This window comes from Vanessa tameamea, chromosome Z (assembly GCF_037043105.1).
Source record: "Vanessa tameamea isolate UH-Manoa-2023 chromosome Z, ilVanTame1 primary haplotype, whole genome shotgun sequence".
Taxonomy (NCBI): Eukaryota; Metazoa; Arthropoda; class Insecta; order Lepidoptera; family Nymphalidae; genus Vanessa; species Vanessa tameamea.
In genome coordinates this window covers 7871920-7944008 of record NC_087341.1, presented here as the reverse complement: position 1 = coordinate 7944008, position 72089 = coordinate 7871920, and the positions used below count along the sequence as shown (strand labels likewise).

General features: G+C 31.1%; 1 protein-coding gene across 1 annotated transcript; it reads right to left on the bottom strand.

The window, feature by feature from the left end:
* Window positions 1–14005: 14005 nt before the first annotated feature.
* Window positions 14006–64755, bottom strand: LOC113401130 (inhibitory POU protein). The gene is made up of 5 exons (XM_064220479.1): window positions 64499–64755; window positions 31134–31190; window positions 21465–21647; window positions 21214–21216; window positions 14006–15839 (listed from the first exon to the last, which is right to left on the bottom strand). The coding sequence occupies exons 1-5, from the start codon at window positions 64619–64621 to the stop codon at window positions 15117–15119; spliced, it is 1089 nt and encodes a 362-aa protein (XP_064076549.1). The 5' UTR covers window positions 64622–64755; the 3' UTR covers window positions 14006–15116.
* Window positions 64756–72089: the final 7334 nt, after the last annotated feature.

Sequence of the window (72089 nt, the reverse complement as noted above, 5' to 3'; positions counted from 1 at the left end):
TTTCTCACTGTCTGGGGGTTCAGTGTTTCCGAAATACGGCGATAAACTAAAACTAAATAAGTGGCCGAAAAATGGGATAAAACGACCAATATACTATGACCTACAATTTAGTGGTGATTGCTTTCCTTGCGTCCCTGTTCATTAATACAAAAAAGGGGAAGCCGGTTCATACTACACTGGTTGCGCCTAGTGGAAAAACTGGGTAATCCGAAAAGTTTTCTTAATTACATACGTAGGAACTAACTCCCTAAACGAATTAGGTGCGAGGTAAACCAAATCTGAGCGCTTTTGGTGTAGAGAAATATGTACGTTTATAAAAACCTTCATTGATTAACTAATATAATTGAATCACTAAAACCTAACATAGTAATAATAAAAATCAAATTGTCTAAGAGTAAGTAATTGTATATTAAAGAAATAAATTACATTTAAACAGCGTATACGTTTATAGTAAGTAGAACATGAGGTATGTAATTGGCTCGTAATCGATATTGTTTGACATCAACATAGACAAGACGAAAGAACTCTACAGGAACGTACTTCATAGGTACAATATATCCTTTTTAAAACACACATTGTTTAAAAGGACATGTATGCTCCGATGTTCTATACGTGTGCTAAGCGTAAAGTCACGCACCGATTTTAAAGCTTACGATAGATATATTCTGATTCAATTCCGATCCAAATTTCAACCGAATCGTAACTGGAGTTATGTTAGTAGAATCAGAAAACTGCTAAACGTCAACTATCACGTTAAATGTCCCGAGTTTGAATCGTGAGTCAATAGATTTAAAAGAACAAGGGATATAGCACCGCAGATCTCATAGTTTCCGGTGCATTGACGTTGTAAGGAATGCTCATTACATATGGCATATTAACCCTGCTATAATAAATAAATATGAGCAGAGCATTCAGTCGATGTTTAGTGTCAACACGGGAATTTTAACCAAACGTTGCAGGTTGAAATCCAGTCGTATATTGTAAATCCTAAAAAGTATGCGAATAATGTTATAATTAAAAGACTGTTTGCTTGACAAATTTAAAAAGAACAAGTTTATCAAGTATTGTAAGAGGTAAATATACATAATTAATTTATACGATAATATAATGTGCAACGTTAAGTTAGCAGATTATCGATAGTTTCAATAAATACCATGTACACCATCAATGATAATATTGTATTACAAAATGAATGGTTGAATCAATTTAAACTTTATTTCGAATTAACATAAAATGTCTTTCTTGTTAGGTTAGTTTAGTTATTTACTCTTATACAATAGTAAACACAGAAATGTTTAAAAAAAAAGTAATTGAAATAAACAATATATTTTGTTCACTAGTAAAAACTATTTAGTTGATTGTTTATATTTTTCATACATATGCACATTGAACAAGGTATACCCTATTCTGTTAGTTAGCGTTAGTTTTGACTATTATCGAATTTTTTTGTTATCCGATAAAATCTTATACACAGGCCATTCAAAATTTCATTACAAACTATTTTTTTCATGATAGAAGAGCAGGAAAACAGCCAGTGATTTCATTTTTAAATTTTAAATTTTCATTATTTTATAGTTCTTACGATTCCACACCAGTTGTCACAAGCGATTGTTTTTTGTAAACGTTTCATACACCGATACCGTCACTATATTATGTACATATATATTTTCTCATATGGTGTCATTTATGTAAAGGGTACGAATGTACAAATGCCGATCCAACACTACACAAGCGCTAAAAGTTGCCTCTATTATAATTTATATAACATTCACCACACGCCTTTGTCTAAATCCACTTATAGTGTTTTGAAACGTGTTATACATAGAGATTACTAATTATATGAATAATTATTTAATTAATTTTACGAACTTCAGCCGTCTCTATTCTTAACTTCCCAAATAATAAAATGATACTCGCACTAAACTGAGTAGTGTCTTAAGACAGATTCCTTGGTTGGAGATCTCCTCATACTAGCGCAGTAAAAAAAAAAACATAATGAATAATATATCTAAGCACAAGTCCAAGTTTAAAATCAAGTTTAAAATTTTTCATTCGTAATAAAATAGCGTATAAATTTCCAAATTTTCGCACGAATGAACATCGTTCGCTGCCAGTTTAATTTGGACTGAAAAAAAATTAATTAGTCAGTTACGCCCTAATGAAATCTCGAAAGGTAGGGAAAATTCGGCACCAAGTTATTTTTAAGTGTCGTAAAAAGATGGTAATTTTTTTTATTTCTAACGCCCCCATGTGGAATTTTTTTTACTTCTTAATTAAAGTTTTTAGGTTAGGAAACAGTAGGGGAGATTTTATTTTCAATTAGTTTTCATTCTAAATTTCTCACTTAATATATAAACGACATTTAATGTAGAACTAAAGCTACAAAACGAAATGTGATAGGTATATAATAAATTCAAATATAACAACATCTAGTAGGTAGGTTATATTTTCATGAATAAGTTACGCTAAAAAACTTGCAACAAATAAGTTTTATTCCTAAAATTTTTACATTCTTCTATTGTAATATTTTAGACTTTCATAAAAAAATTCTGACGACACAGTTTGAATAGAAAATTTTACGCTGCGAAACGTTCATCCGCCGAGATCTGGAAATCACTAGGAAAACTGCTGCAATATTCACACGAGAAAAAAAACCGGTAATGAGGGTCGCTTATCAAAGTTTTACAGTTTTAGTGATGTACTCAATGAAAAATATTATTTGAAAAAGTATTAAAATATTTGGAGGAGCAATTTGACATTATGACTATTTCTTCAAATCAAAAAAACCTAACCTAATGGATTAAATCATGTTATTTGACATACTAATTATATTAGCTTTTAAATATGATTAAAATATTTATAACATATAAATTAGATCGCTAATAATACAATTATCAATCGTATAACCTATTCAAACATGAATATTTTATTTATAATCGTTAGTATTTTTATTGTTGTGAAGATTGTAGTGTTAAAACTCCTTAAAAATCATAAAGAAGAATTGATTATCGATAGTTTCACATCACTATCTATAGTCTCGCTTCAATAGGAAGATGTCAGAAGTATTATAAATCAATTTGAAATCCACACGTCCCGACTTCTGACCAAAACGTCCTGACGAAAGCTTATCCACTCAAAATATCATCGTATTTGTAAATTAACCGTTAATAATATTATAAATTACATTTACAATAGCATTTTTAATATGGCAAGTTAAAAACGGTCGTGCGACAGGGCGAACGCGTGTGTGTGTTAATGTACACTTTTTTTTTTCATTAATTACGTAAAAAAAATGGTTAATAAATATATTTCAGATATAAGTCGATTGTTTTCTTTGGTTTGTAGTATTACTATCAATTCGGATGTCTATAAGCAAATCTTGTCATATGTAGCTTAAGAGCAAAAAGCAAATAATTGCGTAAACAGAAATAAACTTATTTATTTCTACTTGCTAATAATTGTTTTAAACATTTTGTGAATGAAATGAAATGCTATTATATTATATTGTCAATTAAAATAATTATATTTCCGCGAAAAAGGTTTTATGTGATGTGTATATCCATGCCGAAATAGGTAATCTCTTTCTGTCATCACTGATATCATATTCGAAAGAAGAAGACACAGCATTTGCTAATCACCTATCTAATCTGTATATATATGTAAAGCCTTCAATATATTTAGACTGAATTCAAACATGTTATAAAAGATGTCACCCGCGGCTTCGCTTGCATTTTAGGGGTTGGTCGTCCGGTAGTAGGCAAATAAAAGTAGCCTTATACCAAACTTCATCAAATTCGGTTCAGTGTTTTGGCCGTGAAAAGCAACAGACATGCAGACAGACATATTGATATACTTTGCCATTTATAATATTTGTATATTTAAATAAAAATTGTAAAAATTCAGACGAAACCTTTTACTCAGTAAACGACTATTGTACGTCTTAGCTCAGTCCGTCTCGCTATTGTGTCCGCGTTAGCTTTGTCTTTGTATCTTACGACGTTGTTCTTCCATCCGCTAACGATATTAACCTGGTTTCCTTATTAAAGTATTATTGTTAATTAGTTGCTAATTCAGAAAATAAAATCGACTAATCGGTCTGAAGAATTAGTGAGTACTAATTAAAGGCACAATGGATACATCATAGCTCCAATGGTTAACATTTTTTATAGCGCTTATGTTTAATGGTAGTGAGGACCACTTACCACCAGGTGACCATCACTTATCTATATCATAAAAAAAAGACTTAATTCTTATTTATATATTATCATATATGTATTTTATTACGGGCTGTCTAGCGATTTAGAAGCTTCTGTTTCGTAGCTGATCCTTTTAGTTGTTTTTGTCAGGACTCCTAGTATAAACTTTGAAATTGCTGGAACGATAAATAGAAATATGAGCGATAAAAGATTTCTATTATCATTAATTATAGTAGGTAAAGCGGTAGCCAAAGCCCGATAGATTTGACTGAGAAACATCAAGTAAAAATATACGTATATCAAATATAAGTCGACGAAATAAAGATATTTAATCAGTCAAGTATTTTCTTTTGTATACTGTCTTACATACATTATTCATATTCATAATATTGTTATTTTTACATGCAATTTATTGATCTATTGAAAAGTAAAAACATATTTATGCTCCTTGAGGATTTCGTTTATCATACAGGGTTATTGGTAATTCGACGTATTCCCGTTAGGAGGTGATAGGGGTGATTATTTGCGATAATTTTAAGCTCCATATGCATCATGCAAAAGTGAACCATTTTTGAGTTATAACGTGTTTTAGATTTATTGAAATTAAGCCAAAAATGCAACATTAAATTTTTTTAAAAAAAAAAGTATAAATTAAAATTCCTTTTTTTCTTCTGATTTATAAAAACGAATAAACACTGGTTATTTGTCAATATTAAAACAATAATTATCGGTCCAAATTTAAAAAATGCGAGACGGAAAAAGGTATTATTTCAATTTTCTTTTTCCACAAAAATGCCTTAAAAACTAAAAAAAATCGTTATGAAACTCGTCCTGCAGATTATTTTAAAAACATAACCGTTTTATCAGCTCTCCAAAAATGTATAACAACTAAGCACTTATTTCAAAACAACTGAAATAAAATGACCACAAAAGACGTTGGCAGAAATTTGTTGAACATGAACGAATTCGGACTAAAGTTGGCTATTTAAAATTCACACAAAATTAATTAAAAACAAAACAATGTAAATAAAGCTAAAATACAAAGTTAAAATAAAATTTAGAACTCAACTACCGAATTAGTCAAATTATTCCTCATCATATTTGATACACTTTTTTATTCTTATTTTGGGGTCTTCCGCGGATGATACAGGCGAGACGGAGTAAACTAGGGATTTCAAGTGACCCCAGACAAAGAACTCAACCGGCGTTTAGTCCGAACTCCTACCAGGCCACGGAATGGGTCCTACGCTACTTCAATTAGGAAAAGGTGCAGTACATCTGTCTTGCTGGTACATGATATTTTCTCTGGTAGCTTTCTTGGTAATGTTCTTCTTTCTGAAAATAAATCTTCGAGAAGGATATATGTTAAAATTATCGCAAATAATCACCCCTATTACCTCCTAACGGGAATACGTCGAATTACCAATAACCCTGTATGTTCATTATTAATATTAACATAATCAATTACAGTAATATAGAATGATTAAATTGAGTTAAATCATAATATTTAAACATTTTTTTATTTACATGATAGACATATAATACAACAGAATGCTATTATATATATATATAGTATTAAATACATATGTTGACTCAACATTACGAAGAAAAATCTTTCCATTTTAAGCTTAACGCTGCCGCTGCACAAGTCGAGCGGTCAAGTAATATGGACCAAATAATATTATCAAGAGTGTAAAAGTATATATATTACAGCCATACCTTAACGGGCATTACATTTAACAATAACTGTGATTTAGTGACACCCTAGCTAAATTTAGGGTTCCCCAGGCTATATGGACACCCCACGCGGCCGTGAATTGATTTATTTATAGCTCACAGTGAGTTTTCTGGTTCCGTGTCAGGTAAGCCACTTAGTAGGTTAAAAGATTTGATTTCGCTCTTTCAGTGAACATATTAGATCCACATTAGAGACCTTCGTATTTTAATATTTTATTTATTTTTATTATATTAAAGTTTTCGATACACATCCAAACTAATACCTAATATAAATATCGAATATTGGTTTCGTCTAACTCGACCGATAATAAAAAAAAAATCATACGTTTCATTAAAAATAATACTCAAAAAAGTTATATTCTGAAATTCAATCTAACAAAAATAATCATAATATAATTCTAAATCTTATATAACGTTACAGATATATTCAAGTCTTGAAACATACTAGATAAAGACAATTAAGAATCAAGTTGTTTTGTATTTAAATACATTATTATTTAACAAACCGTTAATTAAATATATTCATCAAATAATTTAGTGGATACAAGGCATATAATTCAAATTTTGCTATCCTCTGTCGGCCCCTTTTAATATTCATAGTACTATAACATTGTTGTTACAGACATAACAGGAACGGCTTCGCTTATTGCTTTCATAGTAATTGTTATTATTTAGTGTTATATACGAAAATACGTTTCAAGTATTAATAAGCGAGATATTAAATAAATGGTTATTGTGTTTTCTGTAAAATAGTCGTATTTGTTTTAATAATATACAGTATTTATTATTAATATTGAAAAATTATAGTTTGTTGTATTCAGTTTTGAATTAAAGTTCAATTTTTTTACACATAATTATAATAAATTGAAGGATTATAAAAATAGGCACACGTATTTAATAATTTAAACATTATATAAGATTTATTTCTTACGATAATTTTCGCTTATACAAGTTCGTAAAGTTAAGTAGTAGTATATTTATGTACAAATTTTGGGCTTTAGTCTTATTCATATAAAATACGTTACTAAATTTCATTAATAGTAAAAAGCTTTGAGATTTAGTAAACAAAACATTTTCTATTAACATTGGAGTCAAATGGAATTAACGATTGACAAACGGCTTACCAATGGCGACATTATCCGATCACAATCAGACATCGGAGAGAACATCTCAATTCCTCTCGGTAAGCATACCGAATCGTTCCAAACATTGGCAAACATTCATCCAATTAGACCGTTAAACCAAACAGCTAGATTAGCCAAATATTGTTTGTGTTACACAATACAAGACCAATCTCCATACATCCAATATTAGGGAGTAACAATCATCGAACTGAGGGGTGAGTGCGCCTCGGGCAGCGGCTTGATCAAACAAACCTCCAAAGCCCGACCTACGTCTGTATCTAGAGAAGCTAAATTATAATGAGCCACAATACAGATCCAATAATCTGAAGTTTACATTTATAATATATATATATATAAGGTCTGACATAATTACTTACAGGTAGATGCTGTTACATATCTCATTAACACATATGCGTAATGTGTATTAGACTAGACTAGAAAGTCACTTTTAATTTTGTATTATAATAGGTCAATGAACCTTTTTCATATTAAAAGTCATTCTTGAAATATAACCATATCAAATAGACAATTTATTAATATACAATACTAATATAACTGCCTGTAGACTATAGACTTTATTTGGTGGTAGGGCTGCAAACCCGTCTGGGTAGGTAGCACACACTCATCAGATATATACTAAGAACTGCCAAACAGCAGTTCTTAGTATTACTGTCGTCCGGTTTGAAGGGTGACTGAGCCAGTGTAACTACGGGCATAAGGGAAATAACATCTTAGTTCTCAAGGTTGGTCGCCCATCGGTGATGTAAGTAGTGGTTAATATTTGTTACAGCGCCAGTGTCTATAGGCGGGGGTGACCACTTACCATCAGGTGGCCCATTTGGTAATCCACCTACCAATATCACAAAAAAATAATAATAAATAGTGTTAGTAGCTTATTAGTTATATCGATAAGCATTGTAAAATATTATATTAAATTAGCTAGAAGTACATTAGAACTATATACTAAACTCGTATATTTATTTAGTTTGAATTGTGGCTTTGATTTTCTATGTAACGGTCTCCTACTTAAACATGTTAAGAGAATTAAGAGAGGGTAAACACCGAAACACGGTAACGCCCGAGGCGACGCCCGAGATCATGAATTTTAGTTTAAACAAAGTAATTGATTAGTTTTTTACACGAGCCACATGCTGCAAGTCAATTTGTACAGGGTCTTGGAAAATGTTCATTTGTAAATGTAAACATTAACACAGGTCATAACTATTTTTTAAAGCTTTTATTTTACATTCGTTAGTCAAGTATGAGCCTTTTAAAGTCTCCTAGGCACAAGGCTAGGCTCCTAGTTTATCACATTTTGAAGAGTCGGTTTGTCGCTTTTTCCACCGCGCAGCTCCTTTTCCAATTGGAGCACGAGGTAGTTTTCATCCGACGATGTGTTTCATTCAAAGCTGAACACGATATTAATTATAATAAACAAAAATTAAACTCATGAAAATTTTGTGGTGCTTGGTTGAACATGAACTCGTAGTTCTTTTAAGATTAACTTGTAAGTATTTAGTCAGATCTTGCAATGGTTTTTTTAACAGTTCCAACCAATTTAACTAAAATTTGGAATATATGGTACTTCGTTGAAAATGGATCTATGGTACCATAGAGGTGGTTTTAGGAAGGAGTCGTGAGTACCTTATCTAAAGAATAAAATTTCGTTGTGTTTGAGTCATTTTACTCATAAATATTAAGTTTATGGCTTAAATAAGATCTTGTCTTTTAAAAGGCTTTTTTTATCATTTATTGAAACAAACACCAAAGCTATGTCATGTGATACGTCATTAGAGACATTTTAAAGATGACATACTCTTATTACACAGATTTTTAATGTTTTATTAATATAATATAATTCTGTTTGACTGTTCGTTTCTTTTTAATTATTGTGTGTTTGTTCATTGATAGCGATGATGTATTCACCGATTCGGAACCGATTTTGACATTTAAAAAAAACGGTCCCGTTAAGCTTTAGGCTCCTAGTGAATTTGTGTTTTGTTCTGATTTTGTTTTGAGCCGAGACGGCCCAGTGGTTAGAACGCGTGCATCTTAACCAATGATTTCGAGTTCAAACCCAGGCAAGCACCACTGAATTTTCATGTGCTTAATTTGTGTTTATAATTCATCTCTCACTCGGTGGTGAAGGAAAACATCGTGAGGAAACCTGCATGTGTCTAATATCAATGAAATTCTGCCACATGTGTATTCCACCAACCCGCATTGGAGCAGCGTGGTGGAATATGCTCCAAAACTTTCTCCTTAAAGGGAGAGGGGGGCCAGCAATGGGAAATTTACAGGCTGCTAATGTAATGTTCTGATATTTTCCCCAAACTTTGTCTATTTGGAAAGGCATGACAGATGTTTAGCCTAAAAACCGATTACGATTACTGATTAGATAATAGATACTGTAAGAATTTAAGTATTATTAAGATTTTACCTTAAATATCATTAAGGTTACAGTGTCAGTGTACATACAGGAAAATATTCACTCTATATGACTACCTTTTTTTGAACTAATAATAATGTTTTTTTTTGTTAACAATGAAAAGACAATATTTCCCCATTTTGCATTATAAGATCTTCAAAATCTAATTTGAAGTAAAGATGGTAACTATACTGCAACGAGGTGTATAAAGGTAGGCGCACACTGCCGTGTGTGAGTTAGTGCCGCCCGGCGCCATACGTCATGCATCTCTGGGGATAGCTGACCTCGACAAAGGCTTTACTATGTTTTACTATATCGAATTAATTATTTTTAATATAACATTTACAAAGTAAGTGTCCTAACATTATAATTATGTACGAAGTCAGACCGTGTTAACAATTATCGCTACAATTGCTAAATGAAAAAGATTTCTCAAAATATTACACATTTGAAATTGCCATGAAAGTGCCAGATAATTCGTGAATAATCTGAACGTAAGAACGTATTCTACATGAAAATACATTAATAATATGTTCTACGGGTATGATAATAAAAATATTAAATAACTTACTACACAAAATCATTTAATTGCATAAGTTTATTTTTTTACTTTTATTACAGAATTTCGATGTTCTTGTACGATTATATTATGTAGATCTCGAAAGTATGTCACACGTCACACATGTAGTAGGGGCCGCCCGTCGGGGCGACCGACGTCGACGATACATTTTATTGTCGGACAGAAGCGAATTAAATTATACAACCATCTTTCTAGTTATAGCCCTTACAGATAAATATAAGTTCATTACCTCATAGAGTTCGGACTCGGGATACAATTCAACAGTTGTATCTGTATATGACAAAATTCGTTGAGATACCAATAAATAAAGTATATTTTTATATTAATAAAAAAATACATTGTTGTAAGAAAAAGTGAATATTTTTAAACATTTAATTTATTTAACATAGAGCGTGGGGAACTATTCACCGTTATTCTTAAATGTAATATTCTAAAATATATAAGGTAAAAGGACCACCTCACACTTTGAATTTATATCAGTAAGGTATATTTTTTGTTTGAATATAAATAAATAAATATATGTATTTTTTTTTATATTAAGTTTTCTAAGCACACCAAATGATCCTCACGTAAAGCGGTGACTAGTAATCATTAAAGAGTTCTAAACTATCCACTTCACAACTCCATTGGATCAGATCGATACCAAATTACTTTATTATAGTCTGAATTGTATGTAGGTATGTCTCACACTTTCAAATCAGTACGACAGTAATTAGAAATCGATTTCCTTTATGTAATATAACGAGTAGTTACATGACTAAACAAGTGAATATGTTTGAATACGAAATCTGTAAAAAAAACGTAAATATTTTTTAGTTTTAAATGAGAATTGTTTCAGAAGAAAATCTTATATTGATAATTTATATTTCTATATATACTTACTAAAAGATGTTTAATAACTTTTATGGAGTTTGAAATAAGTAACAGTTAATGAAACCTTTTTAATAACAAACTTCTTAGTTGGCGGCCATTTTGAGCAAATAACAATAGGTATTATATTCGTTCGGTTGATAATGTCACATGGAACAAAGATATGACCACATACTCGTACTTAGCTCAATCGTTTAAGCGGAACCGGTATAAAAGCGTCATAAGATTTGACACAAACATAATTAAAAGTGCTAAATAAAAGCTGATGATTAATTAATTATATTTAAAAAAGTGATCTTTATTTAAAGATATATTTTGAAAACGTACTGTGAATAGCGACCGAATTAAAAAAGGTATTTTTGAATAACTTATATTCTAGGGTTTTAGTATGTATATCGTTAATAGTATTGTAGAGCGACATATTGAGCCTAATTGATTATATTCTCATGACTTTGTTTAAATTATTCTTGTATTGTTATCACTAATTAGTTCTTAGTCTTGTAGATTACTATTTAAACTATATACTGATTATTACTACAGAGATAGACCCTACTCTAACGTAGATTTCTGGCGTACTTTCAAATATTATTTACTATTACTAATCAAAGACAATGAGATTTATAAAAAGACAATTGTACTACTTTTTACTAATTACTATACACCTAACAATATTGTTAAAGATTCATAAACAAAGAGCCATTATACCTTCTTCATATTTACGTCACAATTGCTCATTCGTCACAAGTGGTCATTTTTATCGTTGTTTGTACACGGATTTTAGAGACTGGCAACAGATATTTCTTTGTAGTGTATTAAAAAAAAGAACATTTAAAACTTTGAACTTAAAATTGTTAAAAATTTCAGCTGAAATTTCAGCTAAATATTTTTGTATTTAAATACAACAAAGTAATTTTCTCACGTACAAGTTATATAGCAGAGACGAAAATTTGCGTTGTTTTATGCACTCAGGTGTTTAGCAGAGGTCACGCTAATTAACGTTAAGCACAGGTGCCAGGCTTGACAAACGGCTATTTTTAATTGCTCCTGCATATTAAGAAATATATATTTTTAAATATCACTTATCTAATGATGGAATGTCAAAATACACATATAAATATACGATATTTACGTTAAGGTGACTTGTTTGACGTTGAAACAATTTAATTACCTTCGTGAAAAGGTGCTATTTTGACATTTGATATTATGTATAAACAAAGTATGGTATTTACGTGAAATCTAGTGAAAATGTTATCGAGTTTTTATTTTACTTGCGTGTTAAAATATTGGCCGCTATGTATAAATTGAATTATTTTATTAGGACTTTTAGATGTTACATTCATTGATAGGTCACAAATGAAATAAGATTAACAAAGCAATAGTATAATTTTTCTGACGGTTATTTTTTTAATCTGCATTATCACGATATATTTATGTGTTTTTTTGACGGTATGAAATGAACAATTCTCAGAACGAATGGGTTCTTTTTACGTCGTAAAGAAGTAGGGATTAATAAAACAACAAGATATTACTAATATTTCTATTTTTTAATTTATTGTTTATTCGTCTTCCAAGTAAGATTTTGTTCTTTTAATAATATTATTATTAATAATAATGTAATTAAGAATTAATAAATTGCAAGAGAATCCACTAATGACTACTTAAACTTAGCGCTGATTTAGTTGAAATCTAATAGTTTATTAGTTTCATTGGTCACAATTGTGTTATAATTCGATGTTCAGATTATCAGAAAGATTATTTTGTAACAAAACAAGATTAGTTACTCCTGATGCGACTGGCGAAATTTCTTGTCATATACCTATTTAGGATAACTTTTTGAATTTAGATATAACTATTGTATTGTTACGTATCTAGCCAATTTACCTTGAAACTGTCTGAAAGTGTATTTTATATATAATTTATTGGCCCCCATAATATCGATGTCGCCGCGAGTCTAACATGACTTTTATTATTGGTGTCTTACTTCTATAAAAAGACATGTTCTATTGCCACATTGATAAGATATCATTGCTTACACGTATTATACTATACATATGGGAGGCACCCAGAAATATTTAGCTCATTATTGTTATTATCAAAATAATCAAATTTCATATAGTAACTACAAACACGAAATATCTTAATGGTTATTTATTTAGTATTTTCTAAAGCTTGAAACCTGTGTACTTTTTAAAATGATGTCAATCTTGCATTTAAGACATGATCAAATGTGGTATCTAAATAAAGCATTGATGCTTAGAAATTATATAAATAGTAAAGTAAGTAATATTATAATTAATTATTTAAAAAGATAACTAAACTTTTCTGGGAACCTTATTAATTTAAATTCAAGGTATGTTTATTGCTTGATATGCATTATGTTAACGCTAATGTAGAAAAGAATATTTCACGGTCAGCCACGTCTTACATAAAAGATGTTTTATTCTTAAACTAACCACACTAAAGTCTAAAATCAATATCAGTTGGTCTAAAGAAAATTAGTCGCAGGTATTGAATAAGTCCAGTTCGGAACCTTAACGTTAACATGATGTACCATCGTTGTAACTGTTTTTTTTTATTCAAAATAATAATCATCGGGGTTCGTGTTCGTTGATGATAAATTCGAAAACATTAGAACTATTACTATAACGACTTACATTTTGTATAATAAAGACTGATTGTTAAATCTTTAAAAATAAATACAAAAACACTGTAAAAAAACTCATGACTAGATTCAGCCAGACTAAAGCTCTCAAAACCTACCGTAAGTTAAGTGTAAAACTAAATAAATTCCTATGAGCAAATTTAAGTTATAATCAATTAATTGTAATTACTAGATTGCACGTTCTTTTACCTTAATAATGTACTATATTTACAATTTTTTTTATTTAAAAATATTATTTATAATTCGCATTTTTTTCATTTTATCTTAAGCTTTGTGGTTGTATTTGCGTTACTACGATTACTAAGTATGTCGGTGCGGATTTAAATAATAGAGAAAATATACATGTGTTATTTGTAGAAAAAGTTTTGAGTAAAATAAGTCTTTGGTAACATTTTTTTCATAAATCAAAAGGGTTTTTAATTACTATTGATATTATTAATAGTCATTATTAAAATTAGAATTCATTAGCGTTGTACTAATTCCATTCAATTTAGTAACTATGGTTTACTAATGTCTAAATATAAATCGAAATGTGACTTATTTACAATGAAATTTAAATCTATTTTGGCTAAATGTCGCTAATAACCGCTTAATATAAGAATTGTGCCATGTTTGTGATAGTGATTGAAAAGTGAGAAATTATAACAAAAATATATGTATAACTAAAGTAAAGCAAACACTTTTCTCACATAATTCTTGAACAGAAATTGCTATCTACACTTCACTTGTAAAAAGAGCACTCTTAAAATTACTTTGTACAAATTTTAATAATACAGGAACAGAACAAGTTAAAATAATATATATTTTTTTTTAAATAGACTGTATTTAGATTAGGAGCAAGGAAATAATTTTATTTAAAATAATGAATAAATCATAAGTACATTACAAATCATTGTTTGTTTCGTACGCTCTTCACCTAATCTAGTAACAGTCTATTGTACAATTGTAAATTTTTTATCGTATGTTTTCGATGTATGGTACTTCGACAGGACATCTCATCCAATGTGTCCACTTCGAATCCGCAACACAGCGATGAAGTTACTAACATTAAACACAGAATATTGATTATTTTGCAAGGCACATTTTCTTAAAAATCCTGATTTTCATGTACAATTCGACGTTCAAAAACATCAAAACTCGGCGCGTTACAAATTAACAATGTATGAAAAAGCGACTTGTATTAATTTTAATGATATGTATATAATCAATTATATACCCTGTGTCTCGAAAAATATACACATGAAGGTAAATTCACACGGAAAGAAAATAAGATACGTTACACGATATCTACACTAGTAACTACGTTGCGTTCGATTTTGAAATAAAACTTAAATGCAAAAATGTAGATGCGTTTTAAATGAGATCTTATTATTGCTCACGAGAAAGTATTCTTGGCGGTGAAGCGCCGATGTCACTGATGTGGCCCTTTAGGCTAGGCCATGGCCATGTCCATGCGGCCGGCGACTCAGTACCCGTACCCAGTTCCTGGGTACAGTAGAGCCGCGCCGCCTCCCGCCGGTCAGTGTTGCGCCGCAAATTTCATACGCTTTTGTTTTTGCCTCTGATTACAAAACCAAACTCGAACGACATTCTTTTTTAAGTCTAATTTTTCCGCAATCGCTGCAATCTTTTCACCAGAGGGTCGTGGCTGAACTGCAAAGTAAGCTTCAAGGCTCCTCTTTTCTGGCGCGGCTATGGATGTTCTCTTTCGCTTCTTTTCGCCGGCTGGTAATACACTCGGTGCGTCTGGATCTCGTCTTTTATTCTTTGCCTGAGCTTCTGCTTCTTCCAACCAAGCTTGTAGTATAGGTTTTAAAGCAATCATATTATTATGACTTAGCGTCAAGCTCTCAAATCTGCAGATTGTACTTTGAGACAGAGCTCCAACTCCTGGTAGTTTCAAATTGGCTAGCGCCTTCCCGACATCCGCTTGAGTAACACCAAGTTTTATTCTTCGTTGCTTAAATCTCTCTGCAAAGGCTTCGAGTTCTCGAGGGTCTGTATCTGTATCAGGATGAAGAGCAGCAGAAGGATGACCAAGGTGAGCTGGTGGTGCATGAGATAAGCCTCCGGCGTGGTGGTGATGGTTCATAACGTGGTTCATAGCTCCATAGCCATGCAATTGGTGGTGAGGTGGCGCCGCTTCTCCCATCGGTGCCAGGGTGGTCATGGATGATGATGTGAGTGGGTCAAGCATATCCAAACCTTCCATGCCGTGATGGCCCATCTGCGGAAAAAACGGCTTTTGTAATTCGTTTTTATCATACTGTCAAATTTTCTCGTATTAAAAGGATTACTATAGATATGGGGTGGCGTGATCTTTATTGTCATTCGGCGAATTAACTTCTGTATTCATGTTAAATCATACGTTTTATTGTAAACAAAGAGGGGGGCGGCAACAATAGCCGCACTCGGGGACGATATGGAAACATAAACAATCATCTTTGTGCAGATTTGCACTCATTCTTTATGAGTGCAAACACTTGTTTTTTCATAGGAGGGTGAATCTGTTGTGACGTTGATTGGTTGCAAGTGTTTTACCAATATGCTTATGTCGTTGACCGGCTTTGTAGCGAAAATGAATGTTTGCAATGTTTAGAAGTCGAACGCGCATATGTGACTCTTTTATATTTCGACCTATTAACTAACATAAAGTTCTAAGTTTATCTCTCAGTGTTATGGAAAAATGTTATTATTAATATATTTACAAATAAAGAATAAAAATACATACGTAAGTTCGTTTGGTTTCCTAAAGAATATTTTTCAAACGAGTATCTACTATTATTTGAGATATATTTATTAGAAAAAACTAAAGTAAATTGCGACTTAAATCTTTATATAAAAACTGCAACAACTAGCAATCTTCATGAGGCAATTTATCTCAGTGTAAGAACAGGCCGTAAGTCTTTCGCTAGCAATGTTTCCATGGCGCTTCTAAGGGGTGGCGCAGTAGGTGCATTGGGTCTCGGCACGAGATCCCCGGGGACCGGTAGATCACAATTATCTTTTATAAGTACGCGTGTAGCACGTAATGTTACATGTTACAGGTCTTACAATATATTTTTTTAATTGTCATCTGTAGCTCTTTGTATATATAATGTATCTTTTTATATATGTGTAACGTACGTAACTACAAATTCAACCTAAAATAAACCTAATGAGTAGCTTGTGTATATAAAGCTTGTTATAAAATTTTGTTATAATACTAAACACATACATATTATCAGTTAATAGGCGTTTATCTAAATTATCTAGTATTCCGCAGTGTACTTTCTCCCTCCCTCCCTCTTTCAGTTTTTATTTAAGTTCTTGAGATTGAAATAACAATCAATATAATACAAAAGACATATGTGAAATTAAAATCAACTAATTGGTTCGCGAGACTAAACATAATAATCTATTCTTAGTCCGTATCCAGTGTTAAACGTTTAATATTTTAATTTCATAGATTATATAAAGATTGATTATAGAACTCAAATTTTGAAACAGAGATTTTATTTTAACGGGTAAAATAACAAAAAAACGATTTCCTTTCTTAATGCACCACGATATTGAGAAACGACGTTATTCTCAAATTTCAAGTCCATCTATTACAGTACAAGTTGTGCGTTAATAAAATCAATTCAGGGCAAGCCAGGGTATTGCGCTTAAAAAAGAAAAGAAAAATAAACTGTTATTAACTTCAGGCAATGCATCATAGGAAATCGATATCGATAAATGTCATCGTTAGATATTCAAATAAGGGGTATTACAAGATAGCTCCTACAATCAAAGCAATAGGAAAATGTCAATACGCGTTTAAGTTAATTTACATAATTCCCCGTGATGGCATTTAATGTGTTCTGCCTTTATTTAGTTTGCAAATTGTCATGCAAGTGGAGCAAAAAACTTCAACACATTTGTGACGTAGAATGTGAAATCGACTTTTTTAATAATTTATCAATAATTATTTGCTCGATCGTTTACGATTTATATAATGTTGTAGCGCTACGTCACTTAAAATGTTCACAATGCAGTTGCAAGTGGATATTAAATAAATTATACTCTGTTAATAGTGATTTCTATCGCACTGTTATTATTTGAACAAGTGGTCGAATATAAATGGGGATGCGATGGGGTGCGATGTGGGGACTATGAATACGGCAGACGTAATATTTTGTTCATTATTTGTGCGTATGAAGAAGTATTTATTTATCGTTTTTTGGAGCTCCATACATAATATGTTTTTTTTTAAATATATAGATTAAGTAAAATCAGAAACAAAATATATTTATTAGCAATTGATATGCTTAGTGGTCACTGCAACTAGCTTTAACATGAATGGAATTTTAATGAACAAACCTATTACAACAATTCATTTCATAAAGACGACTATCGAGATTTGTGTCGGTGTGTTAACTAGTAAACATTATTCATGTACCGTATAGATTAAATTAAATACAAGAGAAAAAAGATATTAAAGAAATAATAGAATGCTCTATTGTATAAGACTTTCAATCAAAGAGTTTCAACATTTGATTTGATAATAATCTATTATTCATCTTAAGAATCTTAAAACAATATGTGTATGTGTTAACAACTTAGGACACATAAAAATATCTAAAGTATGACACTTGGATTAATTAGTAAGATCATATTATAATACATTACAAATATGGTTTAAGATAGTATTTTAAAAGATTAATAGTTCTCTAGAAATAGTGGTACGATAGGAAAGCGCTGAATTGCCCAGCGCCAAATCTTCTAGTAGAAATATGAAATTTACCCAAAAATTGTCTATTTAAAACTGAATAAGAATATATATGCAAAGTTAATATTCAATTTACTTAATAGACAAATTTGTAATTGGTTAACGTTCTATAATATTTTATTGATACGATTAACAGAAAGTAAAAGAGCTTAAATATTTAAAGAAAATTTATTTTTATGGGCGTATTTGCGTTAATGAAATATTCTTCAGGTTGAGTTTGTTATTGCTTACAAATTACCAACGTACAGTTATTGATAGTACTAAAATATTATCAGATTACTTATAAAAATAAAGCGATAGAAACTCGAACGGTAATATTGTAATAAGACTAAAATAATGCTTAGTTGTTCTAGTGGTTAGCTTATAAAGTTGCGGATTTCGAGGCCTTAAAATCCAGGATCGGGCCGGTAACGTTTGATTTGTATTTTTTTTCGTCCAGAAATTCTCAGTAGCATACCGAGGTTTCGAAGAAGACTGTTAACAATCCCGTGCCTAGGGAAGCACGTAAAGCCATCGCCTGAATTCTCTCCTGCCGGGATGTATTCTCGTTCCATCAGAATGTAAGGGTGATGGAATAAAGATTAAGTTTGTTTGGGCATTAATTATAACTAACAACAATAATCTTCACTGCCTAGTTAACCACATTAACAGAAGTCGTTCACGAGGACATCAAATTGAATTTAATGCACCATTTTTGTTGTGAAAATACAAAGTCGAAGTTCTAACATAATAGCACAGCTGATCTTGGAACACGATCGTGAAATGTCAAAACGTAATATACGATATTGTCTATAATGATAATTATGACATTTAAATAAAACACACATAAAATATAAAGTAGAGTATCACTTTAAAGTGGTTCTTAACATTTAACTTCTGTCACTAGATATAACTTTAGCGTTGCTAGGCAAATAAACGTGTGTAAAAGATTACAAATTCAGTTTTAACGTGTTTACGGAACGTGTAAATGAAATTTTGAAAAATAAATCTATATCATTTTAATGTAATAAAGGATTTATTTTGATTACCACTATTGTGTTCAATTTTGCGATTCATTTATTCAACTTAAATATCTATAATCTTCTTTAAAAATTCTATTCTCAAATGATAATGTTATCGCTTTATTGCGAAGGAAACTCTGCTGAACATAAAAAAGCTAAAAGGATTATCTATATACGTTTTTCTTGTAACGAACTATGCAGTACTATATAGTTTTAATTTCGTACCTACGTATTTAAAAAAGTAATTTACGTTGAACTATACATACATTATCGTTATTTTTACTGTTGTCCATATATAACATAACATTTATACAAATCAAGTCAAGATCATTATGTTTAAGGCATTCACAATGCGTTATTAAATATTTGTCTGAAATCAAACTTCAGTGTAAACCTTACGCATATATAGAGTGGATTAGAGAACACTTTTAATTTTTTTGTTAATTCATTAACGCACCAATAAAACATAAAAATAGATAAATAAATATCTATTAATATCGTTAGTAGGGTACAATAAATTCAAATCAAATAATTAAATAATATTCAGTACCTAGTACATCCCTATCAGTGATAATGCTTATTATTTTTGTAATGTAATGTAATAAAGTTCTTATCTATTTTTATATATGACACGCGTAAGCTGCCGTGACGGATTTTGAGCGAGTTTTGAACATTAGTTTCAACTACGCGTGGCGTCCCCAGTGGCGACGGTGACAATTGCTAGTAACAGTGAAAACGTTCATATGTCCTGTATTCCCATGAGTAAACATGTTTTTTTTGTTTTCCCCTTCAAGTAGTTTACAGTTTGTGTTTAAGTTTAACCTACCGTTTGTTTGCTGGTAACAGTGGCTCGATAGAGCCGCTTCTATTTTATATAAATAATGTACGTAAGTAAATATTTAACACGGACTAACCTGTGTCCATTCTCTTGTTTGTTGGGTTTAAAATGGAAAATTGGTAACACTTTTTTACTTCTTTCGGTATATCGCAGTCATAAATAGCTGGTTACTTGAAAATAAATCACGCTGATTGGTTATGAAATACTCGTATGTATATATAGTATGATTTACAGCGAATGATTTTTTTTATTTGTATTGCTATTCGATTGTACAAAGTCAATTTAAAATAATTTAATCTTATAAAAAGATAATCTCGTATATAAAATAAAGATACATCAAAAATTAAAGACTGAATGGGAGACTGTTCTCTAAATCTAAATTGTTAATTTCTAAATTACAAACCTTAATTGATATCATTCAATACACGTACTAACAATAAAGGCACCATGTCTTTGCGTTTTAGTGAATCCCGTTCTATCAATTCGGTTACAATTAAACGACATAAAGAAAATAACAAAATTACAGTTTTGCACAAATATAACCAAACAAAAGTATTGTCATCTATGTGTAATCAAATAAATCATAAATTTCAGTTCAATATCGATGTCTTAAAAAAACATAATTATGTTCGATGGAACGCAAGTGTTTCTGGTAGCAATCTTCAGTAACAATTACTATCTCCCTAACATATGAGAAGATAAAAAATATAAGGGTACACAGTCGACAACACAACATCGAACAGTGCATAAAATTACCTCATTTTTATAGCGGAGCGGGTATATTTCTTACACATTACAGCCCGCTACCCCACGCCAATGTACTCCCAAAGGAGTTAACCCTCGCCCAGCTACTGACATATGAAGACTGAAAGATTTTCCAAGGTGTATGGGGCATACAGAAATGCATTTACTTTTATTATTATTATTTATGCCAAAAGAGGCGTGGAGTGTACCAATTTCGCAACAATTTTACGAGTGCGATTTAGTTTTATCGTCTAGGAATTCGATTCAAATGATTGGAATAGACCTTCTCCCCTCGTCAATATCGGTGTATGAATTTCAAATATATCATATTTAAAGAAGAAATAATATTTGATGTTGTATTTCACATTCATTTGCCAAACCCTACAATAAATGTATATAATTTGTATGACAGTTCTAAAATAATAGCAATAAATTGGAGTTTCATAAAAACTCTCATTGGCGGAACCTATTTGATAAATACATGTTAAAAATATTCTTTATGAATTAAGAAGGTGGCGAAGACAACGATTCTACCTGATGAGGCCTGGCGTTGTGCGGAGGAGGACCGCCAACACCGTGGTGGTAGACCATGTCGTGCTTGAGCTGCGGTAGTGGAGGCCCGGGCTGAGGTCCCGACTGATGTTTACCGATGTCCACGGCTGCCAAGGCCTCCGCTCTACTCAGCAGACCATCATTGAGGCCGCCGAATATGTCACCCTGATGATTAAATTACACATTAATAGATGTTTAATAATATAAAACAAAAACGTTATTTAAAATCGAATGTATCTTTAATTTGGTTTAAAAACATTACCTTCTGCAAGTAAGTTTTGTATTCGATAGATGAAACGAGTGTTTTGTGATCATAAAACTAACTAACTATATTTAAAATACATATTTGCTATCGTATTAAAATAACTAAGCATACATAATTATATCCAAACCATGCTAATTATAGTTAAAACGTTAGATTTACATAGGTAAATAAATTATTACAGGGATAAGAATCGAGATTAAGCAAAATTATTAAGCAACTCTAAAGTAGCTAGTTCAAAAGGGCAACACTAATTCGTGAGACGTAATACGTTGGCCACATCAAATAGTCATGGCGGCTCAACCGACGGCCCGCGGACAGGGGTTTTTCCCGGATTACTTTAAATTATTTATGAGTGACTCTGACCTCGTGTTCCTTGGTAACTTGTTACCCGGCTCCACGCCTTCTTCTCGGTTTCCAGACAGATGCCTCGTGCGCGAACCGACTTTTAAATAGGCAGTTTATAGAACCAGGGACTACTTTTAAAGTGATAGTTTCTCCTTTCGATTTACCGGTAGTACACACGTTTGCTGGTTTTATTTCTGCGTCCCCTTTTAAAGACCGAACTTGCAACTGAATTGTTGATTTCGATTGAGTTGTTTTTTGCAGACGAAATGAAATTCAAGTATAACACAGGTTGTCTAATACAAACGTGGTCAGAATATCGATTGTGATAATTTGCTTCGTTCTGTATTCGTCCTGTTTTATTATAATTTCAAATAATGAAATGTATATGAAACTTTTAGGAGGCTGTTCTGTACCTTTTCTTTGATTAGAATAAACGAATGGATTACTTATTAGACGGTTATATTTAATAAGGCTTTAATGATTATATATACTTAGAATATGTACAATGTTTTAGAAAGTGGAAATATATTTGTATTGAAAAAAATATTTTATTCATTTGAAAAACCCACTACAATGCGAGTTAAAATCTATCACTCGTCCTAATCCTATAACAAAAAACATGACAATCGACCGTGGGAACAAATTGTCGTCCCTACGCCCTCACGAATCATTAGCATCGAGTTACAGAAGTGATTCTACATTCAGCCCCCGTCTAATTGTAATTGCTAAACAAATTGACCCCGCTTCTATGTGAAATATGTAATAATTTGCTCTAAAGTGCCTTCGGAGTGAAGTCGGGACCGTCTGAACTTAGAATAGATGGCTTATGTATTTTAATTTAAAACAAAGGACTAAAGGTTTACTGAAATATTTGGATTGGAGGTTCTTATCAAAAATATATTTATATTATTATGTTAAAACGTTTGAAAATACTTTTTATCTTATACGAAGATAAAACAAAAAAAAAACGATGTGCAAATTTTTCTTGGCAAATTTTGCAATAAATACAAAAGAATATATATATATATAGATACAAAACTAATATCAAAATACACATAAAAAAAAATCCTTCAAAATATTGATATAGACGGCTACCTCAGTTCATAAATAATATAATAACAATAATATATACAATTGTGAGCAATCATTAAACGACCTCACATAACATAACAAAGTGACTGCGGAATGCTCCACTCAGGCTGTATAACGTACACATAAACTAGAAACAAAGGTATGCCCAATCCCTTAAGCACTGAAATAATCCATTACTATTATTACTCATCAACGTTCTCATTTTAGGGTTAACTGGCGACATCTTCTGATCCCCAGATACATCTGTGCCGCGTAATGGCAGTATCAAGTGTCATAGAGAACTAAAAGCGGGAGAGGGCGTTTGCTATTACTACGGGATGCACGTTTGCATATTCATATCGAGCGTACTTGTAATTGAATTAAAATATTTTATTATTAATGTGGTTATTCGACGTTAGAATATTTTTACTTCGACTGATACTATACAATTAAACTTTTTAATTAAATTAAATTAACTGATAATGGTACAAATTATTGTTGTATATTTCAATATAGTAATACGTTCAACGTCAAAAGTACTTGAATCGGTTTATTTTATTTCCATAATTATACAGCAGTCATCGATGTTATAAAACTCTATTAATGGTGCTAGCACGCCAGTACTAAGCGGCTTATGAAAAATTAATATGTAACCTTTAACACAGTAATGAAAATGGAAACGCCAGATAAAAAATGGATCAGACTCGGATATCAACTGGAAATGTATAAAGTAAAAACATTGAAAACAGAATACAGCTTTCAATTAAGAGCCAATTCTTTATTAATAATAATAAATACGATTATATTTTCATTGAGTCTGTAATCAGTTCCGAATACGTACTGACATATCACGATATTGGCAAGTTGGGTATTAATTAACTTTTTACGGCGATCACTTTTTACACGGGAAATGAAATGTCAAACCGGCATTGAAGTCTATAGACAGGTTTGAGAGATAATAAGCTGTGGTATTGTTTACTACACGTGCGCGATTTCTAAATGAGGTTTTATTGTACTAATATCGCTTAGTTTCACTAATATTTGTGTTGTCCTGCGTCGTTTCTTGTGTATTACTTGTAGTGAGGTAAGTGTTTCTTTAATAATTTAGTAGTTGGTGATGGAATCTGAAGAGCCCCCGGATGGGGGCGGAGGTGACTCCATAAGTCATGATTTTGTGATTTCTACTGATACTATAATTAGAGAAGACTCCAAAAAAGTCTTGAAGACTGCCAAACGCTCTCAAACCGCTGCAGAGAGTATTCTAAACAAACGGGATGCTTCCTCTCCTCCTAGCGCTTCAATTCAGCACACATTCACACTCCCCGAATTTAGTGGTACTTAATTGAAGTATAACGACACCGATCAAGGCCCTTTTATTGTCCACGACTCACGAGTGGAACCCGACCCATCAGCTGGTTATACAATTAGTTTGCTTAAATTTGCTCAAATTATTTACAGAAGCAAGGTCTATGGTGTTCTCAAGGGAGGAATTAAATCAGCAGGACGCAACCGTGTTGTTGTTGTATTTGAGAATGCTTCTTCTGCCAATAATTTCATTGACAGTCCATTGTTCCAGGAGCTTAATTATAAAATAATTATCCCAGCTTTTCACATTACCCGAATGGGTATTGTGAAGCAAATCCCCATCGACTGGTCTATGGAGGAGTTCCTTAGTAGTATCGTTTGCTACACCCCTGGTTGCCGGGCTATAAAAGCAAGAAGGCTGAACCGTAAATCTGTCACTGATGGTAAAACTGAGTGGTTACCTACTCAAACAGTTAAAGTGAGAGAATCTTTTGTTGCTACACTTCACTTCCAGTAACCCTTTACTCCCTTCCCACTATCCAATGCAATAATTGCTGTCGCTTTGGGCACACTTAAGATAAATGCAGGTCCAAACCAAGGTGCTTTATGTGTGCTCAACCTCATCATGGATGTTCCTGTCAAGTACCTCGTAGTGAGGCTACATGTCTGTCCTGCTCAGGTCCACATCTGGCTATTGACCCCAATTGCCCAGAACATATGAGACAGAAAGAAATAAAAATTGTGATGTCAGAGGAAAATATCCCATACTCTGAAGCCTCTCTCCGTTTTCGCCCTACCTGTCACTCTTTTGCTGATTCCCCACGCTCTTCTCCCAACTCTATGTCCATTTCCACTCGCCCTACGATGAGCCCTCTCACTCCAATTTACGAACTCTCCAGCCCTTTAATCCCTCCTGTTTCATCCCAACGGAAAACTGTACTTCTCAACCAACGACCTCGCCCTCCCCTTAGTAAGGGATTCGACAAAGAAGCTCACTCTGCCCTAGTTAGTTCTCCAAAATCTTCCCAGCCTAATGTCTGTGCTCTTATAACTTCAGATAATCATCCTAGACAAAATCCTGAATTATCCGATATCATCCAACTTTTGCTTTCTTTAATCGATATTATTATCAAGCATAATATCAGTTTACCGTACACTGTCACTGAAAAACTTAATCAGTTCACTCCTAATTCTTTTAATAAAAATGGCGACAATTCTCCAATGGAATTGCAAGGGCATAAAAAACATGAAATTATCTCTCTAATTATCTCCTACCATCCTCATATTTTGGCCATCTCGGAGACATGGTTAAAGCCGGGTTCACGTTTTCGGATTCCTGGATATTCATGTCTCCGCGATGATCATGTTAGTGGATGGGATGAAAGCCCTTCTTCTTAAACATTCCCTTATCTATTCATTGATTCCTCTCCCTCCCCACACTCCATCTTTCAATATTGTAGCCGTCAGGGCTATAAATACAAACTTCGTGTCAATTTATATTCCTTCTTCTAATTCTTCCATTATTTCCGAATTAAACTCTATCCTCTTAAGTCTTCCTATCTCTTTAGTTGTTGTAGGTGACTTCAACTGCCATCATACTATGTGGGGTTCCCTTCAGTGTGAGTACCCATTTGCTCACCTCATTGATTTGTTTGATGATAATAATAACCTTTGTTTATTAAATGATGGCTCGCCTACTAGAAGAACTCTTCAATCTCAGAATCCCAGTTGTGTTGACTTGTCCTTAACGTCTCCCAATCTGGCCTCTCAGTGTAACTGGAAGGTATTATCCTGCTCATATGGTAGTGATCATCTCCCCTTTATTATTTCCTTATCCAATAGTGTTCCTGTCTCGCCTATGCCATTTCCTCCTCTCTTAAAGTTTCGTATCTCGAAGGCTAAGTGGGCAGAATTTCAGCAACGCGTTACAAGCCAGACAGATCTATTTCCTGTATAACTAATAATAACTGTTGACAACTTTTTACAAACTTATAATGATTTTATTTCTGCTTTATTAACTTCGGCCAATCAATTCATCCCAATTAAAAAGTCTCATAAATATTTCATTCCTTCCCCCCCTTGGTGGGATTATGAATGCACGGAAATCATCTGCAAACGGGATGAGATGGAAGGGGTCTTTATGGAATTTCCGTCTTTAGAAAACTCCTTAAATTTTCAAAGTACAAATGCCAAATCAAAAAGGGAATTATCCTTGAAGAAACGTAACGGCTGATTTCGTTTCTGTGAGAGTCTTTCTCCCCGAACCCCTTTTTCACTTTGGAAAAAAATAAAAAACTTCCGAGGTCCTTTCAGTGATAGCATTCCTGTTTTTAACGATCCTTCTGTCTGGCTCTATGATTTTTTGGATAGACAACCTTTTGTTCCTCCTGAAAATTGTTTTCCTTCATCTTCCCCTTCTCCTCCTTCCTATGGTCGAATGGATGATCCTTTTACATTTGATGAGCTTTGCTCTGTTTTAGACAATCTTCACGACTCCTCCCCTTGTATTGATGGTATTCCTTACTCCTTTTTAAAGAAATGTTCTGACTGTTCAAAATTAATTTTACTCTCTATTCTTAACAAAATTTATGAAACTGGGTTTGTTCCTGAGTCATGGAAACATCAAATCACCTATCCTTAAACCCCATAAAGATCCTAAAGATCCCTCCTCCTATCGTCCTATTGCCTTATCGTCAGTTTTGGCCAAAATTATGGAACACCTAATAAAATATAGATTGGAATGAATTCTTGAAAGCAGGAATATCTTGCCAAAATCGCAGTTTGAAATTAGAAAAGGTATGGGCAAGATGGACAGCCTGAGCGTGTTCTCTTCGGAAATTCGCCTGGCCCTCTCAAGGGGACACCATCTTGTTGGTGTCTTTCTTGACATCACTTCAGCCTATGATAATGTTCTCCTCCCGCTACTCAAGCAGAAAATGCTCCAGCTGAGTCTTCCCGCGAGGATGATAAATATCATATGTAACATTTTCATGCAACGCTATATTTCTGTTCGAGTCCAAGATACTATGCATCCCCAAGAAAAGTATGGAAGGGCTTACCACAGGGCTCGGTTTTAAGTCCCATTCTCTATAGTTTATATACTTCTGAACTTGACTCTTCTTGTTCATCCGATTGTAACATATTACAATACGCCGACGATATAACCCTATATTATGCCTCAGAATCTATCGACGATTGCTCTGTTCGCCTTAATTCTGCTATAAAAAATCTTTATATCTGGCTAGAGGATCATGGCTTATCTCTGTCTGGTCCTAAAAGCTCTGCAGTGGTGTTTTCCAGAAGAAGATTGATACCGGATGTCGATATTGTTCTGGAAAATGAGACCATTCAAGTAAAAAATAATGTAAAATTTTTGGGGGTATACTTTGACTCTCGTATGACTGGCATGGTCCACCTTAATTACTTTAAGGAAAAATGTGAGCTTGGTGTAAATGTTTTGAGATCTCTTTCAGGTGTGTGGTCGGGTGCTCATCCCAACACTCAGAAACGCCTTTATAACGCCATTGTTTGGAGTCATTTTGATTACGGGTCATTCTTGCTTGAACCGTGTAATAAATCTGCTTTAGCCGACTGGGACAAAATTCAAGCTAAGTGTCTCCGCATCATTTGAGGTGCTATTAATCCCCCATAAAAGCTCTCCAAGTAGAATGTCTAGATCCTCCCTTATTCCTTCGTAGACAATATCTTTGTGATAGATTTCTCTACAAAAATCCTTTCAAATTTTATTCCATCTTCAACTTATTGGACTCATAAAGAAGCTTCTTGCCTTTTCAAAAGTTATGAAAAATTTATTGCAGCATCTCCTCTTCTTCAATTCCCTGGTAATCCTTTGTTTGCTGTTCCTTTTGATGCACTTGTTTTTAGGTCCAATGTAATTACATATTTTGGTATTAATAAAGAAGATCCTGGAGCCAACGTTCGGTTTAAAAACCTCTTAAATGAGCAGTTTCCCGAAAAGGCGAACTATGTTTACAGACGCCTCTAAACTATCTGCAGATGTCCCTGTGGGTTCAGCGGTGTGGGTTTCTGACATAAACTGTCTCTTAGTTTTAAATGCTCTCCCAGAATATCTCTTTTTTCTGGAGAAACAATAGCTATTTATGAAGCTGTATCCCTGGTAAAATCCCTCAACCTTAATAAAACCATAATTTTTACTGATAGTCGCAGTTGTTTAGATTTTAAAATTTCCCTTATGTTCTAGAGATGTTCACCCAATCAGCCTCAAAACTCGGGAACTTCTTTTTAAGTGTCACTCTGCTGGAATTGATGTAGCCATTGCATGGATTCCTGGCCACTCCGGGATTTCTGGCAATGAACAGGCTGATATATGTGCTAAGTGGTCTATTCGCAATGGTACGGAGACTTATGCTAACTGTTTTGCCCAAGATTTACGTCCTGTCGCTAAAATTGATTTCAATAAGCGCTGGAATGATGTATGGAACTGTACCCGTCATGTAAAAGGTAAATTTTATGGCAGTTTGCAACCTAATACTCCATTAAAACCCTGGTTTTTTGAGTTTCGTAAATGCTCTAAATTTTCTACTTCGACAATAATTCGGTTGCGTCTTGGCCATAACTGCAGCCCTCATTTTTATCAAAGATCTGGGTTCGGGACCACTCTTTATGCGAATGTAGCCTTGATGAGTGTACCGTTGAACATATATTCTTTGATTGCACCAGATTTCCTGTTTCACTGTATGATATTCTTCCTCCTACTTTCCCTCGCCCTTTCAACGTGTCCTGTATTTTGTCTTCTTCAGAAATCTCTATTATAACTATTTTATTTAAGTATATTGAAAGATATAACATTAAACTTTAAGTAAGTTTAAGTATATATTATTTATATAATAAGTATATTTATGTAGGTAGTTTTATTATTTTGTATCTTAGTGGATGTTGGTGTTGGTATATTATACTGTGATGTCTTATAGATCGTGCTACTGGTCATTTGGAAAAGTTTGTTTGCCTATAGTAAATATATCGAGATACATAAAACAGACATTAAAAATTATAATATCATAATAATTGTTACCAGATCTATTAAAATTAAATTTGAATTATTTAAAAAAACTGTTTATCTATTAAATTTTATATATCATTATATATAATTTTTTTTATAAAAAGTAAATAAAATAAATACATTTATATAATTATTTACCTGAACTTGCATCTAAAAGATCGACCTCCTGTTTCTGAAACGCTATTCAAAGACAAATTAAACTAATTCGACTTGAATCTGAGTGGTCATTAGTCTATGACAGTCTATGACGCGTTAGGCATTGAGAGTCCAATATTTAACTAAATTAGTAAACCTAACTTTGATTATCATTTCAGAACCGAATGGCTAAACTTGTCTGAATTTATCTCTGTTAACAATATTATCTAAATAAAAGGATCGATTTATCAGCTAATTTTGTTTACGATTTTCTTCAAAATGTAAAAGCACTTTTGTTTTGATAAGCCTAATTTTATTAGTCTTTATAAATGTCTTCACACCAATCTTTGAACAATAATGAAGTAATTAGTAAAGTAAAATAATATTTCATAACTTTGTCAAAATCTACTTTTAAATTAGGTTTGTCTTGATGGCTTGACATATTGTACATTACATACTAGTTCATTGACAAAAGTAAATAAGATTAACGATAATTTAATTTCATCGGATTTTAAATGAGTTGCACGCCTTTTGATAAAGTTTACTCTAAATGATGAGACCTATCAAATAATTGAGTTTTCAGAACCTTTGACTAATCAACATCGGCAATACTAAAATGTGTCTGAATGGTGTAAGCTTAAGTAAATATTCTCGATAAAAATTTAAGGTATTTTCAATGTCTATTTTTATTTTATAAAAAATAATGGATATTAAATTATTATTCCTAATTTAATACCCACGAATTTTAGTAGATATATTTCCGACTTCTGACAGAGACTGCACGTTCATAAATAGCTCTGATTACATATTCATAATTTCGGAATGAGCGAATACTTTGGTTTCTGAATTTAGACAGGACTAAATAATAGTTTATGACACCGTCATGCAGTGATAAAGGGCAACATTATACCATTATTTATGGAACAGGTCAATACCTTGCTATTTCAGCTTAAAATTGCCTACGTGTCTATAAAATATTCTCTATTACAATTGGTTACTTAATGAAAAGGAAGATATGAGAATGATGTTAGATTATTTTCGAACGTTATATGAAACCTTACAATTTAGTCTACAATTTGTTATGTTATATTCTGGATCCAGTCAAAAGGAATAATATATTAGCCCGATAACTTTCGAATGTATAAAAGGAGGCAATCATCGATATTTTTTATATTTTTCTTATTTTTGCTCGAACAATAATAGTGTCATATTACATATATTACTAATTCTCTTTTTATATAAAAAAAGTTATATTAAATAGTCTTTTTGTCTTTATTCAGTGGAAGCATCATGCACGATATTAAAAAAAAAAACTATTCTATAACAAAAAAAATATATCAAAAATATAAATGAAAATAAAATCGCATCGCATATATAAAATAAACAAAAGAAGATCTTTGGCCAAAGATAGTCGCGGGCAGTGTCGCAAGGCAATCAATATAAATATTCATTATTTGATACTACAATTCTTACATGCGTTTACACTTACGTTGTGCCTCGGTGACCACGAGTTGCACATCAACGATGCGTCCTCCAATATTCGACTCTGCAAATAGAAACTTTAGTTTGCTTAAAGATTTTATGTCTATGCATGCATGTTTAACTCTTTCTTTCAAATATTTTGAGAGTTCGACATAAGATGTAAACATTTCAATTATGTACTACACATAAGATAATTACAATTTAATTACGATATAGATAGACGTAGGCATATACACATATAAAACATAACATATTATATTCGATTAATTGTGAGATACTTCCTGTATTTGGGATTTATATGGGAATTCCCTGTTTGCTCATAAAGATTATCGAAAGATAATTTGACTATTTCCATAAATAGCACAACCCAAATTTTATTTTAGTAATTTTTATACCGATAAAGTTAGTTGTTATAAAAAATATATTTTTAAGTATTTTTGTCTGTTTGGCGATATAAATGTCTTACTTTTATATATCACTAGCGACGCGCCCCGGCTTCGCACGGGTGCAAGCTGATACTAAATATACTACAGAATGTCTTTATACACAACGTTAACAGCTTTTCAAACATTTCAGGGCCATATTGATCTATAATAAATGCACAATGTATTTAAGGTATAATGCTTAAAATCGCTTTGTAAGTAAGTCAGACATAAACTATCGCGGACTTTTTTGTAGACCTTTTAAAGATGTAGAAGACTGTAGTACATTATTTTAATCTATCTCGTAGGGTTCAGCCAGCGTTTGTAATGTAAGGACAAAACATGTGTTTTTTTTTACAACATTAAATTAGAAAACTCGAAAATGATCAGTGTTTCTCTACTATATTATGCATGTATTATACATATAAACCTTCCTCTTGAATCACTCTATCTATTAAAAAAACATCATCAAAATCCGTTGCGTAATTTTAAAGAACACACAAATTATAAGCCTACAGGGCAAAACAGACAGCGGGAAGCGACTTTGTTTTATACGTATGTAGTGATTAGGTATCCTGACAAACTTTTCATGATATAACATTTTAATTATTAATTGTGTTTTTGGATGTATTTATTTATAGCAAATAAAGAACGGATATAATAAATGTCCTTTAAATTAATTAAATAAAACAATTCGAATAATGGTTAAGAAATATTTCTTATTATAATATTACTCAGTAAGAGGACAATAAGATGACTAAGACATTGTTATAGGAGTTTCAAATAGAAGACATTTACATGGCCTATGATCGGCAATTGTTGAAGCGGTAGCAACTACGATTTCAATAGAATATTTAATTTCTCTTCATTCCAGTTTATCTTCGATAAGCGCTATAATTTTCCTTTCAAGTAACTTATCGAAATTATACTCGCAGCAATTGCATGCTATTTCAGTACGTATGAATCTTTTTTACATTCTGATTTTTTTTTTTACTTCTTTAATGGTACTATTTTGCATGATTGCCACCTTGACGTATAAAATTCATAGGAGTTTTATAATAGAAATTACGTTATGACAAGAATGAAAAATAATATTACGAGTTCAGATCGTTGCTTTGGTTTTATACGTTTAATTATTTGGTCTCAGGGAATTTACTGTTAAGTTGATATTATCGAATAAAATTAGAATCAAGAATTTCTGCATCACATTTCGAATTGTTATAGATTAAATTATTTGTATTTTACATAGAATTTTCTTGTCAAAACCAAGGAAATCAATATTAAAATTTATAACCCGAAAACCGTCGAAAATATGAGAGAGTCCAGAGATAGCTGTGACATCTTCCGCGCGATTCCGTGCCTAGTCGCATAAATAATTAATTCTTAGCCCTTTGCCGCGCCTGTTAAATGGCGTGACTAAATAAGGGAGGGTCGACCCTCCTCCTTTCTCCCCGAAAACTTTTAATACTGAACGTTTGTTTGGGATAAATTTTAGTGCTTGATACCGTATTAAGCATATATCTAACGACTTATTGTTACGCAGGGTCGACATAGGTAAATTTTATATACATATTAAAATAACTTATATATATACATAACATTCTATATTAATTGTGTGTTAAATATTTAAGGTTTAAAGGTATCAATCCAAATGTAATTTTTTTGAATGCTTTTACATAATTACTATATATTATTACAAAAGGGCAATATTGATTAATACTTGAATATAATATACATTTGAGATGGAAAATTTATAGTGTATATAAGTAAAACATTATCGATAACAGAAGTTCGTCGCGTAAATAGCTCTTAAGCTTTAAACACATGATAGAATTTTGATATTAAAACATACATTATCACAATAATCTGTTGCGATAGCAATCCGCCCACGTTTAGCTCCTATATATAAATACATACATATATATTTCACGTGTATTAAAAACCTTACTACAGTTACGCAAAGTTGAAGCGTCAAATTTCATTTACTTATTACCTTTTTACGATTAAGATTAATACTGTGTGATAAATTAGACAAAATTTTTTCGTTTAATATTTGTACGTAGACAAACATAAAAATCGATTCCTGTGACGGAAGATAAATTAAATATGCTGATTCTATTTTTTATGTAATAATTCGGATATTGTGTAAAATTAATATGCACTTTGTGTTTTAGCTTTTAAAGCGTATGTGTAGAAAGCAAATATACTTTTTTTTCCCCAAATATTGAATAAAATATGAGACACAATAAATATATTATATAACTTATATAATTCCTGAAAGTAAAACCTTATTCAAATTGAAAGTTACATTGTAAATAAGTATGGCGTAAATATATATATTCTTATAATATATACTATTACAATTAGATACTCTTTTTAAGCTTTGGTCTCGGTATATTTAATTTTTTTTTTTTTCGTTTTACGTAATGATGTCTGAGATGGCGACTAAAAAGAAAATTGTTTCTTTAAATATTCGATATTTCTAAAAGCATAATTCCAATTTTTCAGTTCAATAAGGACCTATATAATAACTTTTAAAGTGCTATTCTTTGAAATTTACGTATTCACTTTATTATACATAGAATTATATTTGGGAAAAAACCCCTCAGTGTAATAGCCATAATTTATTGTTCACAGAACACGACAACTGGTAAAACGTTTCAGCACTTTTACTTATAAAACAGTCCCTTACGTGGCATTTCGACGACTTTACAATGTAATTATTCGTTACTAGCTCTGACAATTTAATTCACATGCACGCAGTTCAGGAAGCGTAGCACCTGAACTGTTTCACATGAAGTAAAAAGTTTCAGCTGTAAAAATTACATGTCGAAAGCACTCCCGCCTATTCCCGCAATTACACCAGTATAATCGTGTCTGAAGTGCCTTAGAACTGCAAACAATCTTACCTAAATCATAAGAGAATGGGCCTTAAATTTAACGTAGAATTTTAAGGCTTTGTTGGAATGAGAAGAAAATATAAATTCTTAAAGGAACGAACGAGACATCTAATCGGAGATTATGGTAATGACGGTAAAAATACCCAATGAGGGTGGCGGTACTTAGAAGCAATTTAAAGATATTGTATTTAATGTTCGGAGAGGAGTTGTTTGGGGGCGTCATTGGGGCTTAGAGGGATTGGAGGGGCTTGTAAAAGACTCCGATGCGAGCTCTATTTGTGAATTGATAATTATGGTGCACTCTATCGGCACTTTGTAACGTTTTTTTATGGCCTAAGATATAAGGGAGGTTACGGCATATTGTAATGTTATATATTAATAAAAAAAGAAATTATCATATATTTAACATCACAAAAACAAAGACAATTATGATATAAATTTGGTTAACAAAGCAACAAAATAAAAATCCATGAAGTTGGATTACATGGATGAGTACTCAGATGTCGGAACTATTAATAGGATAATCTCTAATAATGATAATGAACTTTACTAAATTACAATAAACCGAAATAAATCCGAGGCCAATATCCGATTCGATCTCAAATCGCATCAGTGGATTCCCATCGGAAATGGACTTTATGTACATAGTATAAAGTTATACGGGTACTACCCACTACTTATTTAACCAGATATAATTGGGTAGAGAATAATAAAATCGATATTCACTTTCTTTGTCTTTCTGCCGGGTATTCCCTTAACGATTATTATTGTAAGGCGAAGGTAATCGATAATCCTATTGAATTGCATACATGTAAATTATACTGTTGTTATGTATTCTTCATATTATGCAATGTTATGATAGGTCAAATCATATTAAACTAATTACAAAGTCAAGTAAAGTACGACTTCGCTAATAATACGTTTAACTACAGTAACATGAAAGCAGTAGTCATACAATGAGAATCTTCAATGAAAATAATTACAAGATAGCGGCTAGAAATTTGAAATAAATTATAAAGTCTCGTGTTCGTTAGTTCAATGTTGCAATTTGTCCGTGTTAATGTACAAAGTCTCTCCGAGTGTGAATGCTCTGAGTAAAGGTGGTGAAACTAATCAGTTATGCATTTGTACAAAGAAGCCTTTATTTAAAGCAGGATAATTACTTTCGAAATAACTAAAGGTAATGTTATATTATTTTCACATTTATTTCTATATTTTGGGAGAAATAAACGAATTAAATAATTTATTCAACGTTCCTCGTGATATGAAATTCCTTGTATTCGTGTGATGTAACATATATATATATTTTTTATACTATAATTATGGAAATATAAAAGATTTGTTTTTCGTCCAATAGCCAACATTCTTGTGAAAGGATACACGAATAGTAGTGATTGTATATTACTATGTATTAAAATATAAATATGTTTTTGAACAAAAACCTTTCAGAATATCATTGATTGATAAAAGTAATAAGAATTATTGTTTTATTCAGAAAATACGAAATTGGTGTTATTGTGTTCAGGTTAAAATGAAATTAGAATAATTAAATTATTATTAAACTAACGCCGATACCCTATGAGGCCCCCGTCGGGAATATTACTCATAAACCCATCGATTTTTTTTAAATATCATAATTTTTTGGTAACCTACGTTGCTCATACCGTCATTTTACCTCGATCACGGTACAATATGCGTACCTGATCCCCGATTTCAACCTTTTGGCTGATGAATGAATAGTTTGTTTGTTACATTTGTAATTCTTAACTACTAAATCGATCATCAATTCCGCGGGTGCACACTAGTATGAAATAATCTACTGTTGTTTTTTCTTCGTATTATATTGCTCTTGATACTTATTTGAAGTTTTCAGCCAAAGTAGCTTAAACGTATATGATAAAGAGAATCTAAATGAATAATTGCTTATAAAAATAATAATCAACGAATAACCACGAAAAACTAGACAAATAAAATATGTGTTTCGCAATAATATACTTTCAAGAACTTGTGTAATTATTACAAAACATTAGACATTATCGAAGAATAAATAAAGCTAAAGTAGGTACCTAAAACCTTCTTTCACGATAAGGGTAAGTGAACTTAAAAGGGAGGCCAAACACCAGCAGCAAATAACACGTTGCATTAGCGGTTGGCTGTAACAATAACCGTTAAGCGTTAATTGTTATTGCCAATGGGCTTGTTACTTAGGAAGGCAAGATTTTAACACTGCAGATGGAGCCACTTCCTTATTCACTTAACGAAGGAAATTACTGGAAGCTACGAAAGTAAACCTATATCTTTGTATGCTCCACATAAACATCGATTCTTTAGTTATTTTTATATATTTAATTATTAATTTATATGAGGTTATTAAATCGGTGTGTTATTATATTATAACTATTTTCTAATAAATGACACTAATTTATATTTTTGAGTACATAATATCTTAATCTTTACCTAATTTAATACGATTTGTAACAACTTATAATAAACATAGCTTATTAATTGCTATTTTAAATACTTGCTTTTAACCTAACATCACTCATCTAGATCTGCGAATAACGTCTACGACAGTTATGTGATCTACCTCTCATAAAAATAAAAACATTATTTACAAATTAAACAAATAATTCCATACAAATCATTATCTACGCTTTATTATCTAATTATTATCTCTAGATCTACATGAACAGAAAAATGTTTGATTTAATTAAACAAAAATAGTGAATGAATATATTGATTTGATTAAACAATTATATTGTCAATGGGATAAACATTTCCAGGGGCACTAAAACACAGTATTTTCATAAACAAAGTGAATAAACTCGGAATAAACAATCCTATACACGGGAAACTAGTATTTCAAAATATCCGTTAACAGGCCGATAAAAAAGTAAAACAAATTTTAACTTTTTATTTTAACGTTATTGTAATGGGATACTTTGACAAATATAAATATTACAACAACTTGTTGGTAGGGCTTTGTGCAAGCACATTTGGGCAGTAGAGTTGTACCTGATGAGTGGGTTCCGGTTTAAAGTGCGAGCCAGTGTAACTACAAGCACAGGGGATATAACATCTTAGTTCCCAAGGTTGGTGGCGCATTAGCGATGTAAGGAATGGTGAATATTTTTAACAGCGCCCATATGTCTATTAGCGGTGATGACCACTTAACATCAGGTGGCCGATTTACCGGTCTGCCTACCTATTACATAAAAAAAAGATGCTTTATGATTTAACTCGAAGGAGTTCAATTGTGTGGTTATGGATAGAAATTCTTATAATCACCATAAGAGGAAAAAAGACAAATAAACAACATTTGACAGCAAATTGGCGTGATATCGTTGGTTGAGAGCTTGATTAATCTATGATATTCCCTATGGATTTTTTTTTTTTAAAAAGGCATTTTGAACGTCGACGAATCAGTTATCGCAATTTTGGAAGTAAAATTAAAGTGGAAATAAGTAGTTAAGTGTCAAAGTGTTGTATTATAAATAAAGTTCTTTTAATCATAAACTCTTTGTAGTGCACAATATAGCTGAGTTATTACCAAATCGCATGAAATACGTAAATGTAAGGTTTATTCATCTTTATTCTTACTTCCATTGGATTAGGCTATATGTAATCTGTTAGCTGATTTCAATTTAATTCATTATTTTCATAATAAAAAAAATTAACATTTTATTTTTTTCGCCGTTTTTATTCTTAGTCTCACGCACACTAGACATCTTGCAAGTACGAGCGTCACTCACTCATACGAATGTAAGCAGATCATATTAAATAATTTAACCTCCAGGAGCGCGTCTTCGTAAATCAATAGATACATTAACACTATGAGACAATGTCTGTTTTCATTTAAATTTCTTAAAATTTTTACTATGCTTTAAACCACATAAATAAATTCAGAATCGGCATCTATAAATGATTTTCTTGTCGGCTTCTTTAACATACCATACTTTCTAACTAGTTGGAATAGGAGCTTATTAAATAGAAGATCCTGAGGTCTTAGGTTCTAATGCACTGTCAATCGCAACTTCGTGTTAGGTACGTATATAATGACATAAATAACTGTATAACTATTTCTAACAAAGAAGTTTTTGCGTACAATAATTATTGGATTGGGCGTAGCTCATCAGAACGTTGGAGTGAATAATGCATTAAAAATAGTTTGTTTTTGTTTCTGACTTTTTATATATCTATGGGATGTTAGTTTTGGAATTCGACTTAATCGATTCTGATTAGATTCTGATAATTAAATATGTACAACACACAAAATCAATCATTATAAAAAATAAATCAAGACTTTTATATGGACACTCGCTCGTATATTTTATGTAGCTATTTACATCATTATAAACTATCAACGTTATGATTGTCCCCCTATTCTTCTATTTGGTAGAATGAAATAATAATATTTTGTTTTTCATTCTAATCGAATTTATATTAGAATTTAATAAAATAAATACCGATACTACTGTCGATCGAATTCAGAGAAAAAATAACGATATATTTGAGTTAAAACATTTAATCCGCTTTGTATACGTAATAGTATCTCACTATTTTGAACTTCGATTTTTTTAAAATAAATAGCTCTCTACCCAAACGAAAAACAAAAATCACGCTATGTAATATTAAACTTGTATACATCAAACGAAATCAACGTGTAAACGAATAGAATATCGATTTCAACTTTCTTATTACTATAATGTCGATTTAAAACTGAGTAAGTATCTTTAATTCGAGTGTCGATACTATAACTTGGTATGAAAAGGCTGATTTAATGATAGAGTTAAGAGGTGAAAAGTGTGACTGTTTGATACCACTAAAAAAACCCTCAAATTTGTATGTGAATTTGGTTTTATTTAACAATAGAATTGTCGAAAGAAATTAATTAATCAAATGCGTTATTAAATTAATTATTATTTTTAAACTATAATTAGTATTATTAGAACCAATGGTAATTATTTGAGCTAGAATGCCATCATTCTAGAACACTTGAATATAGTGGGTTCATACCCGGGCAAGCACAATTGAGATTCATGTGCTTAGTTTGTGTGTATCTCGCGGGCTTGTGTAATCTCCCTCACAATCCACCAACCCGTGGATCAGTGTGGTGAAATAAGTTCCTACATTAATTCCAATATGTATAAAAAAAACACAAGGAACATATTTATACGGCACTTATATACTTACTATACACATAAACTTATATTGTATCTATTTAAATGCAAATATAAAAAACGAAAATACTAATAGTCGTTTAAAAAAACGATGTTAGCATATACACGACAGTTTACACGTACTCTTTATTAATATTTATTTATCCTCGCAAAGAAGTCAAGTAAGAATCAAATAGCTGTACCTCGTCTGTCTAAATCATACGAGCACACGAATGAATTCGAGAGTCAATACATATTTGTGTTTAGTTTGGCGAGCAATAGCTCTAAACTACCCATACTTCAGGAAATCCAAGCGGCAAATTTAAACTAAAAATATCTGTTTCTACTTTCTGATATACTGTAATTATTTTTTATACATTTCATTAAGACAGTTTTACATAGAAAAACTCCACATTCATGAATAATTTACGTTGAAAAATATATACGACTAATTAATAGACCTTATACAACATAATTAATTAATATTTATGTAAAAAAAAAGGATTGCAATAATAATAATAATCGTCATTTTGACGTCCCACTCGGTTCGGCGTGTATAGTGTGCTTAATTAACAATTCGTAAAGGAAAACTTTTTAAAGGGTATCATGAAAAATGAAACATATTCAAAACAGCAGCGGTACCTTCTAACACGGGAACTCACGAAAGAGTAGATTGGGGCAAAACGCGCACCACGATTTTCAGCGCAACGGGGCGGGACTGATCAATATAAGGCGTGGCTAGAGATTTGACGCTGCGTAGCGCTCTGCGCTCTACGCATGTCTAATTGATTGACACAGACGGTCTGACAGCCAGACGCACAGCGTTTTGGCGGCTTTTTATTGTGTCCTTTGAGGGGAGACAGGGGGATTCTGGTTGAACGTAACGGTGATTAATTTTATGCAATTATTGGTTTTTGAACGGTGTAGTTTTTTAAATTCCGTATTTTTTGGTTTATACCGCTGCTCCTAGCAGGAGCGAACTAAAATCAGGTTAATTCAAATGTTAACTACCTTTTACATTTTACGGATTTAAAATTATTTACGTACAACGCATTATTCTATTTATATTTAGAAACATATTTATTTTCAAATTTGTTTAGGTATAATAATTATAAACTTTTTTCGTTCGTTTTTATGGAAAAACTAGAAATTTACGGTATCTGTTTAAACCATTTATAAATATGTTCTTAATTTTTATTTCACAATAATTGTTATATTTTTTAAATCTCGTTGTAAAACTCGTACAAAAATTCGTGCTATCGACAATAATATTTGAGTTATCACCGGACAAAAGAGAGTACAAATTAGCAAAGAAAAACTTGCTTATCTACTTAATGCAAAATACTTCCTATGTAATTCGTTCTCTCTTTGAAAACAATACTTACAGAATTTACCCATCTAACAAAAACTAGGTCGTCATTTTCCAGTTACAAGATTCGTCTTGTAACTGAAAAATGACTAGACAACAAACACTAAACACATGTGAATATAATGTATAACTGACCGTAAAATAAATCGAATGGAACTCGGATTGATAAATTGTTCGAGATTCGACAGTTCACAAAGGTCATCAGACCCGAATTACTAAACCGTTGCCTAAGTAGCTGTGACATGCAGAGCCTATCTATTGATTTTTCGCCCCTTCATACACTCACAAGACAAACCATCGACTTGGCTTTTGTTCTAGGCTAGTTATATAGAGGAAATAAGTTAAATATTATATTTAACTCTTCAATAAGCAGAATTATATACGAGTAACTGGAAAATTATTGTTTACGTAACATTTCAGGGTTGTACGTTTGAAAATAAATTGTATTTTAAGTAATGACTCGCATGTTGAATTTCATATATTCTGTTCTACGTTATTTAATTTGAAAGAAAATAAATGAATTTTGATGATCTTTGTTGTAAATATCAACACAAAATTTAATACTTTTAATTAATAATTGCCATTGTTAAAATACTTTGATCTTAATTATATATAACATAATAAAAAAACAAATTCAATAATTGCAAGCATAAAACATTTTTTATTTTTGTAAAAATAAAATCTAAATCGAGCGCGATATAAATAAATATAAAACTAAGCTAACCTTGGCACCAGTGTCTATTTATATGTACATAATTATATTACCGGTCCTATGTCCTGTTGAAAAAACTGTTTGTGTTTTTACATTGTGAACGGTATTAAAATTAGCTATTAAAATTAAAATGTAATTTTATCCTTGTTAAAATATTAAAAAATAAACTTTTTAAATTTACTTTCGTTTTTTATGTAGTATGAATTAATCACTTTTAATTTATCCTAAGAGCTATCTTTTGCAAATAAATTCAAAATCATAACAGATGCACCGCTATAAAATTCAACTCATAAAAACATTAGGGGTTGATGTAATGACGCCGATAATTATCAAACTACCCGCAATACACTTGACATGTTTGTGAATGAGCGCCGGAAACCGGGGTGAATCCGTGGTCACGTGACCGCCGGCCGCCATCTTGTTTAAGTATACACTTCCGCTACGGTACACGTAAAATTCAGCAGTCGTCAACGGTCGACAAATTGTATTAAAGTTTTATTGCAAGGCGCAGAGCGCATTCGTACTGGTAACAAATTTTCAAGACGAAGAGGCTATTTCGAGCTTAAATTTGGAACTTTAATACAAAATTTTATTTACTTCTTTTAATAAATAAACGAGTTTTATTTGTATTGTACGTGATGTTACTTATAATAATTTGAAGTCTATAAAGTGCAACGGATATAAATAGGTCTAACTAGATCAAACACTACTTTAAATCCTAGACATTCAATACCATTAAGTTGTAGCAACCGTTTGTAACTAGATTTAGAAATCTCTTGGTCGAATCGATCCCGACAGTTATGAAAAGACCGCATTTGAGAGAGAGGAAAAGAAAATCCGCCTAAGCCCGCAACCGAGGAAAAACCTCAGCACGTTTTATCAAAGAAAATATTTCCTTAGATGTCGCGTAAGTTTCGCTTGTATTCACAAACTTTCCTTTACTGACATGGCACCGAGTTTACGCCTTATTGCGAGGTAATAAGATTCAATTCAGTGGGATTTGTGTAAGCGTGAAAGTTAAAATAGGAGCGACTAAAGCTGATATGGGGGAAGTCAGTAAGGCTGCTGTCACCGACTATCAATATCGGCTGTAAAGTGACATTTAGGGTAGCATAGGCCGTCTCAAATCGATAAATTGTGTTCGGTTGGTACTTAAGCAAGTTTAGACAATTTTATTGGCTTTATTGACACGCAATCGTTTGAAGTTAGCTTGTCAAAATCACAGGTCGCGGTCATCAAATTCGTGATCTTAGTGACGTTTTAGTAGAATTATTTCTATTTTTAAATGGATATATAATAAAAAATAACCATTTATATTTAGAAATATATATATATATATGTATATTCTTCAAATAATATTATTGAATATCATAACCAAAAGTTTACGATCTCTGTTTGAAGAATCAGTGAAAATCGCGTGATGGTGACCGGAAGCGGTGCTGTCCCCAAATCGTTCCCGAGTGGCGCCTACTACAACACACGTGCGACTAATTACTGCTTCCCTATGATTTTTAATCGCACCTTCAATAAAAGCAGTAAATTATATTTTATAAAACATTTTTTACATTATGAATTTCCATTATAAAACGTTTAAAACTGACAAATATAAAGAAATATATATTATAAAACGAACATCTGTTTTTAATGATTTTAGAAAATATTATGTTTATTTTGAAGGATTTTATTAGAAAACATGAAATGAGATAATTACTAAATTATGTTTTCGGATCTCGTTTACGGTGGTCTCAAAGAGTGAAAAGATTATCACGATAACCATTAGTAGGTCGCTCCGAGGTTTTTTTAATTTATGTAAAAGGTTATTAGTTACATAACGATCGAGTAAATTGTTTGTTTCATTAATACTATTTACCTATCTACAGTCTAAACTATCGACCTTTATCGACCTTTTATATGGAATTATACCTGCATTAACAGCCACTTAAAAAAAGTAGTTCCGAATTTTTATGATAATCGGTACTCGGCCAAATTTTTATTCGATAAACCATGCTATTTAAAAAACGTTTTATGAACTAAATCCGTTTATGTCATACGCTTTATTTAATAATGCCTCATAATTTATATTATATTAATACGTGGAGCAAAAATCGATTTTTTTTTTTTGTAATCCTTTTCACAAAAATTACGCTGACGGAGGAGTATGAAATTTGGCACAGTTAAAGTTTATATGAAGGAATGGAGAGAGTTAATATTTAATATAATATAAGTAAAAAAAAATAATATATTACTTAGAAAAACATAACACATTGTGAGTGCGAGTAAACATTACACAGATAAGACAACACACGTTGACGTTATGTCAAAGTTAAAAAACGATGACTTTTTTGACATTTGAGTTTTTTTATTGTCAATGAGAAGGTATCATCCAGCTGAGCCTGATTTTTCAAAAGAACGTATCTGTATATATTATTAGCAAAGAAATACGGTCGAATGTGTAACAATCAGCGATCACTAGTTTTAAAAACTCGATAAAATAATAAGCGTTATTTTACTTGCAGTACATTATATATGTAAGATCAGACGTGAATGCTACGTGTGAAAAATTGTATCCTACAGAATATATATTTCTTTTAAAAACACGTGTTCTTAATTCTCACGCTAAACAACTATTTTCCTGTATAAAACCGTTCCAACCGTATAATTTACATCAGAGGAATTTTTTATTAAAACTTCGAACACACATTACGATAATATTAACTCTTTATTTGAAATGTGTTCCGTCCGCGACTTCGATTGGACTTTTTATAAGATTTCTGTACCGACTGAAATATATTTACTTTAATTGAATATTATATTAATATTTAATGTACAATGTTTTTAAAGTGTTAGTTTAGGCAAATACTTCAATAATTATTGCAACTGCAAACCAACAAAGGTTAAACTATTATTTGTCTTTATAATTATGTTATAAAATTTACACAATAAGTAAAATACAAACTAATGATCCCGCTTTTACAATATCTCTTTAATTAGTCTCGGTTATTGTATATACAAATGACTTTAAAGTAGGAGAAATAACACCTATCGCGTTACTCCGTTATGTACAACGAATGAATTTTCAGCTAAAACGATTACTTTGTTTGTTTATATTAAAACAAATAAACTTTAGGTAAATTAAGAAAAGCTAAAATTTTTATTTATAAGCAACCAAACATTTTTGAAAATAGCTACTTTCTTGATTATATATTTCAGTAAAAACTAAATTTAACTCAATTACATAAATAAAAATCATTAATGGACTTCAGGTAAGTTACGACCTTCATTATACTCCAACTTTCAAACTGTTAACTATCGGTTGCAACGTAAGTTCAAAACAACTGCGGCCAGCTGGCTTGGCGACAGAGTATTAACTCGTGGTCGTTGACTTTTAAGTTTTCCAGTTACATAACCATACAAATGAAACATTTATAAATGAAAAATACTTATTGTTAGAACGAAATAATAGGACGTAATAAATGATAGGTTGAATGTAATGACATCATGAGGTATGTAATCAAGTTTTGCTAGTAATACATACGTACTCCTTGATAAGCTTTTTGCTATTGCTGATTTTTTAAACAGGTGGTTCATACACGATATATGCTGTTTTATTAGTAAAAAAGAGTACGAATGATTTCCTTGTTTTTTATAGTAGAATCTATATTCCGTATTTGTAGTATCATTTGATCTGATAAATATGATAACTCTAGAGTTAAATTATTCTTATCAAATATTTTATATGACAAAAATAGGTTTATGCTAGACCTCACGGTCCCGTGGTAGTATTAATCAGGTTCGGCCCACATGTGAAAACAATTACTTTTATTTCGGTTATATTTGGTCCATACCTACTACTCAGTATTAGGTAGATTTAACTGGTCAAATATTAAGGAGAACACGCGTATCTTATGCTTATTTATCTACGAGTTATACTAAGTACATGTTGTATCCACAATTGAAGGTCAAATTAATGAGGCTAAATTAAATAATGTAAGTGATGTCTTCTTGAAAACACAGGTCATTTTTGAGCGTGTTAACCGTGAGCGTGTTGGATAACATTTTATTTCTAGAGCAGGAATTTGAATGTTTATACGATGTACAAACATTCAAATTCCTGTACAAACATTCAAATCAAAATCTAGACTTAAGAACATCAAGTAAAACATGTGTTTAAACAAGTCAAAATGATAAAGCAAAGCGCGACATAGCTTCAACATATATGCATTTTAAAATTTTGTCAGTTTTCATTGACTTAGCGATGTTACGTGGTTTCACAGTCAAATTCCCACCATGTGGCTTAAGAACGATCAAGAATATGTATGTACTTATTAAGAAGTTTTGCTTCTATAAACTTATAAGCTTTAAGTAGGATAAGTCTTGAAAATATTTGTTATTTTCACTTAAAACCGAATAGTGTATCGCACGTAAGGTAAAGCTTTCTCAGAACAAATTAAATAGGTACGATATAAATATATAAATATTACTTATTGATATTATTAATAACTCTTTTTCATGTTACATGCGTTATTACTTAATGTATGCGCCGCAGGTATCAAATAAGATTGTTGTTTTTGGTTTCAAAATAAAATAAAGTATAGAAACTTTATACAAGAGCCGGTTTGTTGTACAACATTTAGCGACACTCTAGCACCCTAAACTAGGTAAACCCAGGGGCCAGAGAGATATTGGAACACGTGCTGGCTATTATAATGTCGTGTGTGAACGTATCGCTGTTCAACATTATTCTATCAGTATATCTATAAGGACAGAACCGAAACTAACCGCTCAATACGACTATTAAAAATCAGAAAGTTGGTCGATTTTTGATATTTCACGAGTGACATACTAGTGACGTTCAGTCACATAAGATGGAGTTACGACCAATCAAATAAATTAATTTGAAATATTTTCTTAAATTAGCTGTTAGATAGCAGATTTAATGTCCATTTTGACCGTTGAGGATTTTATCGTCTAGAACCGATCCCGGGTAGAACCAGGTCATGATTAAAATAAAAATGCATTGTCATCAAAAATAAACCAATGTGTAAAATTTCAATCAATCAAGTCCGCTATATAAACCGAAGTGATTCTGATTCGACTCACAAGACATCATCTTTAAGGAAATAAACATTGCAAGTTCAATAAAATCTTTTAAAAATAAAAATTATGTCTCATACAATACTATAGACATATAAATATATACCTACTTTACCGGCCTTGTTATATGTATATTTATGTGTTTACATCGCACATCAATTTTTTTTTCTTTATTAACGGTGTTGACTGGAATATTGCAAATAATATTCACTGTTAGAATACTATTTCAATGATAAATATATAAAAAAAATAGCATATCTAAAGATATTTTTGAATGGAATATAAATAAAATGAAAAGAGCCATCCACTCTATTGTTAGTTCGAGACTACCTACGGGTCGTTATTAACATTACACATTAGTTACAGGAATAAATTTGCGTCACAATATTAAAACAAAATTATAACACCAAGTTAACGACTCCGTGAAGTCAATGCGTCTTTCCTGATGCACGGTATTCGTTTCTGTAATAAAATTCACACATATTATTAACTTTTTCTGTTAATAAAGTTGAGTCTTATATAAAAAAAAAAAGTTAAGTATGGCAAGAGAATAAATGGTTTATAGAAAAACTTTTTAAAATGTTAGCTTTCTTTGATTTCTATACATATATGAAATTGTATCCAGTTTGCTTTGTATTTTCACATCAGAAAATGACTAACTATGGAGTTTTCGATACTTAGTTAGTTAAATTATATTATCTTAATCTAATGAGTTTTACAATAACTTTAATACCATAACTTGATTCAGAGTAAGGCTACTAAGATTCTACTTGAACACGTAATATATTGATTTAATATTTTTCTTTCTTAAAAAATATACGCTGTTTTGAATCATAAATGCAAAATCGATCAAAAATGAGTTTAAAGGGTTGAGATCTAAGGTAAAGAAGGCTTTCTCAGCCCCCTCATAGCAAACAGCCCGAGGGACGCTATGCGGTTCCATGACGCTGACTCGTATATACAATCTATACGAACGGAGGGAGGGAATAAGTTACAATAAAGATAATATTATTCCATTGATGTTTACTACATGTTGCAATGCCTTCGACTATATGTAAAAACATGTCTAAATTATATAAAACAAAGCCACTGCCCGCCGTCTATACGGTAAGATCTTTTAAACTAAGCAACGGCTTTTAATGCGAGAATTGCAAGTTTTCTTCTCGAGAAAAATAATTATTTTAAATTTTATGTTAGTTCTTCAAATTAAAAAAATATTATATAAATTCCGAATATCAAAATCTTTTTATATAATTGTTTCAATTCTAAAAGACTTGATCAATTGAGATATTGTTCTTTCGCGACGATTATTAATATTTATGCAAGAGCCAGATCGATAATAAATTATTAATAAATTTGTCTAATATTATATTTTTAATTCAAGTATGTATTAAAACAAAAAATATTATATCAGAACCAATACATCTACTTACGACATGATACCATTGACATGATGACATTTTATCGAAATACGTGACCAAGCGTGGGATTAAGCACGTGTTTCCTGGATGTAAAGCAACGACAATTATAACCTAAATAATACGGCTAAGTAATTTCAACAACCAACTATGCAATCGATATCGCATTGGTGGGTGAAATTCATCAATTCATCTGATATATATTCATCTGATTCTAGGCTGTGTAGGAAAACATTGGTTGGAAATCCATGTAACAGATGAAAATCTGATACATATTTGTCCATCATTCCGCATTGGAGCAGCGTGGTGGATTAAGCTCCTGACAGTAGAACGAAGAGGAAGCCTTAGACCAGCTGTGTGTGTTTTTTTAATTAAAAGTGAAATGAATTGAAACTGGGAATAAATAAGTCCGTAATAAAATGTGTAGAGCAATCTGAATGCATAATATATTTCGGATCAAAAACTATGGATTGAACCCTCCTTGTAGGAACGAGCTGACAGGTTACGATGTTTTTGGGCCGCTCGTAAAAATGATAACACGCGTAAATTCAACCGTAAAACGTAGATATGATTATATGCATCTGATCTGACGGCGTGATTCAAACACGTAGTAAATTATTCGAAATGATTTTTCTTTATTACTATTTATGTTTAACGTTTCGACAGATACTAGAAATATAAAGATATGCATTCATCTTCAAAAGCTGTGAATAAAAATCGATTTTTGTTTCGTCCCACTATTTTATATAACAAGGGCCTTAAACTGTAACTTTTACAAGACTGTTCAGAGAAGGGTGTAATGTTTTCTTGGTTTACGTATGTATTTCAGTTTCTTTATTCCACCATAACTTTTAAATAACTAAACAGATTTGGATGTACGGAGTAACGTTAGAATCCTAACATCATCCCTTTAAGACACTGCCACTGTATAAATCTTTATTCTTTTGTTTGTTTTTTGGCAGGTTTTTCTTTGTCGTGTTTTTGACATCGTCATAATTAGTTATTGCTTATCAATTTCCATCCAAAGTATGATCACACTACATGCCAATTAATATATCTGTTTGTACTATGGCATTTTTCATATAAAATTTTTCATTTAAAAAATGATCGGTCCGTATTGGAATGTTTTAATAATAGATAAATAAGTAGGTATGTTACTTTTATATGTTTTTAACGGGTACTATGTGAAAAATAAAAATCTAATTAAAGTTATGTTTCATTTGTCTATTTTACTTACGGACTTACTTGAATACATTTTGCAGATTATCAAATGTAAAGAATGTTTTTGTATCTATTATAGTTTTGGTAGAGCTCACGTTCGCTGCACTGTCAATATTTTCGCCGAATACGTTGACATAACTAGCTACTTAGTATTCACACACAACTATACCGTATAAACTAAGCCAATCTGAAACTATCATAATATGAAAGATCTATATGAGTCGGATTACTAGGTTTTATTTGAAAAACAAAAGCACAAGACTATTTATAATAACACTATAATATTATTTTATAGACAAAGATAGAAAATACGTCTATTTCATTCTTCGATACTCGATTCTACGTCACTTACGGACGCTGACTGCGTGTTTAAAAGTATTAACGTGAAAAACATGTCAATACATAATACTTGTACAAAATTAGTTGATCAAATACGTCGTTGACCATTCTGTCAGTTATTAATACCTTACAAATTAAATTATATAGGAAACATTTTTTTGGCTGACAGAATGACGTTTCTAATTAATGGATTGAGAACCTTTAATGGTGTTTATAGCAATTATTTTAGTACCAATTGTTGTGGCGATCGATTTCACTGTATAGAATTGGTTCATGTGCTGCGGCGCCATCTAGCGAAGAGCTAAAACAAAGTAGATAATATAAAAGCTACACATAATTTTCTATGTAAAAAATGATGCAACTGTTAACTTTTATTGTAATCGCTCAAACGGCTTGGAAGACTTTTTCTTGTTAAAATTTAAAATCAACTCATATAATAGTGAGAGCTTTTTACTATTGTTAATAATCAAGTCTCAATTGAATAAAAAAAAAATTGTTCGACTATAAGTGCTTGCAAAGAATTTTTGCCTGATTGCAGAATTTTAAACTGAACTGAGAGTTATAGTGAACGCAAAAAGTTCAGCCTTCGGTTTTGTTTCTCATCGTTCGGTCTACGAACACACTTTACTCGTATTTTGCTATACGAGCGGAAACGTTTCAACTTTCAACCAAATTGAATACAATAGCTTTAATAAATTTGCAAAGGGTAATAAAAATATTTTTTCCCAAACGAATTTATTTATTTACTACTCCGTTATTTATAATTCGAAAGTCGCTATGGTATAGTACAAAATTAAATCTACGCCGAATATCACAAGTTCAAGTCTAGCACAGCACCATAGAGATTTCATGTTTTTTTATCTTAAAATAAAATTACTTAATCTTCTCTTAAACGAGATAGAAGGCCTATGTATTGTTCTTAAATGCATACCATACTTTTAACCAGTATCTCTACATATCTAAGCGAATACTAAACTCTTTATTAATCATTATATTGTTGAAATATATTGTAGTTTTTGTCGGTTTTTTTAAATATTTAAATTAATCTCTTTTGCTTCATGGAGGAAACTACAAATAAGAACAGCAAAGTGTTATATATTGTATAGTAGTGCAATAGAAATATTTAAAATGTTTGCCTTTGTTTAATTTTTATTAAGATAAATATTTAAATTAAAATATTCTATCAGTTGTTAGGCGCATATACAGATAAAAAAAAAATATAGTTAAAAGCGTTTATAATTGCATTGAATATTAGTAAAAAAATTGTTATGAAAATTAGCAAATTCAATATTTGCTTTATTTTCTAATAATATGTTGCTATTTATTATCAATCGATCTTGTAATTAATAAATATAAATAAATAAAAAAATAATAAATATATTTTAATCTCACAATTGTTTAATCAAAATATTTCAATCATATTATTGTTTTTCAATAAACGTTAACTCCTAAGATAAGACATTTCATTACTTATACATGTATGATGTGATGTCTACCTAAAATTTAATTATAAGTTATGGGTGTAGCTTTTACCAGAAGAAGGACTGCACGTAAACGTAGTGTAAAGTAGGTACGTAGAACCTTATTATAGCAAGTAACAATAGAAGTTGGAGCCGTATTCATGGCAGAATGCATATCCCTCCCGTGGGCACCAAGTTAATTTCAAGTTTACGAAGCACCGCCGACGTGCGCTCAGTTATTAAAATACTAACATCTTGGAGCTTAATAGGTTTTGGGAACTACTCTGTTGAGGAAAATTTGAAACGCTACACGGCTTGTTTTACGCCTGTTTGCTTCAGTTAAATTTTGCCGTTCCAAAAAGAACGATTTCGTAACTCAATACCTAACTATGCCTACGGTTTAAGCAGCTCGTTTTAGTACAAATATATATTCTCTTTATGCATTATGCAAAACTTTAACTGTAAAGATTTTATCTGAAAATAAATTATCTTTGATATTTCTACTTTATTGTAAAATATATTAACATATATACTTACTAAAAAACGATTTCTCTTTAATAATATTCGAGTATGTTGTAATTTTAGTGATCCATTTTCATTTTTGAAGTTTAAAATATACAAATTGAAGGCAATGCCTACTATCTCTGCACCAAAGCTTTATCAATATATATATTAAAAAAATATGTCAAAATTGTGTCGATACCTTTAAAATATGTATAACCCATCAGAGCGTGGTACGGCAGAGAACGGATCAGGAATGGTTTAAATCCTAGATTAAATCCAGTACAATACTAAGACCGTAATGTAGTTTAAGCCCTACCAATGGTCGGATGTTAGTCGGACATGCTAGTCTCAGTGGGAATCGCTAATGAAGTAACGGGCTCATTTCGGAATGAAACCTCTCTTTAAACGCATCCACATTCGTGTCACTGATCAGCATAAAGAAATATATACGTTACCTAAAATGAAAAGCAAACATAAATGATGTTACGTTAGTTGATTGAAACTAACAAGTTCAGAATAAAACTATCCATTGTGCTACGTTTTGTATTGTTAAAATTTAACGAATAATTTTTGTATTGGAATCAGAATACTTATGAAATATAATAATATGCCAAGGCTTTTAAATTGTCGAGTTCTTAGCGTATTTAATAATAAATTTAAATGTGAATAAATTAACATCGATGAAATTGTACAATGAAGAATCGATTGCAAACGAAACGGACAAGAAAAGTTTATATGTGTACATATATATTTTAAAATAATTTTTTGTCCATTTTATATTAATAGAGCTAGAAAAGATTTGGAATTAAATTTGAATCGTTAAAAGAAACGTAATACAATAGGAAATCTAATACAATCACTTTAGGCTCACATTCGTTCATCGGCCGTACAACTTCACACAATACGGCAGCTCGTTGAATATTTAAACTATAGTTAGCGACACATTCCGAGTTAACTCGTGGTGCAGTTAACTCATAATTGAGTGTGCAACGTTAACCGAATTGTTAGTTTGCTAGAGTATCCGTGAACGGTTTATATTTCTTTATTAACTATGCTTTACCTGTCTAAAAATTCTGTAACCTACAAATAAGCTATTGTATATGACTAGACGACACGCCTAGTAAGTATATAACTAGTAAGTATATATACTTATAAGTATTTTGTCAAATCTAAACTAAGGTAAGATCTTGGCGGTAGTCCGTCTGCGTAGGTCTCATTCATTAGATATTTTACCGCTATACAGCAATGAGTATTGTTATATTCCGGTTGGATGGGTGAGTGAGCCACTGTAACTACAAGCACAAGGGACATAACATCTTAGTTCCCAAGGTTGATGGCAGATTGGTGTAATGGATTGGAGGAATATTGGTGTAATGGATTGGTTAATAATGGCGGTGCAGACTACTTACCATCAGGTATCCATTTGCACGTCCACCAAAAAAAATAAAAAATGTACATTCAAATTTACATAAAATTGAGAATAAAATATATAATATTATTACAGAAGAAGCTTCGCTTCCAGTTTTAGATTAGCCTATTTACGTAACAAGCGTGAATTTTTATTTTTCTATAAGATTGTACGTAGCGTAATTTAACTTACTTTACTAACGATTGAGAAGGTTACTTCCGAGAATTTGTCATCTACGGACCTGGCTAAGATTGAAATACATGGTCTGCTATACATTTCAACAGCAAATGTTAATATTAACTATGTCTGTTTTTTTACAAGTATCTATTAAACTTGCAATGTTGGTTTATTCAGATCAAATTTTGAAGGTGTATTAGAACCACGAATTCTTATCATACGGATTTGAAATTTTACATGTTGCTTCATTCATGTTGATTGGTCACCTAGTATTGGTTCTAGACAATGGAACTCCTCTGCGGTCTACAGCAGACAGACACGAAATATTGTGTATTAAAGTTTGTTCTTATAAGAGTGTTTTTAAATTAATATAGGTCTTGTCTCTGCGTGAAGAAATAATCTGTATGTTAAGATCTACTCGACGTTTTATTTTAAATGTTAATAATCTACATTTTCTAAGATAAGGTTTGGTAATAAAACTTATTTTAAAAGTATGAAAAGCTACTCGGTAGCTTAGCTTAAATAATTATACGTATGAATTAAAAGGGTTATTGATATGTTTCTCGCACTGGTTGCAAAGTATTCGTTTTTAATTTTCCCTCTTTCCGGAATCCGTTTATTTATAATATTATTACATTTGCGTGTTTGGGTTTCAGTAAAAATGCGAGTGTGTGAGTCGCTTTTCATTCGGACGCACGTAAAGGTGGTATTTAAATATATTTATTTTTGATATTGTTAGACGGTGGTGGCTAATGGGCCACCAGATGGTAAGTGGTCACCACCGCTCATAGATATTGGCGCTGTAAAAAATAATAACTATTCTTTACATCGCCAATGCGCCGCAAACCTAGGGCACTTATAGTTAGAAGAGTATTTGGTATTAAGTTGTTAACATCGGATTGGTTTGCACATTGTGAGGCACCTGTTCTATATAAAAATACATGTAGAATATGCAAATACAAAAAAAAGTTTGCAACTGTTATTTTTAGATAGGTCGTTATTAATTTAAGATACATTTTATAAAAATATTTAGTTGTTTGTTTATGTCGACAATAGACATGTTGTCAACAATAGTTGCTAGCTGCCTTTAGATGGAAGCGGTTCGACCATCATTGATTTTTGATAGTCTATATTTGATTTTGATATTTTGAGATTTTAAATTAAAAGAGGTTACGAAACTAACTTAATAATGCAAATTTATTTGTTAAATATTGCAAATTCGTTCAAAAAGATTCACCAACTTAACGACGGACGGTTACACAAGAAACTGTTACAGGCAGTAGCTAATATCTGATGGGGGTAGAAAACTTTGAATAAAAGTGAGTACGATCCGCTCAGACGAATTTACTCAAAACTCTAACTCGGTGTCGTATATAATTTATGTACCTGTATTATGTGTGACGTGTTTTCAAAACTTATGCGGAGTAGTAAAGCATTATATAGCGATGCACATTGAAATCGACATGAAATTTATAATATTATTTAAGTAAAGTATCGATAAAATACTATTTGAACACTTAAGTGACGGCTGCTAAGGTGTCACTGATAGACAAGGGTCGCCTTGACGAGATGATTTGGAGCTTATTTCACACAGTGTTCAATTGCGGGTTGACACATCTACACATGATGCTCTCTTTCAGCGCCGAGTACGAGATGAATTATAAAGACAAATTAGCACATGAAAACTCAGTGGTGCTTGCTCGGGCTTTAACTCACGATGTTTCGCTAAAATCCATGTTTATAATTAACTAAGACATCGCAGCTCACTTTCATTTCCGTATTTGCGTGAAAATATTTTAATTTTAAGACTATTTATTGAGACAGATAATATTATATCCTAACAAGAGTATGTACTTTAGTTAACATTTTCGCAAAGTAAAGTTTGAATAATATCTACTGAATATAATCGGCCCTGTATACCTATCTCTCAATACTCAACAAAACAAACATGAATAATTTATATAGTAAGTCTATCTCTTGTTAGATTTTTTTTTATAACGTCCATTTTCTTTTGTGCCGGAATTCTGTTTGAATGAATGAATTTTTCTTTCTGCTTATAAGGTTCAAAATAGTTTGTTTATCTTTAAGATCTAGTAACAATCCCCAAGAGAACCTACATATTATACGAATTCCACGTGTAGGTATTGTTTGTTTTTTTTTTTTGTTGATCCGAAAACACTAGATTAACTAGAAATTTATTTTTATTTTACCTTTACGATATTTTTACGAATAATAATAGTTATTAAGGGTCTTTTTCGTTATGAACCTTTAAATACACATTTGATTCAACAATTTAGTTTGTTATAAATAAAAAGGTTAAAAGTAAATTTTTTGCATAATAAATTTTGAATTTCAGATAAATATTAGATGTACGAGTATGTATTTTTTTATTTAATTTGTTTATGCTTAATTAAAATGTTAATAAGAATATCAAAATTAAAAGATCTACATTTTATGTATGTATACTTTTTATTGTAAATTATTTATGCTTTAATATAATATAAAAAAGTCAGTAAATATTGAATTAATAAAAAGGCTAAATAAAATGAGTTGATTGATGTTTTTCCATTGTAGTTTTTCTTTCTAAGACATAAGTCTTTAGAGAGAAAAAGAAAATAAAATGGCATATTGTTTACATATTGTTTCAAAGATTCAATGGATACATTTTCCGTTTTTATTACTATTATCATTTCCTTTTATGAACGTAGACGTTACTATTTAAGTCGAATAACAATCGTCCGTGGCCGCTCACCCTCGACGTTGTTTTGTTTGCAGTCGTTCATGAGAAGTATTGTCGTCCTTGCCTTTCGCAAAGCACTTGGCATAAACCCGTCTCATCACACGGAATGTTTCTCGCCTCCATGAATAAAATAAGATAGCGCAGGCAGACTCTACCTGTCTCCCTCAGCACCACCAATTACGCTATTTGGCAAAACGAGTAAGTCATAGTTAACGTAAAACAGAAATGCAATAAAACCCTGCGCCTACACGAGAGATTTGTTTCTACCCGTATATAGAAGCTTATAGTTTTGAACTATACTAAGTAGATCTGTTGTTTCATTTCAATAGCAGACAGTTTGCGCACGTGATAATTCCTGTTTGATTAGATTTAATGATGCCGAGTTTGCCTAGTGAATAGCAAAATCAGTGAAGTGAATTTTTATCTATTCATTTTGCCTCATTAGTAGGGTAGTATATAGACGTTGAAAATTACGGTTCATCTTTATAGAATAGCCTTTATACAGAAGTACTTAGGTAAATTTGTTCGGCTACAATGTAAGCATAGGAAATATAACATTAAGTCTATTGTTTGTAAACATATCAGTATTGAATAAATATCGCATCCTTGGCTAGTTATGTACTCGGGCTGTCGACAGTCACGCCAGAAAGCTGTTAGATGTCATTTACGAATAAACACCATAATGGAGCCCTTTGAGTCCACTATTACCCTCCACAAACTCCTTTACTGCAAGTGTAATTTAGTCGACTTTAGTAGACTTATGTAGTCGACTAAATTACTGAAAACAAAAAGTAAAATGATATGTTTCGAAGAATAAATACACCCTAACACCCCGACAATTATACTGTTGCGGAAAATTTTAACAATATCACAATAAACCGTATCTTTAATATTTATATAAAATACATCTTAATATACAATTAGGCAATGTTTTAAAAAGCTTATATACCCAATAGTTGGGTTGTAAAAACAAAATTTAATAGCAAATTTAAAATATGCTAAGTATACCGAGTAATATGAATTTATAATGATATTATTTTAAGAATATAAATATTTAAGATTAGATTCGAAATTATATTCCTTTTAAAATAATAATGTTGATAATTATATATTTGTAATGAGTTCGATATGGGAGATCACGTGTTAAAGTTAAGCACGTCGAAGAAGACAATAGCCTCCAGTCACACCTGGAACACGAAAGCAGAAGTGTTAAAGAAATTTACATTAATATTGCTATAAGAAAAATAACATGAAATTCCCGCTTTGTCCTTTATATAGTTTTAATTGGTACATTATATTAAAAATAGTATATACTACAACCCTCTATAGTATTGGTTTAGTAGTTTTTTTTAATAGTAAGAATTTTAATGAGCATTCTCATTCTATTAAAAAAAATATATGGATTTCTATACAAAAAAAAATTGGGCGAAAAATGAACCAGCCTTGCTGTCACCAGTTGAGGCAATAACAGGGTGTTATATTATGTTTTAGAAAAGTTTTTGGACTATTACTCCAACGAAAACACATACACAGATAGTGTTTCAAATACAAGCGGCACACATGCATATGTAGTTTGGAACAAAATGTATCACTTGTATTCAGATGTAAAACATCAAAAGTTTGTTTCTGTTCTATTCCTGCATTTGTTAGCTTACAGTGAAGCCCTTAGTTCAATGCGATTTTTGTTCAAACAAAAAATGTTATAAATCTTTTACTAGTTTTTTCTGTGGAAGTATATTATTTGTATGATTAATTTACAAGATTTACTTTTCTATTAAGAAAAAGTTAATCAGACAATTTTAGAAATATATAGTAGGTATTGGTTACATTTGTAGCCTAGTGGATGTTATTTAATTTTGTATTCCACAGTCTATATAAAAATGATTATTTGTTTATCCCGTGTGCGTTTTTATATCAATTATCCAAATCCAATTAAGTTAAACTTAGATTAAGTATTCTGGCATAGTAACTACCATCAAAATAGTTGATGCTCAAGTTGTAAGATTTTACAAATACAGTGAGGAATAATTGTAAAGCATCCGAGCCTTAGGTAATTAAAAACATAGAAATCCAAGAAAATTAACGATATATTAATAATTAATACATAACATCATTCGAATATGTTTACGAAATTATTTAATTTTGTTTGAAATCAATGTTTATTTAATTTAAATGTGATAATATATTGAGCTCATCAAAATAATAACGTCCGTGACGACAACAACATATTCTGGTAGCCAATTTTGCTTGACGAACGATATTTAAAAATAACCTTTTTCCTGAACAATTTAAAGTTGGTTATTTTGCGTGATTTATATTATATGTATATATAAAATTAACAGTTATATAATCTGTCGATTACACTGTTACAGAACTTATAGTATATGAAATAAAATGTTATGTTATGAATAATTTGTTGTCAAAATATGCAAGATAAAAAAACATACATAAGCACAGACAACCTTCTAGGATTAATTAATAACGGTCTTAGTTCTCTAAGCCCTTCACAATAATATATATTCGGAAAAATAATATGCAAACTACTGATAACTTGAAAGGTAATATTTTTGTTAGATAAAAGGATTAATAAGGACAAATTGAGCACACGGAAACTCAACAGTTTTGAGCAGATTTGAAATTTAGACCTTCGGTATAAATTGAACATTCTATACAGACGTCTGCGTGTATAATTCGATTTTAAAATATTTAAACAATAATAAAATTTCTTTAAAAGTCCTAAAGTAAAATTATTTCATCAAAAATCTAATTTATAAGTGTTTCTTATTCAATAGAGCCTAACGAGCACCTTTGAATAGAGATTTCAGATACAACCGGTTCGGAGTGTAGATGCTACCGAGATGAATTATAAATTACTTATTTTTATTACTTTATTGCGCTAGGTATTGTACTATTAGCATATATATAGCAGTAGGAATAAATGATATAGAATATCAATCTACGAAGACGCGCTCCACTATTTTTCGCAAGCGGAAAGCGCGGAATGGGGGAGTTCAGCCTAAGTCGACCACGGCGCGGTATAGATGGCTAGTTTAGGTCACGTTGTCGGACGGATCTTCCCGATGAATCATCGGGAAAGATGCTTTACTAAATATTTATGTTTATGATTTTTTATTTGTTTATAACACTATTTTTAAAATTAACAGAAAATGGGAACGCATTATTTATAAAAGCCTAGAATTAACATACATCGAAATTTTATTTAAATTATTTACTCGGCTAATTGAAATGTATTTTCTATGTATTTTTAATTGATTTTTCTATTCAAGTCAAAAGTATACGATTTTATTAATATTTTAAGCTTTACCTTTAACTTTACTAGAAAAGCTTAAAAGCTTAAGCTTAGTAATAATTAATGACTATGTAAAATAACTTGCTGTTGCTGCAACAAGCTGTTGGAGTCTGAAAACACAATCACCCGAATTTAATTAAATTAGATATACTCCAGGAAATAAAAAATGCGTAAAATATTTTGCCGACACTAAAACATATTCTATGTAGAGACTTTTTGAGAAATTCAATCAAACATAAATATTATTAGAAAAGAATACGACAAAATATTTAATATAAATAACATCGTTATTTAATGTTGGAAAATTGTGATAGAGCATATTTCCAGTATACTATGCTTCTATTGGTGCTTATTGTGGGTGTGCCCACATATGTGGGTACTGTGTACGTAGTAAAAGAACTAGCAGCTTACATTGCAAACTTGCACTGTAACGATTAGGAAAAAGAGTAGGGCGCGTCATCGTGGATTGAACTACCTATATGAGACAATGACATCCGTTTTAGAAAATGTTAACTGTTAAGCCATACAAATACTTGAAAAACTTAAGCAAAATCAATATATATTAAAAATTATATCCTTAATCCAAATGATAAAATAACCCAGACCCTGAAATGTAATTAATAGTGTTTATTGTATATTTAATCAGCAAATGTTGTCAATATTATTAAAATTAAAAACCATATAGATATGTAAAGTTAAAGTTACAAGTGCAATATAAAATGAATTCCAGTATATATGTCGCTGAAATAACATCTCGCTTAACAAAATAGTTCTTTAATTTTAGATATTTTATTTGAATGTGTTACAGCAGGAGAAATATTGAAGTATTAAGAAATATATAAATACAACAAGTATTTTGAGACAGTTAAGAAACTGGAAAAAAAAACGATCGATCGCTTTCTTCTTTGAGTAACATACAAACGAGGCAAGAAATCACAAAATATCATTGCCGTTCTTGCGGTTGTTTACCTATTTAAGGCTATTGATTGTGTAGAGCACGGAACGCTTTTATACAAACTATAAAGTTGAAGGTCTTTCATTGTATTAATTTATACACAAGTAAATAAGATTCCAATAGTGGAATGAATTTGCAAGAATATATGTTTAAGATTTACTCAATGGCAACATTTTGGTCAATTTATTTTTTGACATATTGTATTAAGAGTAGACAACAATTTGGTATTTTTTTAAATTGTATGCAAGTTCACAATAATTTCGATTTATGTCACAATATCAGTGACAATGATTGTATAAACTCAAGAAATAAAGGTAAACTTAACACACCAAGTTTTGGACAAAAACAAAATATCTATTCTGGGTTAAGGTTAATGTTTCTATAATAAAATTCTATAGATATGTATATGTACCTTAACCTATTGAAACCTATGTACCAGCCATTCGATTTAAATCTTACAGAAATATTAATAGAATAGGCTACTAATGCAAGAATATGTAAGTGATCAAAAACTTTTGGTTTAGTATTCGTCGGCTAGGATATATATACATTTAAATTAATTTACATAATCTCAAAAGTTCCACACAGTTCCAGTTCGGTGGTAACATTACATTCATTTTAAACTTGTACGTAACGATTAAAAAGGTCGTATAAGACCTTTTCTTATGAGATTTACATTTTTTTTTTAAATAATTAATTTAATCATCAATCACACAGTTTCCAAATTTATAAGCATCTGTCAGAAAATCGCAATTTTTCAAATATTTGGATTTAATTAGAATATTTTTTTTTAATTCAATTATATTTATTTATATTGTTCAATGTTTATTTTTTAGGGAAAGATACGAAAAGTCTTTGACATTCTTCACAATTCATAGTACTATAACTCTGTGAACACATTGATTTCTCTTCGCGGTATAAAAACATCGGTATAGTAAGAATTGTGAGACATTATTTTATAATTGATAATTGCCTAACACTTATGACTTATGAGTTTAGTGACTGTTATATTATAGCTTACTGAAATATAGTGATTCACAGTGTTCTTGCTTTGTATGTAAAACGATTGATTGCTATCAAGATAAGCCCACACTTGATGAGATAACTCACTATATTTAAAAATATATAGTTATGTTATGTTTAATTTTTATGACGCTAGAGCCGACGGTGCAACACTTGTTTCGCTAGCCGTGTTTTTTTCTGGTCCACACCTAATCACAGTATTATTCAAGAAAATAGTGACGTCTCAGTCCAAACAGAAAACTTGACCTTTTTTAGTTTTTAAAATAACAAAGAATAAATAATTTGATTGGTTAGAATCTATAGCTAGAAATAATCGTATAGAAAATTATTCATAAGAGGCAAATTTTATTTAAAGTAGGAATATATAAAAATAAACAATCCGACGGCAAACTGTTAAAATTACTGCTCTAGACTGAGTATCAAATAAAAAAAACGAAAACGTAAATACACGTAAAAAAGTAATGGTATTGTTTCAATGAACTGTTATGACTAGAAAAACGTATTTTAAAACTGATAGCATAGTATGAAATTTTATTTATGGAATGAATGTTTGACGAAACACGATTTTCAAAATGGATCCTTATTCGAGGCGTCTGTTCATATTATTAAGTATAAGTATTATGAAATCACATGAGCTATAATCGAGTTATCTCTTCATTGGCTTAAACCTCATGTTACAACTTTATGATAATTATTTTTCAATATATTTTTGACAAATTAATAGCAATCAAAAGTAATTAATAAAAAAAAACGTACAAAATTTATAATTGATGATTAAAACATTGAAGTATAACCGTAAATAACCGATCAAAAACACTTATTCAAAGCAGGCAAATGATAATTTCATAAATCAATTTTCATTACGCCAGTAGCTCGAAATATTTAAGCTATAAAAACACGTTAAATAATTAAAGACAGCAATAATGTCAATTCAAGTCGACAGCGATGAACGGGTATTTGTGAACTTATTACAAATCATTGATATATTTCACATACAATAATACTCTGCAGTGCATCAAGTTTTAATTTAAGGCTGTTTTCAGACTCCGATATTAATAAAAGTTATAAATGTATTAGTATATGGAAATTAATTTAAATATAATGTTACTATCATTACGATGTCATACTCTTTATTATTGATAAGGAACAACTCGGTTTTGTTGTCTTTAAATTGTATAGCAAATTTAAATATGTATGCTAACATATTATGTTACAAGATACTGATTTTATATTATAAATCCAGAGATATGATTTTGTTGTAAGAAATAATTCCATATCCAAAAATGTAAAAAGTATAATTTTGAAACCATAATATACTTTCGACTTCCTTCTTAAATTAAAACAAAATTAAACAATGAATTAATCAATGGGACGCGAATTAAGAACGAATAACATTGATTTTTTTAAAGTATATATCAATTCTTATGAGATCAGATTGATTTCGTGTATACGTGTATCGAAAGACTTTTAACATACAACTAACTAGTACATACAATAAGAGACGCTAAGAGCTCACCAGTTTATTCACTGCACGTGATCGTTAAAACTTCACGAATCTAAAGTAATCCTGATATTGTGCTTACGTTGAATATTTACTCTGTAGACATTTTAATATTAACCCGCAAACAAAAAGATTAGTAGGTATAAAGTTGACAGAAGTCACCACGCTATTACCCTATAAAAGTTTTAAAGGCTCTTTATACAACACTGTAATCACCGTTTAAATTATACTGAACCGTTACAATACTTTTTACTTCGTAAAGGGTGCAAATTTTTCAATATTAAATACAACAAAAGTAATACTGGTATTTTTTTTTATAACGGAGTTAATTAAAATTTTACTTTTTAATGATTGTTCAAATTTAATTATTTTATTAATAATAATTTTTCTTCGGATATACCTATATTGTATTAGATATAAAAATAGGATCTAAGAAAAATAATGATTCTGTACCTAACACAACGACTCAATACCTGTTTCCCATTGAATCATAGTTGTATTTTTCATCTTAAATAAATAAAAATGATCCTCGGCATTCTTCTTTCTTTCTTGTTGCTAAAATAAAATTTTCTGTAAAAAAAATTATAAACATACTCCACAAACTAAGCTCTCAATGTGTTTACGTATTTAGAAAAAATAAATCTTTACCGTTTTATTATTTTAAATGATACGCGTTTGTTCTACTTCTTTATCTAATCGAACTAATGTAAGGATTCATAAAATTATATTAAAATACGACAATGTTTTAATTCCTTTTTTTGTCTACGACCTACATTCACGCTACGTGAACGATCTTGTAGCGCGTAGCCGTCCGTCGCAGGCCGCCCGCCGTCGGCATTTTGTTCAACGCTACGAGCAATCATGAAAAAGATTTCAACGACTGCACGTTAAAAATATTTTACCGCTTGTTAATAGTAAATGTAAGGTAAGTAATTGCCTATATTTTGTTTTGTAAATTCAAGTGAATATCTCGTTTTGTTTATAAATTATATCTTACTATATATTACTATTAGATTCATAAAGCTAAAATACTAATAAAAAAAGTAAAGAAACGTTAGTATAAGTCTTATTAAACAATATATGCAGAAATAATTAAATCGAAAACAATACTATACATTCAATAAATTTCAATAAGTCGGAAACACGATTGCTTTTTACAGACCGCCGTCGGTATATGAATTTTCACTTAATCCTTATTACGACCAGAGATTAATAACTAATAGGAGATTAATAATAATTGTTTTCGTCTAGATAATTGTATTTGTGCTTTTGTAATAACAAAAGTTTGAGCGTTTATTTATTTTCTGTTTTTGACACCATTGAGAACCAAGTTTTAGGAGAATAAAATTCGCTGTGACAAAAGAAAACACGGTTAATGGAGCTCCATGTGAAGTCGCTAAAGCAAGCCAGCACGAGAACATCATACATATATAATACTATATATATATACATATACATATACATTATACATATACGCATAGCACAAACATCCTGAAAATAAATTTATTAGTGTTCTTCGAATAACTTGTTGTTTTTTATTTTAGTTATTGTGCCCTGTTATTTGCTGTTGTTGAGAAAGTTTAATGGTTCTAACTATGATGCACATCTTAAATCAGTATAACTAATATTCCTTGTAATTATAGGTTACTAAGATACTCACGGATGGATTTGGAACGCAGCGCCGCGGATCAGAGCTGCGGTACGTGGGGCTGTACCGGCCTGGAAAACAGCCGGGGGGTGCCATCAGTCCCCCACCGGACTTCATTTTGTCCGGGGAGTACATGGCACATGACCCCCACGGATCGTCCTCCAACTTTAACACCTTGGAGGGTGAGTGATACTGCCGGTCGAAAATTTTGGCGACTTTATCGTACTTCGGGGTTAAAAAAAGGCGACGCGTCGCCGCGACCGCTCCGTGCGCCGGATGATAACCGACTGAAGAGGGTGCTGCGTGACGTTATGAACCACGCCCTCTCCCCTCCACTGACCCCTCCTACGACAACACCTCGTCCCTCGCACGCATGTTTACGTCGCCGCCGGCGGCTCCACGATTAACTGAATTATTTAATTGGTCCATTCACTTCTCGTGTCTGTTACCTTTTCACGCTTCTAGCTCGCAAAGGTTGACGGATTGCCCGTGACGCGATTGGCACAATCCTAATTAACCCTCAATTTATATCAAATTCTAACAATATCAAACATAGAAATAACACTGATGTTGTTTTTATGTCAGAATGGTTACGCTCTACATACAAAACAAACACATATAATTTTTTAATTATAATTATTTCCAATAAATGTAGCATTTACACAATTTTAAGTTTTCTAATAAAAACGATTGCATGTATATGTTTAATACCGTACATGCTTACTATGCATACGTCAAATAGTTTGTAATACATATAAAATAATACATTTTAAAATATTATGTGTTGCATATCACAATTCAGTAATGAAATCATATTGAAATTATTGAATAATTTGAAACGTTCCGAAATAGGTTTAAGCAGTCAGGGGGTATATTCATAAACGTTGAATTATTCATTTGCCAAATATCACACTAAAGTTGACTATTTATCTTTTATTTATAATTTAAATTATGACATAAATATGATTTTAACCTAATGATCAGCATACGTTAACTTTTCTATTTATTTTATTTTTATGTGCATTGACAATGTAAGGAACAGTGATGACCATTTGCCCATCTAACGCAGTGGTGACCCATTTGTTAGTCTACCTACTTAATTCAATGAAAAAAACTCATTCTTAGAGATTTAATTAATGTATCATACTGTCATCATTCATACTGAAATTCACTAAACTCACTGATAGATAACACTATTCAAGGTCAACTTCAGAATCGTGACTCAATGTTTCTGTATTGAATCACGATTATACTTACTTATTGATGATCAAAAATCTAATATCGATTCGGAAAGAAATACCTTATGCCCGCAAAGAACCAGTGAAATAAACTCAGCGGGTCTCTTTTGCGGTTGTTGTTACCAATTTCCAAGCCATCGTTTTATTTCTAGAAAAGTTTTATAATATCCTTTTACGCACAAACGTTCATAAGATATATATATTTTTTTAAATTAACCATTGTAAATTATTTAACTTTTTCTAGGATACTGTTGTAAAATTTTACATTATCCCACGAAATAATTGTTAAACCATCGTATACGGGCGTCGGACGTAACTAGCGTAACTACAATTTCTCGAATTTTTTTTATGTTTTTGGTTAAAGGTAACGAAACAAGGAAGCGATCGCAGTTTGCAGGTTCAGGCTAACCAAGCCTCACTACTTTTGGTTTGAACGATGTTTCAACATAGTTGCATAGAAATCTTAATTTCGACTACACGAACAAAAACCCATTTTTAAAAAATCGCTTGTAACTAAAGCAATATTAGATATATGGATATGCTTTCTTTCTAGTCATATAATAATAATTACAACTAAAAATATTTCTCAAAATCATTTTCATCCGGATACGACGATTTAAATCAACTTTGATTTTCAAGCGTATATTTGTTTTTTTTATATCGTTCCTAAGTAGTGCAGTAAGTATTAATGGCAATTATAGTTTGTTTTAAATTATGACCTAAGGAACATATATAAATATATTACATTTCAATTGAAATTTGAACTTTATTGATCCTACCTACATATTAATATATATATTCTTTCTCCTTAGAATTTACAAGATGAAGAAGGTTACTGAGTTTCCTATCGGTTCCATTCGGTAGAATCTACATTCTGAACCGATGGTAGCTTTACGTTCATTACAGTTGTGTAAAATCATCATTGTAAAGTGCTTGTAAATGCCTATTTGAATAAAGTATAATTTCATTTTGATTTTGATTTGAGTGACTATGAATTCTAACAAAAAAATACTAATAATAAATAATATCAACATAAACGTATGTATGTATATATCGATTAATTAATGTAATTTTTGGTGGGAGTTCAGAACTTGTTGATGATAAAATTAATCGATGAAGAAGAAATCCATGCAACATATTCTTCAAGAAAGCGAATTTAAATGAAACGTATTCAATCATAAATAAAAGATAACAATTATTCGATTAACGAAAACATTTCAATTTATACAATAGGATGTTTCAAATATTAGCTAAAGTGCCAACAATCATTTCAAACTTTTAACCAATATTAAAACATAGCTTTAACAAAATTATAAACAAAAATCAGCGGCCATTAAAATTCGTACACTCAATTAGTAATCGAAACAAAAGTTGAGTCTAAAAGGGTTTTTAGCATGAACTCCGCCGGGACCAGATGGTGGAGCGTGAGTTGTGATGATACGCGATGTGCGTTATTAGCAAAGATCATAACCCTGCAAACCGATGGATACATGTCAAAACAAGAGCAACCCTTCGCGTAATTCGCGTAACCCGGCCCAACCGGCAGATGGCGGGAGTTTAATTTTTCGATTTCGGACGCCCGTACATTATGCATGACGCTTTTATCGCTCGCTGTGGTTCCTTCGGGAGTTTATTGTGCGAAGTTTAAGTTACGTGTAACAGCGAGTTTTCGATAAGTGATAGAAACGTAGAGTATATGATAATTATATCGATACAGAATTGTAATTTAAACTAAACTCAATGTAACGAATTCATACAAGCGTATCATATTTATTATAAACATGTTCTTGTTCTACATTAATATTAAAAATAATAAAGTAATCGATCTAAGCGTAACTGCTATTGAATATCTTAAACAGATCAGAAGTGTAAACACCATATTCTATAAGTAAATTTTCCGCTGAAAGTTTATAAAATAACAGACAGCATGATCGCGTACCCTTTTTGGGGTCTCGCATATCGGTGCTAAACCACTATGCATAGATTCGTTGAGCAAAATGTACAATACGAATACTATTTAAAGCAAAAACTTACTTCTGAAATTTCGAAATAACTGTTTCGTCAAATATATAAAATAATATTCACTAACTGTTTCATACAAATATTCAAAGAATTTTATAATTATTTATTGTGTTTGTAACCTATGAAATATTCGAAATCGAACTCTATTACAATTGTGGAAGGGCTTTGTGCAAGCCCATCTGGGTAGGTACCACCCACTCTTCAGATATTCTACCGCCAAACAGCAATACTTAGCGTTGTTGTGTTCTGGTTTGAAGGGGAATGAGCCAGTGTAACTACAGGCACAAAGCACGTAAAATATAGGTTCCTAAGGTTGGTGGCGCATTGGTGTGTAAACAATGGTTATTATTTTTAAAAAAATAAGTAAAGTAAATATAATTTATATTAATTCTGTTATCTGTGTAACTTTTGAAGTTCTTATCTTTTTCAGCTAGGTACTGATTTCAAAGGTTATATAATTAATGATACTCATTTATTAAACTCAATTTTCCAAGAACTTTCCAGCACGTTGACGTAACCTTTATAGGCTAACTAACAACTGCACGTGTATGATTAAAGTTTCATGAAGTCTTCAATAAGTATAGTGGTAAAAACAACATTTTTACGAAAAAAAAACCGGCTTATAATTTCCACCTGTACGCGTGACAAGTAAGTGATCGGAAATGCTACAACGTATCCGTTCTATTCATTCTACCTACTTAAATCCCACTGAAACTATTGGACTAAATACATACTAAAATGATACATAATAAAAATCAGAGCTGTTTTATAAATATTGTAAAGAGTTAAAATCGTGGAACGATAATAAATCCTGGTTTAATCAAATGTTTTTCATTCAAAAAAAGAAACGTTATCTGTGACTTATGCATAAAATTCGACATAGATATTTTTGTAGTGTATTTAAACTCAGTGCTTGCCAGAAATAGCGATCGGTTTATGAATATTATTCGACTTTGTTGACGTAATAAGCTCTATAAAAAATATGCAACCTAGTTAAAATCCTTTGTTTATTTCGATAGGATAAATTCTCAATTTTTATTTATTTTCTATTGTAATAATTTCAGTACCTTTGATTATGTAGCGACATTTCTGACTTAATATTGCAATTAATAAAAACGATTTTTTTAGTGTAGAAAATAATGCGGAATATGGTATTTCAGACTAGATGCAAGATTAGAATTTATGTAAACTCAGAATATTACTATAAAAGTAAGAAAAAGTCTTCGACTTTATATTATATATAAGCTATAAAGCACTTGACTTTGAAGAAATATTCATTAATATATAAACGAAATGTTAGTTAAACATTGAATTTATATATTATAAATTTTAAAACGCGGGAGCATATATACTTTTGAATATATTTTAAATAGTGATTCGACATTAAACTTAAAACTCCAATCGGCTAAAGAGAATAATTTACGATAAAACTTTTAATTAAGTTGTTTTTAACCTATAAATGATTGAATATATGTTCATATGCACTACAATACTCAAACGCATGCATGCATGCAGACCACTTGACATAAGAATGCTACATAAAAGAATCCTACACGATATAAATACGCATAGAATAACGAGAGAGGGCCAAAGCTTCCGGAGGATGTGGTCTCCCCACCCCACCCCCGGAAGCGCCCAAGCCTTCCCAGCACACGCACTGATACAATCTGCAAGGAAATTCATTGTTTTGTTTTATTTTGTTTTACTTTTGTCAACATAGGAATTTTCTAATTCATATTATATTATATAATTACGGATATCTATAAAATATATATATATATTTTATATATATCCGAAATACCACTTACTGATTCATCACGAAATCTCAGAAATTATAACACCTCTAAACTTGAAATTTGACAGGTAGGTTCCTTGTAGATGTGTAAACATCCGCCAAGACAGAATTTTACGAAACTCCACCCCTAAGAGGGTAGAATAGGGGTTGGAATTTCGCGCGGATAAAGCCGCAGGGTCAGCTAATTTATTATAATATTAAAAAAATACTTATTGGCGATCGGATAAATGCCTTCATCTTCTGTATTCTTCTCATTATGTAGAATACTAAGGAATGTTTGTATAACTATATATTATATAATATTATTGTGTTGAAATAAGCTATTATTATTTTTAAATAATGTATTAATTTTAATAATTGTATAATTAAAAGTCAACGTGACGTAGTGTTATGTATTTTTAAATGTTTTTCGTTCAATAAAGAAACAACAAAACAAAAAAAAAAACACGCGAAATATCGTTACTTTAAATATTTATTATTTGTAAACAATGAGTTTGATAAACGTAATTTGCTATCGCTACCGAGAACGCTCATGAAAACGGGAAAATATGTATTCGCGTACCCTCAATTAAAACCATAATTAACGTTGAATTAAAAGCGAGCGCTAATCTCAATTATAACTCTCTTTTGTATTTCGTTGCTGTATTTCTCTTTGTTTACACACTTATTTATTTATCGTGATACAAAAAGTACAGATAAATTGATTTACATATGATTTACAAATAACATAATTACGTCAATAAAATATATTAGTAAAGAGTTCAGGAGAGATTTTATCTATATCATTCTACGTTGTTAAGGTTTGAATATATTTATTGTTACGGAAAGTTATAAATTATGTGACTTCAAACCCTATACGGATACGGATCTATATTGTTTAAGACAAATTTTAGACAGGTGAAATAACGGGACACTGCTAGTAAAATAAGAAGTGTGAAAATTAAAATCAAAATATACGCATTTCGTGTAGGTTTGTACAAGAACTCTGAATCATTTTACAAGTTTATAATAAACTTAAAGTCACCACTGGTTTGAAATGAAGATTCCACCGAGAAAAAAGGCCAAGGACGGAAAGTCAAAAATATTTTAAACACTGTTTTAAATACATAAACATTAATCGTATACGTTGAGTATATCGTAAAGTAACACTGCTGGACTAAGGCCTCCTATCCCTTTCGAGGTGAAGGTTGGAAGCCTATTTCACCACGCTGCTCCAATGCGTATTGATGGATACACATGTGACGGAATTTCATTGAAATTAAACACATACAGGTTTCCTCGTGATGTTTCGTTTTCCATGCTTGCTTTGAAACTGCAATCATCGGTTAATATGCACGCGTTCTAACTACCGATCCAACTCGGCTCATACAAAATATCGTAATACATACAAAAGAGTACGACCAAAAACCATTTTGTTGTATAAATAAGTTTTACATAAAAGCTAATGTTCAATTCTTCAAATTTCTAAACTCATAATTTATTCCATTATTGTATAATAAAAATATTCGTATTGATGACATTACATTGTCGTATCAGAAGCCCGATGCCCTTTTTGTTTTCTTAACCAAGAAACACGACCTCTTGTTAAATAAGCGAGCATGTGTTTTAAGATAAATATAAAATTTGTCCTGTCGATATTTATAGTTGTTTTAAACTTAATGATACTATCGATGAATGTCCTGATTCCAACTTCAAAACCTGATTAATATTGTGGTATTTGATTAAAAATTTAAGTTAATATGTACTAGATTCATACGTATGATTTGATGTTCTTAGTTCGTTTATATTTGAAGATAATTAAATGGTACACGGTAAATTAAATACATATATACTTAAATCTATTTTCTTATACCTAAATCTTACTGAACTTCAAAAAAGACTTCGAAAATATAGTTCACTTTTGACTTGCAATTACCCAACGTAATATGAACAACGAATATCATAGCCATGCAATTTTAATGTAACTTACAACTACAACTTAAAGAAAATGATAAAATACCTCTTAATTGCTCCGGACACCTGGTAGCCCTAGAGTACTTACTTACTGATAAAAAAACTGTACAGGCTCAAAAACAGAGGTAAAAGTGCCAGCATCCTGAGTAAAATGCTGCAGTACTTGTCTAGGGCAAGTTTGGGTTGTTTAGTTTTTATATAACTTTTTGGTTTACCTTTGTACATTATACAATTCGATATGTTATACTGACATGAATTACGAAATTGTTTAATTGTAAAATATAAAACATTGGATTAAAAGTATTAATTATAAAATGCCTATTTAGTGTTATTTTTAAACGTTAGTTATTGACATTTTGTTAATTTTATTAAAAGCATAAATCATTACAAATTGATATAATTTATGAATAAACACTTATTTTTGGTCAAAATGTTTTCGTCGACGTCATTTAGTTTCGAATTAAGAGTCGACGTGCGATCAGGAAGCGATACCGGCTGACACGTGCCGACTTTCTATTACCGGACATATTTTGAGCCGCAAATTAAGGATTTACGGAGTAAATTGTTATTAAAAGGTGTGCTACATTACATTTTT

Coding starts and splice junctions, on each gene's coding strand:
- LOC113401130 (XM_064220479.1), bottom strand. CDS start 64,621: ATGTACTCCCCGGACAAAATGAAGTCCGGTGGGGGACTGATGGCACCC. Junction 31,191..64,498: donor GCTGCGTTCCAAATCCATCC/GTGAGTATCTTA, acceptor TTCTATTTGCAG/AGTCGAATATTGGAGGACGC. Junction 21,648..31,133: donor CGTGGTCACCGAGGCACAAC/GTAAGTGTAAAC, acceptor TTTAATCATCAG/GGTGACATATTCGGCGGCCT.